Genomic DNA, 67,033 nt, shown 5'->3' on the forward strand with positions numbered 1-67,033 from the left:
TGCCACCCATCAGAACGTCTGCCTCAGACAGCCCACCCGCAGCAGAGGCTCCCGCGCCCCTGGCCCCTGCTCGGCACCTGAGTGGGGGCCCCGGCCCAGTGGCACACTCACCTGCAGGAGGGCGCAGCCCCGCGGAGCTGCACTGGGCGCCCGCCTGGGAGCGCGCGGTCCGGCCCGACGCAGGCTGGAAGCCCCACGTTCCATGGAGCCGGGCGGCCAGCAGGGGGAGCTCTCGGCCCGAGCATCCGGCGGCGCAGCCCGACGGGACGACGAGATCGAGATGCGCGTCCACACCACCGTACCCCCTCGGCCGGAGGAGGGGCCGCTCCGCCCCCGCCCTGCAGCTCAGCCAGAGAAGCTGCCGGCACCCTGCGCCCCCGCTTTCCTCCGCGGGACGTCCATTCGAAGCAGTCCCTGGCAACGTGCGCTGTTCCCCAGACTTGCCTGTGCTTTCGCCATGGCTTGCTTGTCCTGAATCCCAATTCCTGTGCCATTCCCCAGTAAACCCATTTTGCTGGTAAAAGAACTGGCTGCTTTATTTTCACGCATTTGCTGTAGGTTCGGGATGTTCCAGGGCCCCCAGATGTGCCAGCCCTGTGCCCACCAGGCCTCCCGCTCTGCGCACTGACCGAGCCGGATCCAAGGCCTTCTGAAACCCATCCCCTCAACCAGGCCTGGTGGGGGGAAAGAGGGCCAGACAGAGCCCCCTGGCATCAGCACCACCCGGCTGGGGCCCCGTGGGGGTACGTGAAGGCATGAGAACCACAGAGCGGGGGCTCACGACACCTGCCCAGCCCTGGCTGTGACCTGGCTGTCCCCTCCGTTCCACAGGAGGGGAAGCAGCGCGGGGCCCGGCTTGCTCTGAGATGGGTGGGGAGGCACGTCCTTCAGGCCCGGGGTCTCCCCACTGCAGGCTTCGCCCATGGGAGGGACCCTGCCGGAAGCCCAGAGGACCAGCCTCCGCTTGGACGGGGCAGCATGGAGCGGACACTTCAGGGTGTCCCCTGACCTAAAGCTGCCCTTCAAATAACCCAGAAAGGTGGAAATTAAAGGAAAAGGGCAGAGATTAAAAGTCCCCAAAAGAAGCTACATTGCTGGCTGAGGGTCCAATGCAGCCACGTGGGGCTGGGGCTCAGCCTTGCACCCGTCTGTCCATCCATCCCAGGAGAACGGGCCACAGTGGTTAACTGAGGTGACCTTAAGTAGGTCATCAGAGCATTCTCGTTTGGGCGCCGGGTCATGCTTCCTCCACCGCTGTCCTATGCTGTTTTCTGCACGTGTGGAGGCGCCGGCGGTGACCCCCCTGCACGTGGTTCCTGTGCCCTTCACCACGGGGCGGCCGAGGCCCAGGAGGGGGTGACAGTGGACTGCCGCCTGTGAAGGAGAGCCCTTCTGAGAGCGTGGCTCCTCCCCGGGCCGCCACAGGCAGCACCCAGCCCTCGGGCCCCGTGGATGGCCGCCACGCCATGTGACCGACAGGACGCGCGGCAGGAACACGGCGCAGCAGGCTGGAGGGCAAGGGGTCAGCGCCAGCCTCAGACTCCAGAAGCCGGCGCCCCCATGGGCGGCCCGTCCCCTCCTGGGCCTGCACTGCCCGGCCCCCCCATCCCACAGTCAGCCACGTCCTGGTTTCAGTGCAAAATACACCTGGGATAATAGCATAAAATGTCTCAGGATTGATTTTTTATATCAATTACAGGTGGGAATGGTGATATTCAGGGAATACTAGAGTTAGAATATATTATTAAAATTCATTAAAAAAAAATTTTTTTTACAAGTAAGCTCTATGCCCACCTGGGGCTTGAACTCATGACCCTGAGCTCGAGAGACACACGCTCCACCAACAGAGCCAGCCAGGAGCACCTCACCTTCTCCTTTTATATTTTTAGTGTTTAGAAAATTTAAAATCACATGTGTGGTTCACATATTTCTGCTGGGCCCACTGGTGTCAACCGAGAAAGCAGCTGGCCAGACCGAAGGGCAGCCCCAGAGGAGCCTGGCTGCCCCCCCAGCAGAGATGCTGCACCCGGACCCAACACCACCAGGGGCTCCCTCTGCTGTCCCCAAATCCCAAATGTAGGTGGGGCTGGGGTCACCACCCCAGACACATGGGGAGCGCGCAGCCTGGACCCCTGAAAACAGGGGGCGCTCGTGTCTCTTTGGTTCAACAAGAACACTAATTCGAAAGCTGTTTCAACTGGTTTTCAAACTGAATTAAATGTCTGGGCACACAACTCCGTGATTTTTTTAAAGCTTTATTGATATAATACACACACCATAAAATCTACCCTTTTAAAGTGCACAACTCAGTGTTTTTAGTATATTTAGGTACGAGAAAACATCACCACTACCTAATTCCAGTACATGTTCATCACCCCAAGATGACTCGTACCCATTAGCCGTTGCTCCCCACCCCCCCCCTTTGGCAACCACAAACCCACTTTGCCCCCCAGGGCTCGCCCGTCTAAGCATTCACACACATGGAACCCTACCATATGTGGCCTGCATCCGGCTTCTCTTACCCAACATGTTGTTTTCATGGTCCGTCCACGCTGTAGCACCTATTCTTTCCGTGGCTGAATAATGTTCTGTGGTACAGAGGGGCCACACTCATCTGGGTTATTTCCACCTTGTGGCTGCCGTGGACAGTCACACACAGGTGTTTCTGTGGATACATGCCGCCTTTTCTCGGGGGAACGGGCTGAGCTGGGCCGAGCCGAGCCGGGGAGCCGCCACACTGCATCCCGCCACAGCGCGCAAGGTCCCGATTTCTGCACATCCTTGCCAACACTGACTTGTTGGTGTCTGTCCTTGTTATTCTATCCGGCCTAGTGGGAGTGATTTTTCACTTACTCACTTAAGAGTTGTTCCTTTCTTTAAAAATTAAGACCACCAATCTAAAACACAAGAAAGCAACTTTCCAGAGATACCGTATGGGGGGGTGGGCCTCTCTGGAGCAGCTGCGGGGGTTTCTGGGCTGGAAGTGGTGGTTTTCTGCACACTCGCCACTGTGCACACATCAAGGGTCACTCGGGTTAAGCTAGTTGGCTTCGGCCCTGCGTCACCGCTCAGGTGGGACAGCCCCTCCTGAGTCCCGCCTCCAGGACCCTTTCCCACAGGGTCCGGGCTGCAGCAGGGGAGGGGGCGGAGGGCAGAAGTCACAGGCCCCACCGTTCAGCTGGGCTTTCCAGCTCCCTGCCCGCTCTTGTGAGGGCCCCCCGCTGTCCAAAAATGGGGTAGAAATCATGTGAATGATGAATGGCTACTTAAAAACGACACTTTACAAAAACATTTAATGTCGTGGAGAAAAAGGACCTCACAATGTGGCACAAAGTTGCGTTTAACGAAAGCAGCCCCGCTACAGTGCGGGCCCAGGCCACCCCCAGCCCCGTCAGCACTGGGCGGGACGCAGAGGACACACAGGCACCGGGGGGGGGGGGGGCAGACCCCCACTTCTACTTTCCATTTTATTTTTTTGTATTTCCTAAACACTATACAAGGAACACACTCCACTTAGTATTCACGAAGAAAAGAAAATCACAAATGATATTTTAAAAGTAAAAATCGGGGTGCCTGGGTGGCGCAGTCAGTTCAGTGTGGGACTCATGGTTTCAGCTCAGGTCATGGTCTCCAGGTGGTGGGATCAAGCCCCACGTCGGGCTCTGCACTGAGCACAGAGTCGACGTGAGATTCTCTTTCCCTCTGTCCCTCCCACTTGTGCTCAGGCCCTCTCTCTCAAATAAATTTTTAAAATCTTTTTAAAAAATGTTAAAATAAGCTACGAGGAAACCTCAGCTTCGGAAAGGAGCTGGGGCCACCTGCTCCACGAGCCCCACACGGGAGGCGACACCAGGTACTCTGCTGTACAGTGGTCTCCCCAGGGCTCCCCACGGCTCCAGCTCTGCCCTCGTCACCAAGCCTGACCGCGCTGGCCTCTCATCAGTCACGTTCTGCTGCCAAACGAATGTGGCCCCAAATTCAGTGGCCTAGAGCAGAACAATCTTTTATTGTCCTGCGCAGGGTCAGGGGTCAGGAACTGGAAGCGGCTTGACCGCGCGGTCCTGCTCAGGGTCTCTGGGGCTTGCAGCCAGAACGAGGCAGGGGCTGCGTTGTTGCAAGGCTCGGCTGGGGCTGGGGGCCCGTGTCCGAGCCGGAGCGCTGGCCGGGCCGTGCGCCCGAGCAGGGCTGGCAGTGGCCCACCCACTGCCTGCGTGGCTGGAACCCTTCAGCCTGTTGGGTCTCTGACGCTCATCGCCTGCTCCAGTTTCCTGTTTCTTCTCAGGTCTGTTCGGATAGATTGGATTGCCAGGAAGTCATCCGATTCCTTGAGGAGGTTTTCCCATTTATGACCACAGTATCGGTGTGGACGTGGCAAATGTGTGGTTCTCCGCTCTTTAACGCTGAACGTTGTTTACGTCTCTCTTGTTTTTCCTTAGTCTTGTCAGAAGTTTATTTCATTGGTCTTTTTAAGAACTAGTTTTTGGTCTTACTAATTTTATACTTCCTGATTTAATTACCTAATTCACTAAGCTTTTCTCTTTATTAACTCCCTCTTCCTCCTTTTGGTTTCTTCCATTTGTTTTTTACCTTTTCGGGCATGATTTCCTTCCTTTTTGGCTAAATCCGGGCTTCCTTGGATTTGTGTGTTCCTCGTAGATATTCTGCTTCCTTCTGACCTCCAGGGCTGCTGTGCTGGCCTGGCAGTAAATGACCCGTTATTTCTCTCCGGGATCCCCTTAGCATCCAGGACTCACCCCTGCATGTTTCAAGGTGTTACCCACTTGCTCATTCATTCATTTCATGCAACGTACACTCTTCCCTTTTGCACTGGCTGTTTCATTGGATTCATCGGACGTAACGTGATGCTGTGGGTCTGCTCTAAGGTTCTAAGCCTGGCCCCCCTTCCTGCTTTCCCCTGCAGACAGCAGCACACGCTGCGGAGACAGGCCCTGGCACTCGGAGCGGCCACGGTGCAGGGCCCCAGACAGCTGCGGGACTGTCTTGTATCTGACTTTCCAATCCTGGCCCAGACAGACACCTGCTTGGAAGGGCCGCATGTAGAAATGAGCTCACAGACCAGTGGCAACACATTCCTCTGTTTGAAACTGCAAGGCCAAGTAACAGAGGCTGGCTTAGGTCTGCGAGAGCAGAGTGGGTGGTGCCACTCCGGTGCCCACGGACCAGGACTCCCATCTGCCCGGAGGATGAAGCCCTTGACCACCATGGAGTCCTGCAGGAGTGCGTTACAATTTTCCCAGTTTTACAGTCTCAACTCTGAACCTTAAAGGAGATGAATCTTGAACTGCTTCCTGTCTGCGTGGCTGCCTTCCATGTCCTTCTGGTTTTCCTCTTCAAGATTTCCTGGGGTGGCGGAGGGTGAGGTCCTCAGCGCCCGTGTCAACGGTCAGGAGCCTTTGAACAGGCTGAAGTTGTGGGTTTCAGAAACGTGGCCGATGGTGGGCGCCTCCTCAGTGAACCCTCCACGGAGGGGCTCCGTGACCCTGAATTAGATGCAGCCCCGGTCGGGGCCAGGACTCAGGAAGCTGGTCTCCAACACCAAGCATTTCAATCACACCAAGGCTATTTTTATTTCCTGAGAGAAAAATCTTATTTTTATTTATTTATTTTCTTGGAAAGTTCCCGTTGTTTAGAAAGGGGGAAAAAAAACCCAACTTCTTTGTATTGGGCTAAACCCAATTCCTGCCCATTTCTTTGACACCTGTGCTCCAGAATTAACCATGATTATTGCATTCCTTTAAAAATAAGTCCCAGCACTATGCTGACCGCTATCTGAGTCATATTCTTACCTTAGGAAATGGTTCCCTTTTCTGGACTCTTCCACCGATGTAGGAACTGTGTGATCCACACAGTCTTAGCGGGCCTCCCCGGAACACTGACGTGGAAGAGGGTGACCGCGGCAGGAGCCTGGGAGGCCTCCCTCAGGACAGCAGGCCACCCGTCTGAGAAGGCCAGCTTCAGATCGGCCACTCCAGATGCCTCAACACCTGCTTGGGAATAGATTTTAGCTCAGACAGAAGGAAGTTTTCTATGTTAACATTTAAGCAGTTGAATTTCAGAGCTCGACGAATCTTAGGCTCATTAATCATTTCAACCTTCAGGATATCTGTAAAACAGAAAAACCTGTAATTGAAACCTTCTTTAGAAATTGTTTGAAACATTTGAGATAACTGGAGATACACACGCATTCTGAGAGAAAACAGCTACCCCTGTATGCTATATCCAGTCCTCCAGACGTGACCGTAGTCAGCATCACAACCAGGGCCTGACACGGATTCAGTCAAGACCCAGGACGGTCTGCCCCACAGGACCCTTCGGTGTTGTCCTTTTAGAGCATAATCTGTTAGTGGCCCCAAACAACCGCTAATCTGCTCTCCATTTATATAATTTTCATTTAAGAAAATTATATAGATGGAATCAAAGTGTGCGACCTTTTCTCACTCGGCATGCTCCCTGAGACCCGCAAGCTGCTGCATCCCTTGTTCCACAGAGTGTGTTCCACGGGCGGGCGCAGCCTGCTTACCCATTCCACCACCGCAGGACTTCTGGGGGTGTCTAGTTTGGGGCTATGACTAAGAGAGCCGCAGTACACATAGTATACAGTGACTGGGACGGGGCTGCTTTTATCTTTTTATTATGGAAATTAAAAAGTTGGTATGAGAGCAGATGCTGCAGACGCCCCAGTGGTAATAAACAACGGGAGCCCAGGGGAGGCAGGAGGGGCAGCCAGGGGGCAGAGGGGACCCGGGGGAGGCCATGACCTGGAGGTCAGGCACTAAGTGGGGAGGATGGGCCATGCCCAGGGCCCCCATGGCTCAGGAGGAGGAGGTTGCTGGTTACCCCGACAAGCCTTTGGGTAAAGTGATGGCGGGAAGGCCACCTAGAGCCGGTTCAGGAGCAAGCAGCATGATGGAAATGTGGAACAGGACAGCCACCTGGAACAAAGTTCAATGGAGTGACCCCATGAGCCAGCGACTCCGCTCCTAGGTGTATACGCAAGAGAACCGAAAACACGTCCACACAGAACTTGTAACAAATGTTCACAGAAGCATTTTTCGTGATAGCCAAAAAGTGGGAACTGCCCAAATGCCCATGAGTGGAGGAATGGATGAACAAAACAGGGTCCATCCATACAATGGAATGTCTCAGTCTCAAAAAGGAGCAAAACTGATATAGGCTACAACAGGAATGAACCTCAAAAAAATGACACAGAGTGAGAGAAGCCAGACACAAAGTGCACGTGCTGTGTGGTCCCATTTATATGCAATGTCCAGAAGAGGCAAATCTGTAGAGACGGGGATCAGTGGTTGGCAGGGGCTGGGACAGGGGTGATGGGGCATGACAGCAATGGCGATGAAGTGCTCTAGAATTATCGGGGATGGTTGTACAATACTGTGAATAGGACAAAAACAGTGATCTGCACACTTTAAAAGTGAACTTGCTGATACATGAATTACATCTCAATTTCTGAAAAGTACACAGCAAAAGTACTGGACACACTGAGAACTCTTTGAGGCAGTTTTGCTGCAAAGGGGAGTAAAGAAATAGGGGGGTGTGACCTTGGGGAGGGGGTTAAGATGGAAGGACTCACAGTATGTTGATGGGCTGGCCCTAGTGAAGGGAAATGATGATGGGGTGGGAGAGGGGACGGGCAGGATCCTGTCTGTGGGAGCAGGGACAGTCTCAGGGAGGGGGCAGATCTGTGGGTGCAGACACTGGGGAGGGGGGTCCCTGCCAGCTGCTTCCATTTGCTCTGGAAGCAGGTAGCCAGGTCCTGGACTGGGAGGCAGGACAGGGCAGGGTGGGGCTGAGGACAGAGGAGGAGGAAGTCCACCATAGGAGTGAGGGAGTGGACCCACCCGAGGCTTGTGTTCAGGATGGAAAGAGACTGGGCACTTCGGCCGGGCTCCTCCAGCCCAGATGAAGGGAACAGGACTGGAGGTGTGAGTGGTGAGGGGGTGTCAGGTCGAAGGTTTGAGCTGCAAGGATGGGGTAGGGTGTGGGGGGCCGCAGCTGTTGGCACTGGGGAGCCCTAGGTGGGACCTAGGTGGGCTGGTGGGAGAGGCACTGAGGCGGTGGCCCCAGAGGCTGTGAAGGGCAGAGCACAGATGCAGGAATGACCCCGAGCAAACGTTGTAGGGAAGGTAGGGAGGATGGGGAGTGGGAGGGATGTCCACATGGGGGGATTCAGGAAGGACAGGATCCCGCCGTGGGTACCCACCCACCTCCAGGCCAGTAGATCAGGAAACTCAGACCCCACTGGTGAGGAAGCAGGTCCTCAGGGGCAGAGGCTCTTGGACATTTACTGAGGAAGCTGCCCAGGTGCCCTCCCAAGCATGCCACAGGCGTGGGTCCTCACAGGTCCACCAGGCCAGGACTCAGCACTCCTGTTCCTCAGGTAAGGAAGCCTGCAGGGTCAGAGAGCTGGCCCACGTCACACAGGGAGGAGACAGAAGCCATAAGTGAGCAGAGTGGCTCCCAGGTCCCAGGACCCGCAGGCCCCAGGGGAAGGAGGATGGCCGACATGGAAGGCAAGCCAAGTCGCGAGTCACAGCTGAGCTCGGGCTCTGAGAGCCATCGAGGATACAAGCCTCCCCTGGGTGTTCTCTTATGTAAACAGAGGAGCGGAGCCTGTCTACGGGAGCGTTTCTGGGGCTGCGTGCGGCGATGGTTCATTTTACGGGTGCCCACAGAGTCGGTCAAATAGTCACAGGTTGCTGGGAAAGTATTATTTATTGATTTATGGGGGGGCAAGAGCATGGGGGGAGGGGAGGAACAGAGGGGCAGAGGGAGAGGAGGGGACCCCTGCTGAGCACGGATCCCGAGGTGGGACACCCTCCCGCGACCCTGAGATCACGACCTGGGCGGGAACCAAGAGCTGGAGGCTTGACCGACTGAGCCCCCCAGGCGCCGGGTGGGTATTTTTATGAGATCAACATCTGCAGCAGTAGACTCGTCTGAGGCAGATGACCCTTCCTAACATGGGAACGGGACTGGAGGCGTGGGTGGGGAGGGGGTGTTGGAGGCCTGTCAGTCGAAGGGGAGGGGAACGTGCCCCCAGACTCAAGCGGCGGCAGCCGGAGCTCTTCCCCGGGTCTCGTCCTGTCGGACCAGCCTGCAGATTCCGGATTTGCCCGCCCGCACAACTGCTCACAGTCTCTCCCTCTCTGTGCACCTGTTGGTTCTGTTTCTCCGGAGAACCCCGACTAACACGAGTGCTAAGAGCGTGACAGCAAGTAAGACGTACCCGGGGTGGCAGTAGGGACATGGGCTGAGAAGGCAGAGGCCCCTGCGGCGACTCCGGACCTCCAGGAGGGGCTCCTGGCACGGGGCGGGGGAGGCGGCGCCACCTGGGGCTCTAGGGGCCTCTACGTTCTCGGTGAAGGAGGTCCTCAGGGTCACCGAGGTGGGCGGGGCACAGGGCGGGGCGCACTTGCCACAGGGGCGGGCCGGGGCCCGGGTTAGTCCCGCTCGCCGCGCCCCCACCGGGGGCCGACAGCGGGGACGGGTGACAAGGACAAGGGACGGACGGTCCCCACGAGTGTCACCAGCACCTCCCACGTCCCGCCGTCCCGCGGGCGGGGCTCGGGACCCCCCTACCGCTGGGCCTCTGCTAGCCCCGCGGAGGGAGAGCGCGGGCCCGCCGGCCGCTGGGTGGGGACCCCAGGACGAGTTCCCGCGGCTCGCCCGTCCCAGCAGAGCCGGGCTGGCGGGGCCGGGGCGCCGGCGGGGCCCCTCGGGGCCGGCCAGGCCGCCAGCTCGGCCACAGCCCGGCCCGGCTCCGCCCTACCTCCTGGCGTCCCGGGGGGCCCCAAGCCCGCCCCACCTCGGCCCGCGCCCCAGCGGTCGCTCACCTGAGCCAGCGGGGTCCGCCCGGAACCCTGGCCCGGCCGCGGCAGCGGCGGGCCCGGACGGCTTTCCCTGGCGCACCGAGACCCACACGGCCCGGGGCGGTGCGAGGCGGGAAACGCGAGCTCCGGGAGCTCCCGGCGGAAGTCCGGAGGGGCGCGCCAGAAGCGGGGGGAAGGGGCGGGGTCGGATATAGAGGGGCGGTCCCTTGGGGGCGTGGCCGTGTGGACGGAGCGGGGCCGACTCGGGGAGGGGCGGGGTCGCTCGGCCGCCAGGGGGCGCCGTGGGCGGCAGGAGGCGTGGCGCACCTGCGGCTCGCGGACTGCGCGCGCTCCGAGGGCCAAGCGCCCCCTCGGTCTGGACCCCCTGCCGGCCTCTAAGGGGGGGCCCCCACACCCCCACGCCGGCCTCCGGACCCTGAAGCTCCTGCTCCGCGGCCCTCGGCCCCCAGTCGTCCCGCCGGGTCCCTCACGGGACCCCCACCGCCGCCGGCCTCGCCCGCCGCGCTCCGGCCCGGAAGCCAGACTCCCGCCGCAGTGTGACGGGTGTCCACGCCGCCATGCCCTCTCTAGGGGACCTGGTGCGCGACTGGCACCGGGGCGTGCAGGCTGTGGCGCGCGGGGACTGGGGCTGCGCCCTCCGCCTCTTCTCGGGCGACCCCGAGCCGCCCGCCAGGATGTGCTTCAACGTGGGCTGCGTGCACCTGCTGGCCGGGGACCCGGAGGCCGCGCTGCGGGTGAGCCAGGGGCCCGACAGCCCGGCGCCCAGGGTTGGTCGCAGAGACCCCACCCCTTGGGAGGGCTGTTCTCTGACCCTGGGGAATCTTACCGTGCGATAAAGACCCAGCTGCAGGGGTGAGCCCGGGGTCCCCGTCCTTCTTCCGGATGGTCATCTGGGGATGTCCCCCCAGTGTTCTGCCTCAGTGAACACCGAAGGCAGGTGGGAGCTGTGTGGTCGAGGGACCCCACCCTGAACTCAGTCAGGGCATGATGCGGGGGCGGCCTCCCTCGCCCTCTCCTCGAGGTGATGACCATGTGCCAGACTCTGTGGTCACAGGGAAGGACTGGGGTGCTGCTGGCTCAGGTGCTCATCGTGGTAATACCTAGAAATAGGCTGGACGCTGGATCCTGCTTGCAAGGGGCTTGCCTGTCCCCCAAGGTGTGGAGTTTAGAGCGGGGACTTCATCAGACAGCTGTGGCGATGGGAAGATGAGGTCTGTCTTGTTGGTACCCAGACCCCAGATCTAAGTACTCATCTTTTTCCCAATCTGTTCCCCAAAACAGAACCAAGAGCTCAAGAGTGCACACCGGCTAGCACACACAGCCCCTCTGCTGAGAGGGCAGCACAGAACCACCCTCTGCCCTTTAAACACTTTGTGTTCTTTAAAGTGATGTATGTTCCCCAGGTGCATACAAAAATCCAGCAGCGCCCTACTCATTTCTCTGGTCCCCAAATCACCAACAGAAAGAACCAGGATCCTGCAGTTTTTGAGACAATCAGTGGCAGCTACCTGGAAAATGACACAAATGAAAAGAGAATTAGATGTAGGAGAGCATCAATGTCGATATCTTGTAAAACTTTACCACGGGAGTTGGGGGGGAGACTGGGCAAAGGGTACGAGGGATCTCCTCTGTCATTTCTTGCATCTGCATATGAATCTACAATTCTTAATAACAATTTCAGTTTTAAAGTGTTATCCAAGAAAGGGACTATAATCACCAGACACTAGGTAGCTCAGTCAATAGTAGATATAGGGCCAATCCATTGATCACTTATTCATAAACTGTGATTTAACTAGAGAAGGGACAGAGGTGGTGAGCAGGAGAATATGGTATTAAATTCTTTACCCCAAGAGAAGAGGGAGGACTGTCCAAAGTCAATAAAATTAAGTAATAATAGCATGGGCACATTAGTTGGAAATATGGAGATTTTTTAAAGCAGATGGAATGGCTATAATTATTAAAACTTTCTCTGAGGAGCAGGGCAGGGTGAGGAGGGGTGTAGGTAGGAAAGCAGTCTGTTGATAGGAACCCTATGTGACCTTGACTTGGCTGCTCTGTGTGGCAGGGTAGCAAACAAATGGATTTCTCTGGCACTGAGTGCCCCCCCCCCCACATCAATGTCTCCGTGTGTGCCTTCAACCTTAGGTCAATCCCAGTTCTGCAATAAGCCCCCCATTTGGCCAGATTTGTAAGACCATGATGCCCCTCCTATTACCCGTGTTTAACTGAAATCTCGTTAGGAATAGTCAACCTCGTTTGAGTGAAGTTTAGGGAAGAGCTGTACTTTACATACATACTAAGACTTTTGTGTTCTTGTTATTTCTAATACTTTTTTAAAGATTTTATTTATTTATTTGAGAGAGAGAGAGAGAGAGAGAGCACGAGCAGGGGTGATGAGACAGAGGAAGAGGGAGAAGCAGACTCCCCACTGAGCGGGGAGCCTGATGTGGGACTCGACCCCAGGACGCCTGGATCATGACCTGAGCCGAAGGCAGATGCTTAACCAACTGAGCCACCCAGGCGCCCGTCTTTCTGATTCTAATAGATAAGAAGTGTCATTTTGTATGAACTATCAGAAATAGGATTTTAAAAAGACAAAAATCTTGTATAATTCCATGCCCCAGAGGTAACTATTATTAATGTGCTGGAGTGTTCCCTTCTGTTGTTTCCCCTTGTCCTCATGGCAGACAATTGGTTTATGACAACACCTCGCTGTGCTCTTTGCATTTCGGGAGCTCAGGCTGATTCTGGTTGTGGCACCAAGGAAAACTGAATGGGGATGCAGGCACACAGGCATGAGCTCTGGAGGCCCCGACTGGTGCAGGAAACTTCCATCTGCAGGTGGCTGTCCTGGGGTCCAATGGAATTCCTTGGCCCCCTGCCACTGGTCATCTGCCTGGACTGTGTGACACAGGGGTGATAGAATTGCAGACCTTGGCGATCCATGGGCATTTTTGTCCCCAGGCATTTGACCAAGCAGTGACCAAGGACACCTGCATGGCTGTTGGCTTCTTCCAGCGAGGAGTGGCCAACTTCCAGCTGGAGAGGTGAGCACAGGGATGCCTTGTTTCTCCTCTGATGGCTCCTTTTCTCTGAAAGGTCCATTCTTATGCTCCCCTCTCCCCCTCTCTCCCCATGGGTCACCTCCTCTTGCCAACCCCCTCCTCTACAGCCCCAGGGAAGCCTGGAGAAGACACTGTGCTCATGCTGGAGCGGGACACAGGGCACAGCTACATGGGGAGACTTCTCTCTATGCCGAGGTTCACAGCGTGCTTTCATGGGCATCCCCTCCTTTGTTCCTCAGCACATTTTTGCTGTAGCAGGGATGGTGTGATTATACCCATTCTGCAGATGTGGAAACCGAGAGTAGGGCTGCAGTAATGGTGTGTCCCGGGACACAGAAGTGGTTGGGGTCCTCAATGCTCACCTGGGCGCTTTGCACTGTGGTCCTTCCCAGAGAAGGAAACATTCTGCAGGACAAGCTCATCTTCCCCCTATCTCACCTAGCCCCCAGGACAAGCCCCGCAGATGGCCCCATGCCAAGCAGGCAGACTCTGGGGGCAACCTCCTCCTCACATGGGTCCAGAAGACTGCCTGGGGGAGATAGGGATTCCAGTGGAGGCTCAGGAGCTTCCGGCAGGTCTCTGCAGAGGGAGGCCCGCAGGGGATGGGGGTCCTGAGAAGCAGGAGGGAAATGCTCAGGGCACTCTACACAGCCAGGGCTGGAAGAGGGCCTGGGGTGCAGACAGGGGCCCCAGGCAGGGGAGTGAGATTTCCAGAAGGCAGAGCTGGATGAGAGCTGACATCACCTCACACCCCAGGCGTGGTGCCCCCTCTACCTCCCACAGCCACGTCTGTATGTTGATCCCTTGACCCATTGGTTGGGACTTGAGTGCCTACCATGTGCTAGGACCTGGGTGGCCACCACTGCTCCCTAGCAGGTGTCCCTGGAGATGGGGGTGGGGGGAGGCTGGGGCAGGGCTTGGCCCCTTTCCCTACAGCCACTGAGAACACCCCCCCAACCCCCCACTGCCCACAGGTTCCGGGAGGCCCTGTCCGACTTCCGGCTGGCCCTGGCACAGCTAAGGGAGAACGCCACCATTGACTATACGCAGCTGGGCCTGCGGTTCAAGCTGAAGGCCTGGGAGGTGAGCTTGCACCAGACTTGTACGGGGAGCGGGCCTTCAAGAGGTGGGGCCAGCTGGGGGCCCTGGGGGTGCTGTCTGTGGGTGGATGGCCCGGGAGCCCCTTCAGGCCCCGTCCTCTGGGGCCCACTGTCTTGTTACTGTCACAGGTGGGGTCATGTTGACTGATATGCTCCCTCAGGCCTGAGACACCCCGCTACCCCTACTGACCACACTTTCACCCCAAGGAAGCTTAGGGACAGAAGAGGTGGGAGGCCACCAGGAGAAGGGCAGGGGAGGGTCAGAGTCAGCAGAGGGAGGCAGGTGGGGTCAGAAGGAATACAGCTTGGCTGTGAGCCCCCACCCTAGGCTCTCCGTGTGGCTGACACCAAGGGAGGGGAATCGAGAGGACACCCCCAGCACTCCCGGAAACATGCTGCCTGGAGCCTTCTCCAAGCAGCCTGTGTTGCAATCAACAAATCGTGGGAAAGTCCCACCGGGTGGGCTCCACAGCCCGCCTGGGTCCCCTGGCCCAGGGCACCCAACAGTGCAGGGTGGGGCATGGGGTGTTGGCCTGGCAGTGACCCCCACCCAGCCGTGTAGCAGCATCTCCAGAGGGTGGCCAGCTGGCTCTGGGAGTGTGGGGTCACCTGGCAGGCCATGGGGACGGAGGGCCGCGGGAAGAACGGGTTGGTTTCTCTTGACATAGGGCCGAGCTGGGCAAGCACTTGCTGCCCCTGCAGCAGCCGAGGGGTCAGCGGGCGGTGTCGGCTCCCAGGAGCACCGGGGCAACTTCGCTTCTGCCCTCAGCACGTCCCGCTGGCGACAGCCTTAACCCGACCCAACCTGTCCGTCCAAACGTCTTTTCACACGGGGGTGGGCGTGAGGAAGGGGACAGGACAGAGGAAGGGGCTCCTTGGACAGCACCCCAGAGCAGGGCACTGAGCAGGGCAGCACACAGTCGAAGGGGCTGCAAAAGGGGTCAGGCCAGATGCAGAGTGGGGGTGAGGCAGGCGGAGAGGATGCTCCCGGAGCTCGGCAATCTGCCCCGATGTTCGGAGCAGAGAAGCGCCAGAGCGATGAACCGCTGCAGCTGGGGCGTCTGGAGAGTGAGGCCTGCCCGGCAGAGCCACTGAGCCAGGCAGGCTCCGCTTCAGGCTGGGCACCCAGAAGGGCCCTCGGGCGCTGTGCCTGAGGCGCGACGGGGCCAGGGGCGGGGCGGGGGCGGGGCCAGGAGAGGCGTCAGGGGTGGGGCTGGAGGCGGGGCCAGGAGAGGCGTCAGAGGCGGGGCTAGGAGAGGGCCTGAGGGTGGAGCCAGGAGGGGGGTCAGAGAAGGGACTGGAGGTGGGGCAGGAGAGGGTCAGAGAAGGGACTGGAGGTGAGGCCAGGATGCGGGCCGGGGGCGGAACTGGAGGCGGGGCCAGGAGATGGGACTGGCGGTGGGTCCAGGAGAGGGGTTGGAGGCGGGGCCAGGAGAGGGGGTCAGGGGCGGGACTGGGGGCGGGGCCAGGAGATGGACTGGAGGCGGGGCCAGGAGAGTGGTCCGGGAAGGTACTGGAGGTGGGGCCAGGAGAGGTGCCAGGGGCGGGACTGGAGGCGGGGCCAGGAGAGGGACCTGGTGCGGGCCTGGGGTGGAATCGGATAAGAGGCAGGGGAGGGGTGGGGAGCAGAGGGGGAAGTTGAGGACTGAAGGGCTGCTCTGGGGGTGGGACCAGGGGTGAGGCCAGAGGAGGGGAGATAAGTGAGGGAGTAGGCTGTCATCTCCCACCTCGCTCCCAGGTGCTCTTCAACGTGGGGGCGGCACAGTGCCGGCTGGGACTCTGGGCTGAGGCCACCCACAGCCTAGAGGAGGCCCTCTCGAAGGGGCCGGAAGGGGCCGACGACCTGCACTCCGCCCTGGACCAACTGCAGGTGAGGGGGGGGGCAGGTGGAGAGCAGGCCGGCCCCATCCCCCGGGCGCTGTTGGGCCCATAGCCCACAGTCCAGGCCCCCCAAGACCAACTCTGTGAGATGAAGAAATTTCTAGAGGGAGGTGGCCGGTGTGCCCTGGTGTGGGGGCTGGGGAAGGACTTCCCAGGGCCTGTGAGAAGTGGGCGGAGGGTCCCTGAGGCCACAGCCCTGGTCAGATGCTCAGGTCTGCGTTGGCCGGACCCCCTCCAGAAACAGGCCCCCCTGCAGCCTCGGCAGGTCCCCAGAGGTGAGGTCTTCCGGCCCCACAGGCGGCAGCTGGAGCATCTGGAACCAGTGGATTTCCTAGGCAAGGCCAAGGTAAGGGGACAGCGGCTCACGTCCTGCGGCCGCGGGGCTCGGGGGGCCAGCAGCAGCCCGCAGGTGCTGAGCTCACAGGGGCACCTGTTGTTAGAAAGGCTTCCGTAGGTGGGTGGAGAGTGGGCACAAGGCCACCCCCAAACTGCAGAGTGCCTGAGCTTCCTGGGTCAGGGCCAGTGTCTTCAAGTGGAGTTCACAGATCCTGGGCTCTTGGAACCAGGAGGCAGAACCCACCGGAAGCTGGCTGCAGAGGAGGGGGCTCATGACTTTTTGGCAGGGATCCCCAAGGCGGTGCTGTCCCCAACTGCCTCTACCTCAGCCATGCTCTTCTGGCCTCAGCACCTCCCTGTATTTTTCTGTCTCTATGTCTCCCTGCATCTCTGCCCCAGAGAGTGAGATCCCAAGGAGGGCCGGGGTAGGCTGGCCTGGGCCACGCAGCATCACCAAAATCCCAGAACATTTGGGAGCAGGGGTGGAATGCAGAGAAGTAACTCCCCTGTGCACAAAGGAAAATTCGCTTGGGTTTCAAGCTGGTGGCCCTTGGGTTAACCCCAGCACCCACCGAGGTCACCGAGGGCCGGCACGCTGTGTGTGACCAGGTACGGGGCTGGTGAGGTCACATGCCCCAAACACCTCATCTTTGCAAACATCTGCTGGCAGGGGCCAGGTGGCTCTGAGCTGCATTAATCTGAATTTAGAGTTTGTTTATCACAGTATAAGACTTCTAAGAAATAAAAATATTTCAGAAGTTGTATTAAAAATAATTTAAAACTGTCGGGACGACTGGGTGGCTCAGTCGGTTAAGCGTCTGCCTTTGGCTCAGGTCGTGATCCCAGGGTCCTGGGATCGAGTCCCGCATCGGGCTCCCTGCTCCGTGGGGAGCCTGCTTCTCCCTCTGCCTCTGTCTCTCTCTCTCTCTCTGTCTCTCATGAATAAATAAATAAAATCTTTAAAAAAAAAAAATTTAAAACTGTCAACACAGATGTTTTCCTTTATCAGACATATTGTTCCTACCTTCTAGCCCCCACCCGGCAGACGGGACACTCAGGAGTGTGGGGTGGGCAGCAGAGGCTGGGAGCGGACATCACAGGGCCCCTGACTCTGCTGTCCCCTGCTGTCCCTCACCAGGTGGTAGCCTCTGCCATCCCCGAAGACCAGCACGAGGGCACCCAGCCTCAGCAGCCCCAGGTGGGTAGGTAGCCTTCCAGCCAGCCCAGACTTCTGTGATTTTGCAGGCCTGAGCATTTCAGACCTTTTTACTGTGAAGGGAGGAAAATGCTCTGAACCCTCCCTCGGGGCTCCCCAGCCTTGCTCTGATCTGAACTTGGGAATGGCAGGCCTATTCTGTGTGAGAGTCTTGCCTGGGGTAGCAGGGCGCAGGGGCAATGCTGGGCCTCCCTGCCCTGACACTCACCCACAGGGATCTGCCTCCTGACAGATGTCATTCTGTACCCATAGGTTCGGGATGCCGATGGTGAAGGCAGACCTGGAGCCGCCCCACGGTAGGAAGGAGTGGGTCTCCCCTTTGCATGCTGGTTTCTCCTCTTGGGGCAGAGGCCCTGGTGTGAGGCCTGCATTGCAGCCCCTGAGGCCAGGGAAGAGGTGTCTAGCCTCTCTCAGCCCTGCCCATGCCCCCTTTGTCCAGATGCCCAGGGCTTACACTGTCCTGAGCCCATCCTGCTCGTGAGGAAGAGCCCTGTGCCCCCTTCTCATAGAAGCAGCACCCAAGCCTCAGTGGGCACCAGAGGGGAGTTGAGACTTCAGGTCGCCATGACTCCAAGTAGCACCGAGGCTCGGAGCCGAGGTGCCCAAGGAGGGAGCTGGCTGGGTTGTGGGCTGACGTAATTACTCCTCTGGCATTGCCAGACTGGACCTCACAGGTGGGGCTGTCCCAACTCGGGAGAGGGGTTGCTGCTCAAGGTTGCACAGGGTGTAGGGACATAGAGCAGTTCCCCGCCCGGGGCCGTGCTCTGCGCTGCCCCTCTTCTCCACACTTGGGGTTCCTCTCAGGCTGTGTTGGGGGGGGAACAAGTTGGGCAAGTCCTGGGTATGAGGGCTCCCCCCGCCCCCCAGGGCTGGAGACTCAGGCCCCTGCAGAACTGCCACCCCCTGTGGTCCCAGGATGCCCCTTGAGGCAGAAACAGAGGTTGGCTCTGGACAGGTGGTGCAGGTCATCTACGATGAGCAGGTGAGTGAGCCCGGGCCCAGGTCGGCAGTGGGGGGGGACAGGGGCCACAGTGCTGGGAGGACACCCCCCACCAGGCTGAGCATGGGGACCAGCAGCCACAGCCAAGCACTGTGAGGGTCTCAGGGCAGGGCAGGTGGCCTCATCGGCTTCCTCTGTCAGGGCACAGACAGGGCTGGATGCCAGGGTTGGGGAGCTTGCTGGTGCTCACGGGTGCATAGACTGGAGTCCGGTGGTCCTCCCCCCGCCGCTGGCCTGCAGCCTGGGCTTCTGTACCATTCATCCACCTAGCCTTCCTTCCTGGACACAGGCTTCTCCTAGGCAGGGACCCCCGGGAGGGTGTGGCTGGCCACCGCCCAGGGCCAGCGCCCGGAGAGGGGTCGTCCATGCGCAGAGAAGGTGGTTGAACTTAACATGCAGTTTATCCAAGGACTCGATAAGAAAACAGACAGTCTCTCCCCTTTCACTGATGTTCCATTAACTCAAGGTGAACAGACCTGTGCCCTGAAAAGCAATTGTTCTCTGTCATGACTGAGCTTCATTAAATCCCCGCAGGTTAAGGCTGCCTTTACTAGGTTCGTACATTGGGGGTTTAGGTCCTTGACCCTCCTGACATAATAGCAAACAGCTTCTGAAGGGCTTTAACCAGCTGGAAAATCTGATACAGTCCAAACACTTCATTTATGGTCAAACTTCCAGACCCCCCCTTGAAGCCAGAATCTGATTCAGGATGGTCTGGACCCCGGGGCCCCTCTGGGAGGTTCCGCTGCCCCTCTAGCACCTCCTACATGGGGTGAGGTCCAGCTGGCCCCTGGCCTGGGTCCTCAGCCTCCAGGGTCACCGGGGACCCCCAGCTGGAGCTCCCATCTCATAGTGCTTGGTGGTGGCGGTGGGGGGCATGACAGATTCTTCCCCACCGATGTAAGGCAGGCTGTGTGTGGTCTCCAGGCCCCTAGGGACCTGGTTCATGCCCTGAATACACCCCCACATGGGTTGTATTATGGCTTCCTGCTGATCAGCTGGCTCCCTGGCCATAAACCTCACCACTGGGTCTGCTGCGACAAGCCCCAGGCCAGGGAAAGCTGCCCCATCCTCAGGGCCCCCCTCCCTGGCCCCTGCTCCCAGCCTGCGGCTTTTCCTGCAGAGGCCCCGGCTTTTCCTGCAGAGGCCCCATGTGGAGCAAGTTGGCAAACAGGTTCCTCCAGGTAAGGACATCCTGAGCTGCAGGTGGTGGGCAGAGGCTCGTGGTGGTGGGAGTCCTGGGCAGGCGTCTGGGGGTGGGAGCGGCCTCTTTGCCCCCGAGGGAGGTGGCTGGCTACCTTGGGCCTCCCAGCGGGCGTGTGGTACCAACAGCTACTCTACCCCAAAATGTCCCAGTTTGGGGGTGGTGGCCATCTGAGTCCCTGCTCTGTCACCCTCCACAGGGCCGCTGGTGGCAGGGGCGCCAGACCCCAGCCCTTTGGAGGATCCCTCAGGTGCTGGGGTAAGAGGCACTGTCCTGCATGTCACCCCCACTCTTCAGGGATTGGGGGCCCTGAGGCCAGGCCCTGGGGACCCCAGCTGATAGAGCCTTCCAAGCCTGGAGCCCCAGCCCCTCCCCCCTCTTTGCTCGAAGGCCACCCCAGCCGGGCCCTGGGCATGCAGATGTGAGGCTTCATGACTGACCACTGCCTTTCTGCCCTGACCCAGGGAGTGGCCGTGGGGGACCCTGCGTCCTCGGTGACCGTCACGGTGCAGTGTGCCTTCACCCTGGCCCTGCAGGTCCCTAGAGGAGCTGACCTGTCCAGCCTACGGAGCCTGCTGAGCCAAGCCCTGCCTCGCCAGGCCCAGCGTGGGCAGCTCAGGTGAGCGGGCGGGAGGTGGGGCAGGACTGCAGAGGCCAGAGGGCAGCGCCCCGCCAGAAGCACCCCCTGCCCCCTCGACGCCACTCTGGGGAGTCTCTTTGCAGTTACCGAGACCCCAGCAACAAGGGGCGCTGGGTCCCCCTCTCCGGGGAGGAGGCACTGCAGAGGGCCTGGCGGGACGCGGCGGCCAGCCCGGGGGTCCTGCAGCTCCAGTGCCAGGTGAGCCTCAGGATTGCGTGGGTGTGGGTCTCAGTGTGGGGCACGGGGGACCCTGGGGCCCTTCTCCAGCCCTGCAGCCCCCCTTCCCGCCGTAGGGAGCAGGTGGCCGACCTGCCCTCTGCCAGGTGGTGGCCCAGCACAGCTACTCTGCCCGGGGGCCCGAGGACCTGGCCTTGCAGCGGGGGGACGTCGTGGACGTCCTGTGTGAAGGTCAGTGGGCTGCTGGGGCATGAGGGGCTTCTGTGAGCGGACCTTGCTTGGTGTGCTCTGAGGAACCCTGACTCCCCTTGCATGCAGTGGACCAGGCATGGCTGGAGGGTCACTGTGATGGCCGCATCGGCATTTTCCCCAAGTGCTTTGTGGTCCCAGCTGGACAGTACGTGTGAGGAGCCCGACACCCCCACCCAGAGCCCCGCCCAGCCCAAACCCAGTGAAGAAATCAGCCCTAAGACGTCCCGTGGCAAGGAGGATGTTAATAAAGCAGTCTTGCCCCGCGAAGGTGTGGTCTGTATTCTGGGCTTGTCCACTTGGAGGGCCTGGCGAAGGCCTCGAGGGTGGGGGTGGGGCTGCCACTCCAGGAGAAGCCTGGAGCCCGACACCAGGGGTCCAGCTGGGCCTCTGCCCAGCCTCCTCCTAGAGACCCCCAGGGCCCCACTGCCAGCATCTCCCAGGGGGCCATAGCCCCTCTTGCCTGGGCGGTCACTCCCACCTCCAGGCTGGACCGGGCCCCACGTCCCACGGCACCTAGGTCACACAGCCCTGGAGTGCTGCAGGGCCCAAGTCACCCGCCCCCCTGGGAAGCCTGGTGGAGAAGGGGACCCAGGGGGGCCGGGATGGGGAGAACCACCCCGAGGGCCGAGTGGGGCCATCTGCCCATGGGGCCAGAGCCCTCAGGACAGGGAGCCCCGACAGGGCTCAGGAGCTCAGGAAGGCTCTGGCCGGTGCAGCCGTCCAGCCTGGGGCAGCCAGCTTAGCCCTGGGGCCACAGGAGGTGGACTGCCACAGCCCCAAGAGTAGCCAGGAGAGTCAGCACCGCAAAGACGACTCCAGCCGCCCAGATGCCATAGCTCTCCGCCCGCCACCGGGCGGGCACCTCGGCCGGGATCACGCCAGTCAGGTTCAGCATGTAGCCCAGTGTCCAGCCAATATCGGTGCCACCGGCCTGTGGGACACGCAGCCTGGTCAGGGCTGTGGGCAGCTGCTGCGGAGCCCCTGACCCCCCCTTGCCCCGGGCCAGATGGCCAGGCCCTGGGAGGTGGTCACCTGTTTGTGGAACTCGATGTTGGGCCAGGTCTCCTCCCTGAACCCGTAGCCCTCGAGCAGCAGTGTGAGTATATACAGGCCCGAGGCACAGCGGTCCTGCCCTGGCGAGCTCGCCTCCACCTGGGGGCCGGGAGGTGAGGAGGAGGTGACGCCCGCTCTCCCGGCCCACCGGAGGCTGCTCCCACCCACGGATGCGGCCCTGGGCCCCCTGCCTGGAGCGGGATGGCCAAGGGGCTGTCTTCCCTTCCGTCGGCAGCCCCCCAGCCCTGCTGGCCACACGGCCCAGGATGCGGGCCCCCCAAGTGCCTGCTTGCTGCAGCCCAGAGAGCTGGGGTGGCTCTGGTGGGGACAGGTGGCCCCAGGATCCACACACCTGCTTCCAGGGTCTCCGGCAGAACTCCCAGATAGTGGCGTTGACGGTGGTCAGCGGCTGCTTGGAGGTGAGGTTCAGGAAGTGGAAGGTGTAGTAGAAGTTGGAGAAGGCCTGGGGCGGGGAAGTAAGATGGGCGTGCCTGCACTGGGGCGATGCCCAGGTGGGCCCGGATCAGAGTAGCCCCAGCACGGACCAGGCAAAGCCCCCCCCCACACACACACACGGGGACCCAGAGTCCCCAAGACCCCACCTGTCCAGGGCTCATCCGGGGCCCACCTGGCATCAGGCCCTTGGGGCTCCAGGAGGAGGCTGGGCCCCTGGGGAGGACAGTGCAGAGTGCTCACATAGAACCGGCCCCGCACGGGGGGCTGGTAGACCCCGTCGAAGGCACAGTGTCCTCGGCCCTCGCAGCTGGAGAAGTTGAAGAGGCCCCGGATGGCGGAGACGCAGGCCCCAGGGTTCCCTGTTCCTTCCACCGTGAGGGTCCGGGCCAGGTCTGGAGGGGGTGTGCTGTGGACACAGGGTGACTCATACAGGGCGGCCGGGGACAGCGTGGTCCAGTAGCCACTGTGGTAACAAGGGTGACGGACCAGGGGGCCGGGGCTGCTCTGCAAGAGGACAGGGAGGTGGCCTTGAGCCCAGCAGAGGGCCACAGGCCGTCCCCCTTCACCTGGGCCTCCTCTGGGGGCGAGCCAACCTCCACCAGCCGAGCCAGGAGTCTGGTCAGCATCTGGTCACGCCCGAAACAGAGGTAGCTGTGGGTGTAGACCCTGTGCTCAGAGCCGTAGAGGCGGAAGGTGGCCTGAGTGCTCTTGTCCAGTATGGGGCCTCCAGGCACAAAGGTGATCTGGGTGGAGGCTCCACCCATGTCCAGGGCACCCACCAGGGTCCCCTCCAGAGGCCGGATCCATTCTCCAGAGAAGGAGTACTGAGGACAGACAGGCGGCACTGAGTCCTGGAACCAGCCACATGGACCCACAGCCCCCGGTCATCCAACCCCCACCCAGGGGCTGCCCGTGGCACCTTGATCAGCGTGCCCAGCACGTAGTTGATGGTAATCCAGCCTAAGGCACCTTCAGCCTGCCCAGCCAGGAGCTCAGCACCCCAAAAGTCCAGGGGAGCCTGGCCCAGGACCCGGCTGACTGCCGCAAAGATGTCTCCTGCCTGAGAGCTGTTCTTCTGGCTGGGCAGAAAGGACCAGCAGCCAAAGCTGGTAGGAAACCCACAGCAACCCCACCCTGCCCACCTGCCCAAGGCGTCCATGCCGCGGTTCTCACAACTGCTCCGCGCAGATGTGCCCCAAGCCCCAAGCCAGCCCACCTCACCTGAGCAGCCTCATGCCGGCCGTGGCCCCCAGGAACATGGGCGTTTCCTGATGTTGTGCCTCCGGGACCAGGGCCAGCGCCTCCTCCAGGCAGTCCTGCAGGCTCTCACCAGCTTGTGCAGGATTGGAGGCATAGGAGGAGATTCCAGGCCCTGAAACAGAGCACCCAGGACAAGGTTCCAGGCCCGAAGGCTGGCGGGGCTTGGATAGTGTCGCCCCAGGAAATATGTCCACGTCCTCACCACTGGGACCTTTGCGTGGGATCTTATTTGGAAAAAGGTTCTCTGCAGATGTAATTAAGGTAAGGATCTTAAGATGAGATCATCCTGGATTCCCGGGGCGGGCCCTACGTTCGATGGCCCATTTCCTTTAAGGGAGAAGAGAGGAGGGGTTGAGACACACGAGGAGGAAGAGGTTGGACTGATGGGACCACAAGCCCGGGAAGGCCGGGAGCCTCCAGAAGATGGAAGAGGCAGGCGGGACCGGGCAGGCGCTGTACCAGTTCTCTGCAGACGAACCTGGGCCCTGGTCCAGTGCCACACTGGTCGGCTGTGCCACCTTGCATCATTCATTCAACCTCTCCGAGCCACTTTTCCTTTAGGACCATTTGCTGATTTGCTAAAGGAAATCCCACCTCGCTCCCGCTGCGCCACCTCCCAAACCTCCACCCAGCCAGGGATCCCACCCTGACAGCCGTCCGCGGCAGTCGCGCCCGCCCACGTTGGCACACTGACCTTTCACCTGGCAGGCCAGGGCCTGGCTGACCACACCTGTGTTATTTTCCTTGTCTGCTGGCCACCGGTACACAAAGAGGGATGTGTGGGAGGACCCGGCGTCAAACACGATCCCAAACTGAGAGTGACAGCAGGGTCAGGAGGACAGGGGCCAGCACATCCTCAGCCCGCCCCCCCCCCCCGCCCCCCAGCTAGGGTCCGGGGGCGTACCTTGGTGTCTGCGGGCAGGAGGACACTGGTGGCCTCCACCAGGAGGAGAATGAGCGTGGTGAGGCCTAAGGCCGCTGCGGCCCCTAGCAGGGCCGTTAGGACCCGCTTCTTCCAGGTCAGCCCCATGAGGGCAGGGCAGGGCTGGCAGCTGCAGGGGGCAGTGGTGGGCACCCAGACTCCCTTTCTGCAGACACTGCTGCCCTGGAGAGTCACCCTGTCCTCCCTGGGGCTCAGCACACCCTGGCTGGGTCAGTGGGCAGGGCCACCATGCCATGGGAGCCAGGCCTGCCCAGGGTGTTGTGGGCATCGGAGGGGCCCGTGGGGCCAGGGCCCAGGAGGGCTCGTCTGGCAACAGCGCTAGCCCGAGACGCACAGTGCTGACGGCGACGGGGTCCCGAAGAGCCCCACCCTCATGCCGCGTCGGGAACCAGCTGTGCCCCACCATGCTATCCAGGCAGCCCTGCTCCCCGCACCCTCCCAGGAAAAGGAGCCCCAGCCCTGCAGGTCAGCTCCAGGCTGAGGTCGGGGGACCCAGGACCCTACCTCTGCTGCCGGCCTGCCTCCTCTCTGCGGCCCCCACCCCAGGCCTCTCCCAGGGCCGTGTTTCCTCTCTGGGAGCCCTGAGGTCAGGCCCGAGCCAGGTGGGGACAGGTGACCAGCTGGATATCTAGTTCCTGCCAGGCAGCCTCACGTGCACTCTAATGAGTGAGGTCAGCAGGGCCCCGAGAAGCATGTTTTCTTGACGAAAGGACCTGGAGGTCAGGCAGTTCTTAACAAAGACGTTGGTTTCTATTTGAAAACCCAACCTCTGGTTTCTCTAATCTGATTTTGAAACTTTTCGTTGGCTCCAGGCAGCCCCTGGGCATCTGGCCGAGGCTGAGCCAAGAATGCAATTTGCACAGGGCCCAGGTGCCCAGCTCAGTGGCCTCGGCCCCTGCAGGGCCTGCTCCAGGCCCCAAACACCCCCGAACCAGGCCGTGCACAGAGCACCGTCAGGAGTCTCGGCCCGGCTGGCGCCACCGCCCAAAGGAGACTGCTCTCTGCGATTCCTGTGATTTTGTATCGCACCGTGAACCTCACAAAAATGCAAACAAATGCAGGCAATTTCCCACTGAGTGATGACACAACTATCCCGCAGGGGGCATAGGACAGGCTGTACCCAGAGGATTGGGGACCTGTTTGAGCCAGTCAGTCCAGGCCCACAGGGGACCCAGCCTGTGCCCCCAACCAGCACCCAGGTCACAGGCAGGGCCCAGGGACACTGGAACCCCACCTCATAACCCCCCCCTCCAAGCAATATAGCATTCTGAGACCCCCCAGCCTGGGCCCCCAGTGGGTGGGCAAAAAGGATGGGCAGACTCTCCCACGGTCAGAACACTCCCTCCAGAACTGGTCAGCACCCCCAAGACCAGGACAGCCCCTCAAGACCAGGACAGCACCCCCCAGACCAGGACAGCCCCCCTTAGACCAGGACAGCCCCCCAGACCAGGACAGCCCGTCAAGACTAGGACAGCCCCCCAGACCAGGACAGCCCCTCAAGACCAGGACAGCAGCCCCCAGACCAGGACAACCCCCCTTAGACCAGGACAGCCCCCCCAGACCAGGACAGCACCCCCAGACCAGGACAGCCCCCCTTAGACCAGGACAGCCCCCCCAGACCAGGACAGCACCCCCAGACCAGGACAGCCCCCCTTAGACCAGGACAGCCCCCCCAGACCAGGACAGCCCCCCTCAGACTAGGAGAGGCCCCTCACCTGGGTGCTGGGTAGCCGGCTGCAACAAGGAGAAAGCTGGACTGCGGTCCCTCAGGCACCTGGCAGGTGCTCTCCTGCCTCTCCCTCAGCTAGTCACCACCCACCTCTGCCTGGACCTCACCAGGCAGGTGACAGAGCCTGGGAAAAGGATCCCCTGTGAGCTGGTACTGCCCACCCCTAGTTCACAGACTGGCCAACAGAGGTTTAGGAGGGTTGAGCTCAGGCCTCTGCCGGGGGGTCATCCCCCACTACCTAGGATCACACTCTGCCCACCCCACCACCACCCAGGGTCATCTCCTCACCTGCGGCCTGGGGTTGCCCCTGCCCCACCTGCCCCACTCAGTGACCGCCCAGGTGGGCCCCCACCCCTCCCTGGAGGCTAAGCAGACTTTGCCCTCCAACCCCACCCTCCCCCAGCGGGAAGCCAGGTGCCGGGCTCAGGTTCCGGGCAGGTCGGAGTCTGGTGACCCAGGCCTTGGCTCGAGCAAAGGCCGGAGGAGGCCCGACTAGCCTGTGGTCCAGGGAGGAGGGTGAGTTCAGCTCCTTAGTGCAGCTGTGTTTGGTTGTTTCGAGCGTACAATGAAATTGCCCCGTTTTTGTGCACATGTGTAAACTCACAGGAACACCCCCACAGTCAGAATCACCCTGCACCCCTCCTGTGCCCCCTGGGGTCGCGCCCTGCCCCCACCAGCTCCACCGCCAGTGGCCTCTGGGAGAAGGCTACGGGGATAGGTGGAGCCTGGCTTCCTCCACGCAGGGCGAAGGGCGAGGCCCAGCAGCCACCACAGACGCCCAGTCCCTCCCTGGGCCTGAGTCAGGCCGTCTAGACAGGCCGCAGTTTGCGTGGCCTGCCCCTGTCGAAGGCATCCGGGGACTTCCCGCTCGGGCTCCGAGGAGCCGCTGAGGACCTTGGTGCCCGACTCACCCAGGGACACACTGCTGAGCGCGTGGCCAAGTCATGTGTGACTGGATTCCAACCGCCTGTTTCTGGAGTGAGGTCCGGCTTCTCCGGCCTTTGATGTCATGATTTTTAATTTTAGCCGATCTGATGGGTGCACAGTGAAGCCACATTATGGTTTTAACTTGCACGCATGGCCGAGGTGCTGGACACCTTTCCACGCGCTGATTTGCACACATATATCCTCCCTGATGAAGTGTCACATTTTGCCCATTTTAAAATTGGATTGTTCAATTTCTTCCTGGTAAGTTTAGGGAGTTCTGTAGAAGCGGCGTTCAGGCAAACAGGCTGAGCGACCCCCTGGCGGAACACAGACAAGCCCATCAGGAGACCCACCTCAAAATGTCCAAAATATCTGCTGACCAATGGGCTACTTACAACCAGGCACAGTTACCAAACAAGTGAAAATCCCATACGTGGCCTACCTCCTTGGCCTCCCTCTTTAAAGACAGCCCTCAGCCACGGCCCCGTGGCACACAGGCTCTCCTCTTTGGTCCTGCCCACGGCCCCCTGGCCGTGGATTCAAGAAACTCTTATCTCTTTTGTTCTGCTCGAGTGAATTCTTTCCCCTCCACCGGAAGCTCCACTGGCTTCCGCCCCATCGGGTGGCCCCACATTTGGGGGCCGCCATCCGATTGGAAGAGACACCACATTTAGATACCAAAAGTTCTTTATATATTCTAGATCTATCCCTCTGTCATGTATGTGGTTTGCAAATTTTTTCTCCAGGTCTGTAGCTTGTCTTTTCATTTTGTTAATGATGCATTTCACAGAGCAAAATTTTAAATTCCTGCTGAAATCCAGTGTATGTTCTCCTGTGGACGGCACTTTTCACGTCATTGCTGGGAACTTTTCTCCTAACACCAGGTCTTGAAGATTCCTTTTTCCTAAAAGCTGTAGTTCCATGATGTGTGTTTAGAGCTACGGTCCATCTGATCTTTGGTGAGATGCGCGGCTTAGGTCAAGGCTCACTTCTCACGCAGCACCGTTGGTGAAAAGGCCGTCCTTTCTGTATGAACTCTCGTGCACCTGGGCATGATGGCCACTCGTGTGGGCCTATCTCTGGGCCCTTCTGTGTCCACCTCCCTTGTGTCTGTGCTGACCGCTGCCGCCCGTGTGAGCCTCCCACCCACCCCGCTTCATTCTTTCTAAAAGTCATTTAGCTCTTCCAGTTCCTCTGTGCCTGCCCCTCTCTGGCTACAAAACATTCTCTTGAAATTTCTGTGATCATTTTGGGGAGAATTGACATCTTCACAAGTTTCAGCCTTCTAGTCCATGAACACAATTCTCTTCTCTCCCTTTATTTAGGATTTACGTCTTTTAAACATTCTCTTTTGCCAGAATTTCTAGTTTTCAAAACAATGATCCAGTACATGTGTGTTTTTAAATTCAACTTATTTAAGCAAAACAAGACAGTTGACCCATTTCTCCCACTCTCTACCCCCATCTTTTGCAGCCACCAACCTGTTCTCCGTATCCACAAGTTTGGCTCTGTTGTTGCTGTTGTTGGAGCCCACGTCCACATATAAGTGACCACATGGCGTCTGTCATTCTCTGCCTTATCTCACTGAGTGTAACGCCCTTGACATCCATCCACATCATTGCAAATGGTAAGATTTCATTCTTTTTATGGCTGAGTAATACTCCATTACTTACACACACACACACCACGTTTCTCTGTACCCATTCATCCATTGGTGGACACAAATTGTTTCCATATCTTGGCTGTTGTGAGTAACGTTGACATGAAGGGTGCATGTATCTTTTCGAATTAGTATTTTTGTCTTCTTCAGATAAATATCTAGTAGTGCAATTGCGGTTTCTAGGGTAGTTCTATTTTTAACTTTCGGAGGAACCTCCACACTGTTTTCCAGAGTGGCTGCGCCAGCTTGCATTCGCACCAGCCGTGTAAGAGGGTTCCCCTTTCTCCGAATCCTTGCCATCATCTTCCCTTTCGTGTGTTGTTAATTTTAGCCATTCTCACCATTGTGAGGTGGTATCTCATTGTGGTTTTGATTTGCGTTTCCCTGATGATGAGTGATGTGGAGCATCTTTTCATGTGTCTGTTGGCCGTCTGTGTGTCTTCTTGGGAAAAGTATCTGTTGAGGTCCTCTGCCCATGATGTAATCAGCTTCTCTGTCTTTTCATTGTTGAGCTGTGTGAGCTCTGGGCACAAGCCCCTTGCAGATACATGATTTGCAATTATGTTCTCTCGTTCAGCAGGTTGCCTTTTCATTTTATGGATTGTTTCCTTTGTTGTGCAGATTTTTAGTTTGATGTCGTACTACTTGTTTATTTTTGCTTTTGTTCTGTTGCTTTTGGTGTCCGATTCAAACAATCATCACCAAGACTGATGTCAAGGAACTTCTTCTAGGAGTTTCATGGTTTCAGATCTTACATTCGAGTCTATCATCCATTGCGAGTTAGTTTTTGTGTGTGGTGTAAGGCAGTGTCCAGTTTCATTCTTGTGCATGTAGCCGTCCTGTTTTCCCGACACCATTTATTGAAGTAGGCATATTCTTGCCTACTCAGTTGTAAATTAATTGACCATACATGCGTGGGTTTATTTCTGAGCTCTCTGTTCTGTTCCATTCATCTATGTATCTGTTTTTATGCCAGTACCATAATGTTTTAATTACTCTAACTTTGTAAAATAGTCTGAAATCAAGGAGTATGATGTCTCCAGCTTCGTTCCTTCTCAAGATTGCTTTGGCTCTTCAGGATCTTCTATGGTTCCATACAAATTTTAAGATTGTTTGTTCTATTTCTGTGAAAAATACCATTAGAATTTTGATAGGGATTGCATTGAATCTGTAGACTGTCTTGGGCAATATGGACATTTTAACAATATTAGTTTGTTCAAACCATGGGCATGAAATATCTTTTATTTGTGTCTTCTTCAATTTCTTTCATTAATGTTTTGTAGTTTTCAATATGCAGGTCTTTCATCTTCTTGGTTAAATTTATCCATAGGTATTTTATTCTTTTTTTAATAAGATTTTGTTTATTTATTTTTAAGCTCTCATTTATTTTAGAGAGAAAGTGAGAGAGAGCACACGAGCAGGTGGAGGGGTGGCGGGACAGTGGCAGAGGGAGAAGCAGACTCCCCACTGAGCATGGAGCCCGACGCGGGGCTCCATCCCAGGACCCTGAGATCATGACCTGAGCCGAAGTCAGATGCTTAACCCACTGAGCCACCCAGGCGCCCCAAGAGTTTATTTTTTAACTAGTCTCTATACCCAATGTGGGGCTCAAACCTACAACCTTGAGATCAAGAGTCACACGCTCCACCAACTGAACCAGCCAGGTGCCCCTTATTCTTTTTGATGCAATTATAATTGGGATTGTTTTCTTAATTTCTCTTGCTGATGGTTCATTATTAGTGTAAAGAAATGCAACAGATTTTTGTGTATTGATTTTGTATCCTGCAAGTTTACTGAATTTGTTCTGTTTTTTGATAGAGTCTTTAAGATTTTCTTTTCTTTTTTTTTTTTTAAATTTTATTTATTTATTTGAGAGAGAGAGAATGAGAGAGAGCACGAGAGGGAAGAGGGTCAGAGGGAGAAGCAGACCCCCCGCTGAGCAGGGAGCCCGATGCGGGACTCGATCCCGGGACTCCAGGATCATGACCCGAGCCGAAGGCAGTCGCTCAACCAACTGAGCCACCCAGGCGCCCCAGTCTTTAAGATTTTCTATACATATCATGTCCTCTGCAGATAGTGATAGTTTTACTTTTTCCTTTCCAATTTGGAAGTCTTTTATTTCTTTTTCTTGCCTAATTGCTTTTTTTTTTTTTTTTAAAGATTTTATTTATTTATTTGACAGAGAGAGACACAGCGAGAGAGGGAACACAAGCAGGGGGAAGTGGGAGAGGGAGAAGCAGGCTTCCTGCGGAGCAGGGAGCCCGATTCAGGGCTCAATCCCAGGACCCTGAGATCAGGACCTGAGCCAAAGGCAGATGCCCAATGACTGAGCCACCCAGGCACCCCAAGTCCTAATAAATTTAAGAGGATTGAAATCATACCAAGAATCTTTTCTGACCACAATGGTATGAAACGAGAGATTAATTACACAAAGAAAACTGGAAAATTAAAAAATATGTAGAGATTAAACAACATGCTACCAAACAACCAATGGGTCAAAGAAATCAAAGGAAAACTTAAAAAAAAAAATACCTTGAGACAAATAAAAATGGAAACACAACACACCAAAATTTATGGGATGCAGCAAAAGCAGTTCCAAGAGGGAAGTTCATAGTGGTAGATACTACCTCAAAAAAACAAGAAAAGTCTCAAATAAACAACCTAACTTTACACCTCAAGGAACTAGGAAAAAGAACAAATGAAGCCCAGTTAGAAGAAGGAAGGAAATAATAAGGATCAGAGCAGAAATAAATGAAATAGAGACTAAAAAGATAATAGAAAAGATCAATGAAACTAAGAGCTGTTTTTTTGAAAAGATAAGCAAAATTAACAACCTTTAGCTAGATTTACCAAGAAAAGAAGAGAGAGAACTCAAATAAAATGAGAAATGAAAGAGAAGTTACAACTGATACTGCAGAAATACAAAGGATCATAAGAGACTACTATGAACAATTACACACCAATAAATTGGACAACCAGAAGAAATGGATAAATTCCTAGAAACATACAACCTACCAAGCCTGAATCATGGAGTTCAATGGAAAATTAATGGAAAATCTGAACAGACCGATTACCAGCAAGGAAAATGAATCAGTCATCGAAAACATCCCCACAAACAGAAGTCCAAGACCAGATGACTTTACTGGCAAACTCCACAAACATCTAAAGAAGAATCAATACCAATCCTTTTCAAACCCTTTAAAAAATAGAAGAGGGGGGAGCACTTCCAAACATTTTATGAGGCCGTCATTACCCTGACACCAAAACCAGGTAAGGATGCCACCAAAAAAACTCAAAACAAAACAACAACAAAAACAATATCCCTGATGAACATGGATGCAAAAATCATCAAACAAATTTTAACAATCCAAATTCAACAATACATTAAAAAAGATCATATACTGTGATCAAGTGGGATTTATTCCAGAGATGCAGGGTAGTTCAACATCCACAAATCAGTCTGTGTGATATGCCACATTAATAAAATGAAGAATAAAAATCATGTGTTTATCTCAATAGGTGCATAAAAAGGATTTGACAAAGTTTAACATCCACTTATGATAAAAACTCAATAAAGCAGGTCTAGAGAGAATATACCTCGACATAACAAAGGCTGTGCATGACAAGCCCACAGCCATGGCACAATGGTGAAAAGCTGAAAGCTTTTCTCTAATTCAGGAATAAGACAAGAATGTCTACTCTTGCCACTTGTACTCAGCATGGAATTGGGAGTCTTAACAAGAACAGTTAGGCAAGGGGCATCTGGGTGGCTCAGTCGTTAAGCGTCTGCCTTCGGCTCGGCTCGGGTCAGTGTTGTTCACCACTGAGCATGGTGTTAGTTGTAGGTGTGACCTACATTGTTAGGTAGATGCCCTTCTCCAGGCTGAGGAAGTTCCCTTCTAGTTTGCTAGAGAAGTTTTCTTCACAAACAAATGTATTTTGTCAAGTGCTTTTTCCTCATCCATTAATACGTTCATGTGATTTTTCTTCTTTAGACTCTCGCTTTACATTGGTTGATTTTCTTGAATACTAAACCAGCCTTACAGTCTCAGGAGAGACTACTTGGTTCTTTTCTTTATATATTACTGGATTTTATTTGTTAACACAGTCCTCATTATTTGTGGATTTTGTGTTTGCAATTTTGCCTACTAACCAAAAATTATTTATAATCCCCAAATCAATGCTTGCATGGTCATTTATGGACATACACAGGGCAGCAAAACACATGAGTGCCAGACGTGAGTTTTCTCAGCTGAGGGTGAACAAGGCAGCATCTGCTTTCTTGTTTCAGCCCATACTGGAAAGTGTCCTTTTCATGGCCCGTGTAGTGCTGTGTTTCTGCACTTTTGTGCTTTGTCTTGGTGGTTTCTGTTTGGAACGACCCTGAGTGTGGTGCCAAAGTGCTTCCCAGGGTTGCTAGTGCTGGAGGTCTTCTCTCTGCTGGTCGGCCTTCTCAGGGTTCTCCAGGTGTCACCACTTCTGGCTGCAATATTTTGAATGCCATTCTGTGAGGCTGGGGTCTTGCCTCCATCCTGTGGAGGATGCTGGGGTTTTAGCTGCAGCCTCAGTGGCTCTAGTCCCAGGTCATCCCCTTTTCCTTCACCACATTTCTGTTTGGCTTTGCTCTGCCTCCAGTCTGAGAGTGGGCCAGTCTGCTGCGCGGGGCATGGGTTAGGGTTGCTTCTACATGGGCCCGAGTGCAGGGCTAGGGGTTCGTAAACACCTTTGCAGGTGGCCTCCCGGTACTTTCTACATCCCTGCCTCCTGGCTCCCTCCTGGGTGCCTCCTTCCATATCCAGCCTGCACTGAGCCCTCCGACAGACCCTGGCCCTGTTCAGCTGACAGCTGCATAGGGGTGGGACCAGCAGGGGCAACTCCCACAGGGGCTTTGACACCCTCCCCGCCAGTCGACCCTGGTTTCCAGAGACTACTCCATGGGAACTGCCAGTGGGAACCTCTCTCCCTAGCGTGCAGACTTAGTAAGAGGGGCTGTTGGTACAATGTGTCCCTTCTGGAAGCGGGAGGCAAGTGGCAGCGCCAAGTGTGAGTTTCATTCTAGGAGTGAGGGAGCCTTGGAAGCTTCTAGATGAGGCAGATGCACCCCGTGTTGCTGGGCAGAGAAGAAGCTCAAGGGGCTGTAAGTGGAGGCCGGGCTGGAGGACACCCATGGGGGAGATGTGGAAGGTGGCTTCCTGGCCCATCCTGCCATTTGCAGGGGCAGGTTTCATGTCTTCTCCCCTCTGCCCCCAGCAACACTCACTGCCGGGAGTGAGCGGCCACACCTCCCGTCACAGCCTGTAATTACATATGTGGATTTATCCCCATGCAGAGAGGCTGTTTTCCTCTACTTTACGGGTTGGGAATCACACCTCAGTGTGACTGGAGGCACTCCCCCACCCTGCTGGGGCATCACACCCCAGCCCTGTCTTAGCGGGGCACACATCTGGCGCCAAGGAGGGCCCACAGCAGGTGAGTGAGGCACAGAGAGGGCAGCGTGGGGGAGCTGGGCAGGCTGGGGCCACCTGTGCCCATGCTGTTCGGAGAGACAAGGATTGTTCTCGGGCCCGGCCTTCTGGGTGATTATGAATTAATTATGAAGGCATACATGTCACAGTGGGTGGCCGGACTCCTCTCATCACTGTTCACCTACCTACTCACTTTAAACAGAGGCCTGACCATATTTCCCCCTTAACAATGAGCCTTTTGAACCATCTGCTCCTTCTGGGATAGTCGGCCCTGTGATCTGGCCTTGCCCCAATCAGTGGCATGAACGAGGGCAAAGGACAGCTGCCCCAGAGGGAGGGAGGTGTTGGCTCGACAGACCTGCCGGTTTATCAGCTATATATATATATTATACACATAATATACATATACACACACACATACAATTTCAAGATTTATTTATTTGAGAGAGAGTGCGAGTTGGGGAGGGGCAGAGGGAGAGAATCTCAAACTCCCTGCTGAGCGTGGACCCCATGCAGGGCTCTGTCTGGATCACGACCTGAGCTGAAATCAAGAGTCAGATGCTCAACTGACTGAGCCACCCAGGTGCCCCATGTCAGTTATATTGTAAGAGCTGTGGCCAGATTATCTTCCTGAAAGGCTCTATCAACTCACATTACCTTTTCCCCACACATTCACCAGCATAAGGCACTAATGCCCTAATGTTTGTGCCAAACCAACAGGCAAGAAGTAATACCTCGTCCCTTTTGTTGGCTTTCACTGGGTCCCTAACGCGCTAAGAAGACTGTGCATTCATTAGCCCCTTGACTTCCTTTTCTGTGTTCTCTCTTGAGATCTTTACTCATTTCCCCTCTCAACTGCTGTCCTTTACTTAATATATAAGAACTTCTTACGTGTCAAGGACCCTTCCGCCTCTCTCACCACCTCTAGCTGCTGGGGCAGGTGCGTGGGTCAGCGCTGCGGTGGCCCCGGCCAGCGTCGGCCCTCACGTCTGCCACACCTTCCCCGCTTGTACTTCTCCAAAATGCTTGTCCATGTTGTACTGGGCTTGTTCCTGGGTGGTGTTTCTCCCACTCTTGACATCTGTCCCTCCACCACGCTTCTCTTCAGTGGTTATGGGGCAAGGAATGGAAACTTGTGAGCCAGACGTTAAGACCTCGAGCCTCCTGCTGGCAGACCTCTCAGGCCTTCTCCACCGCAGCTGTGCTGAAGGACCGTGTGGGCTGGACAGTCCTGCTGAAGCAGCCCCAGACCTGCAGCTACAGGGCCCCACTAGGTGAGGGAAAGTGAGGGGAAGGGGCATGGGACACAGTTTCCAGCTGGTCCTGGGATGAGGGTTGCAGACAGCACAGTAAATGTGCCCTCTAAGCGCACAGCGTGCAGGTAGCTGGGTCGTCTTGAGGAGAGCTAGCCTCCTGGCCTGCACGTTTAAGACAAAAGCCTACAGACAGAAATTCTGGCAGCACCAGGCAGCCTGCAGGTGTTAGGAGCAGGGGCGATACGTCATGGCTCAGGCACTGAGTGCACTAAAAACTCCCAGATAACACGACGTCGTATGTGAGAGCATGTGGACAGGCATGTGGCATGTGCGTACCTACAAGCTTACCTATTCCCGTAGACACCGACCGCTCGGCCGCCTGCCCCAGCCCTGTGTGGGATGCCCTGCAAGCATCTGGAGGCTGCAGGGCTGTGTGCCCCTGGAGCTGGCATGCCCACCCCAGGAAGGGCCGCCTGCCTCCAGGATCCCAGCACCCAAGGCCTCAAGCCTCCTAGACTCTACCCACGCTGTCCACTGGTGGCCTCCCGTCCTGCCCAGCCCTTGGTGGCCTTGTATGTGCACATCTGGCGCCTGTTGCCCCATCCCTGGACCACTAGAGACCAGGAGCCACCCAGGTAGCGGGCCCAGCTATGCCCAGCAGCAGCTTTTTCACTGGGCCCATCTGGAAAAGGGTGGCCAGCTGGTCCCACGTCACTTCCTGGCATCCTGCGGCAGCCATACTGCTGACCAGACGCAGAGAGTGGCCTGAGGGGTGGGTGGCCCTCTGCTTGGTGCCTGGGGGTCTCTGTTCTCACCTCCTGACCCTTCTCGACCGTTTTCCAGGAGCACACTCCTCTGCCCCCTGCGGCTATCTCAAGAACCTGCTTTTCTCCATCCCCGCCGCTGCCAGACCCTCTCATGGAGCGTGCCCTTGGCAGGGGAGGTCTAGAGGCCCCACCCAGCCCTCTCTGTCCAGGCAGCCATGGCAGCAACCTTGGACCAGCAGGCCCCAAAGTTTCTGGGCCCAGGGAGGTAGTGGACGGTGCTGAGAGGAGAGCCAGGCGGTGGCCGCAGCGGAGGGTCAGGTTTAATGGTCACTCTAAGGGATATCGTACATCATTCAGAGCCCAGCACATGCCCTTGCTCCTCCCTTAGCTGAGGGCAGAGCCAGGTGTCCTCACACCCAGGCTCTGCGGAGGGGGGCCTGCCCCCAAGCCCCAGCTATGTACAAGAGCCAGCCCCACTGGGCCCCAGAGTCCACCGCTGCTCAGCGCCGCTGCGGGGTCCAGGCACCCACTGCCGTGTGCGGCGGGGTTCCCACCCACCGGGGCCCAGCCCCGGCCTGCCCCTGCTGAACCCTTTGCACTGGGAGAGGGCTCCAGACCGAGGCTGGCAAAAGCCGAACTGCACCGCAGCATCAGGGGGCCGGGCGGCTGCTGGAGGACGGGGAGCGGGCAGGGCGCTGCTCAACCCAGAGCCTCCTTTGAGAGAAGGGGAGGCGTGTCCCCTCCACGGCTGCCCAGACACCCCTGCTGGGCCGGTGCGGCTGAGGTCAGAGGAAGCAGGGGTGGCAAGAGGGTACAAGCACAGACCATCAGGGCCTCGGCCAGGGCCAGAGCCAGGCCGGACAGCCGGGCAACACTGCCCCACAGACGGGCCGCCCTGGTGCTGGTGATCAAATAGGGCAGGGCTGGGGGGCTGGGGGCAGAGAAGATCCTGAACACACACTGGGCTGGGTTGTCTACACCGTAACTGGTAACATAGCACTTAACTATTCAACTAATAATGCTGCTTCCCTTTGAACTGTTTCGGGGCTGTGAAAATTGCACTTATTTCTAGGAACCTGCAGAGAGGAGCCGCCCCAGCGCTGCAGCCTCTGGGCAAGGCCTAGGCCCCATCAGCGCCTGGGTGCCGAGCACCCCCGGCCACGTGGGGTGAGGCTCGTCCCGGGCCGCAGGGGCTACGACCTCAGTGGCCTGGGGTGCGGTGAGGGCCAGACCCCCAGGAGGGAACCTGAGCAACATCTGAGGGTGCCCTGAAACGGCCGTGAAGACTGGGACCCACGCGGTCCTGGGCCACACACAAGGGGCCCAGCCCCAGCCGCTGGTCCACGGAAGCAGCCGGGTGGCGGCCCTCAGAGAACATCCTCAAAGTCCAGCAGCTTCGAGTGCTGACGGCTCTTCCACAGGCGGTAGAGCCGGAAGTCAAAGTAGGTCTCGATCATCTGCTTCCCTGGGGCACAGAAGAAAGGCCGGGGTTCAGGCCTCAGCCCCTGGACCCCACCCCTTAGGCTGGGAACCAGCCTGGCAAGCTCACCTTGGGCCGACAACTCCAGCGGGGACTCAAAGGTGACCCTGTAAGGGGTCATGAGGGTCCTGAGGTTCTGGAACAGCTGAAAGGGCAGGGCGGGGCCGTGAGTTCAGGGCAGGGGAAGGGAGGGGATGGGGGAGGAGGGGGGGGTAGCAGAAACCCCCCATCGTTGACTGGGCTCAAGCACAGGTGGCTTCTGAGGGGTTGAAGGAAGAGAGGAGCGTAGAAAAATGAGACGTTGTCAACGCTTTTAGTGGGTCGGGGGTTTCCAGAAGCCTGGGGCAGGGTTTTGGGGTCCCTGTACCTTCTCCCCGTTGGGGTTCCCCAGAATGTAGCAGCCCATGATGTGGATGACGTTCGGCTCTGGGTTCACTTTGCTCATCAAGCGGCTCAAGCGCTTCCAGAAGCTGGTGGGGGAGGGCTGGGTCACAGGTAGCCTCCAGCCCAGGCCCCCACGTGTGAGGAGGGGCAGGCCAGCGTCCAGGACCCGGCTCCAGAGACAGGAGCATCCCGGGGAGGGGCTGCAGGGATGGGGTGTGCAGACGGACGCTGCCTCTAACTCCCCTATCCAGCCTCCGCAGGCAGCCCTGCCCACTCACTGGATCATGTCCTCCTCCTTCTCCACTTTGGCAAAGGTGGCCACCTTGTTCTTGAGCAGGTACAAGTGTCCTGGGCCGCCCTGTCAGAGACTGTAGTTGGCCACATGGGGCGTACACAGAGGGCGTCCATGCACTGCCCCCATCACACAGACACGTGGTCATTCACACATGCGCACGGAGGCCGCACATTCTCAACTGATACCCCGCTCCATGCCCCAGCAGGAAGGGGCTGAGCCCTACCTGGCAGAAAATCAGCATCTTCCAGATCTTGGCCCCCTTGTGGTAGATGTTCAGCTTTTTCTCTATTTCCTCTAGGGAGGGAGGAGGGTGAGCTGTCCCCTGGTGCCCCCCACCCCCGCCATGGCCTGTAGGTAAACCCCCACACCCAGGATCAGAAGACAGTGGGGTTGGAGGGCACATACCCAGAATGTCCTCAAAAGTCGCGTGCTCGTGATCCTGAAACAGACACAGGCCACACTCTGGTCAGAGCCCCTCAGGCAGCAGCCCCACCCAGCACCGGGGGCTGGGGGAGAGACTCACATAGAGGATGGGGATGATGGACGGGTCGTCCCTGCGGATGATAGTCGGGATGTACTCAGCTTTGGGCACCTTGGAGGAGATGAGCTGCAGACGGCACAGGGAGCTGCTCAGGGCCCAGCCGCCTTGGAGCCCGTGGGCAGTGGGAGGCCCCGTGAGGTTGCCCCCCGCTGCTGGGCAGCCTGTGATGGCTGCATCATTTCCAGGTAGAGCCAGTTGGGCTCCTGGAGGAAGAAGGACCCCGCCCCCGCCAGCCCAGAACCGGCTAGAACAGGAATAGCGTAAAGACACCCGACCTCACCATGACCTTGGGGGGCACAAAGCCCGCGGTGTCGCAGGCCACTGCCTCCAGCCCCTTCTCGGTCTCCCAGTCCAGATCCTCGAAGGCCTCACCCAGGGTGCAGTGTGAGCTCTGCAGGTCACTACCTGAGGGGCAGGATGGGTCACCAGGGCCGGGGGCGACCAGCAGCACTTCCAGTCCCAGCTGTTACCCGCAGACACGAGTGGTGGAAACCGCAGTAAAGACTCCCGGAAGGTCCTCCAGGCCAGCGAGAAAACCAGGGTGGGGGACAGCGGCCAACAGAGGCCACCACCAGCCTGGCGAGACCGGCCGCTGCCCCCACCCCCAAGCTGCTGCACTGTGGACGCCCGCACCATGCCAGGAGGGCCAGGCCAGCGGGGGCCCGGAGCCAGCAGCAGGGCAGGGCAGCCCCCGGCCCCTCCGGTCTCCCGGGGCTGCGGCAGCCCACAGCACCCTGCCCACGAGGTGCCCCCACCTCACAGATGGGTAAACTGAGGCTCAGAGAGCAGAAGCGCAGAAGCCTAGCTGCCCGGGCAGGAGGCCCGCCCTGCGGAGCGCGGGAGCTGGGGGCCTAGGGGAGCCTCTTGGGGCAGGTGGGCCGGCCTGCGCCGGGCACCTACTGTCTCGGGAGTCGTGGGAAGTGTCGGCTTTCATGGGGGTGGGGTCGCTCCAGGACCGGCTGAAGCTCCGCTCGCGCCGCTCGGCGAACGCTGCAGTGAGAGCAAAGCGGCGTCAGCGGCTGGAGCGGGGGCGGGAGGGGCAGAGCCTGAGAGCGGACTCCGGGCCGCGGGGCCCCACGGCCGGGCTGCACCCCACGGCCGGGCTGGCTCCGGGCCGCGCTCGTGGCTGGGCGGGCGGAGGACGTCAGTCCGGGGCGCCGGGGCCGAGTCTGGCGTGCGGGGGCAGGGGCTGGGGACCCGGCCATGTGGCGCAGGGATAGCAGGGGCGCCCGAAGGCGCCAGTGCGGGCGGCGGAGCGAGCGGCCGGCCCAGAGGCACGGCCCGTGCGGAGGGGCCGGGGCGCCAGGAGTTGGGGGCGGGGTTGTGGGTGGGGCCTGGAGCCCGGGGCGGAGCCTGAGGCAGGCGTTCCGTTGCAGGGCTAGGGGCGGGGCCAGAGTCCAGGGTTCCCGGGTGGGGCTGGGGTGGCGGTTAGGGAACGCGGGTCTTTCCGGCGCAGCTAGCAGCCCGCAAAGCCCCAGCCGGCCGAGAGCAGCGCCGCCCACCTGCCCACCCTCCTGCCCTGGGTCTTACTCTGGGCCTTCACCCTCCGGCTGCCGACCATGCGCAGGTGTTTGCGGAAGTTCCTGGGGAAGAAACACGGGGGCTGGTGAGGCTCGCCAGAGTGGGTGGGCGGCGGACCGGTCCCCCATGCTCCCTGCTCCTGGCGCCACCGCCCCGGAGTCGCACCTGACGTTGCCTGAGGCTCTGCCTTCACCTCTTTAGGAAAGAAATGGCTCGCGCGCCCCTGCGCTCCCCCACTCGCTCCCCGCCCACTCAGGCGCAAATCCCACCCAGTCCCTGTCATGCTGACACCTCTCCAGGGCTCCCCTTTGCTGCCAGGACAAAGGCACAGTGGTCAAGCCTTCTCTTGCCGTCGCCCCCATCGCAGGACCACTCCCTTGGTGACTTCCCCCGCCTTCAGGGCTCCACCTCCACTGCCCACCCTTCGTTCCCTCTGGGCCCAGGCACACTCTGAACCCCACCAGCCTCCCTCTCCAAGTGGTCGAGGGCTCCCGCTGCCTGTGCTCGGGGACCAGGGCAGCACGACTGTCTGCACCAGCCTCAGGTCGGTTTGGGGCCTGCAGACACTCCTTCCCCTGCTCTCATGTCTCTGGGCCACCTCAGAGACGGGTCTTCTTTACCCCCAAATGTGTGCCCTACCCAGGTCCAGGGTCCAAGATGGACAAGGTTTCTGGCCACATCTCTGAGGTGGGGCTTGGGGAGGATAAGCCTTGTTGCTGACCCCACAGCTCTGGGGTTCAAGGGGCAGGGAGAGACATGGGTGGGCTAGCTGGCTGGAGTCCCACTGTCAACGTACCCCCAAAACACAGGCCTAGGTGGCCCAGGTTCCATGACCTCTCCTGCCTGCTGCGTCCCCAGAGCAGGGCCAGGCCAGTGGTCGCCACCGCCCTTCCCCCATCAGGTCTGCCAGGGCCCAGTGGGTCCAGGCCAGACCAGCACAGACAAGAGACGGACCCTGGTGGCGAGTGGCTGGCAGGCCCTACCTCTGGATTACAGACGCGGAATCATTCTCCCGTTTCCGGCGCTTCCTCTCCGCGTAGCCCCTGAACACCCTGGGAAACCACCACGAGTCAGCACTGCCCTTGGCCGCAGGTAGGAGGGACCGAGACGTGGGGACAGAGTCGTGAGCACAGGGCCTGGAGGGGCATCCAGGGCGCCGGGCCAGGCAGAAGGCTCCTGGCCTGTCTCACCCTGTCCTCCGCCCTGCTTCTGGCAGGCCCTGCTGTGGCCTTGGCACTTGCGGGGGTGCACTCTCCCTCACACTCAAGGCCCAGGTCCCTGGCCTGCCCAAGCCTATCTGGGGGTAGGAGGGTCTCCCAGGGACAACCACCGTGCTCTTAAGCTCCAGGTCCCACAGGGTACTTACGAGATGCTGGAGGTACGGCGGGACGGGGCAGCGTGGGAAAGAAGACATAGTGAGCCACGACCCCGGCAGCCCCCTGAGTTCCCTGTTACTGCCCTTGTCATCGACTCCAGGGGCCCCTCACTCATACTCCGGGCACTAGCTATGCTGTGGGAAGCCCACGAGAGGGCCGTGGCTGCGGAGGTCACGGGCTCATGCTACCAGGTGCTGTGACGTGGTCATTTCTGCCGGGTCTGGGCCTGGTGGCAAAGGTGGCAGCCCCCAGCCAGCCTGGGGGCAGTGCTGGGCTCCCCAGAGCAGCATCGGGGGAGGAGCTTCCTCAGTGTGGGGGGCACTGCAGCAAAGGGTGCCTCTCTGAAAGGAACTCCGTGTCCGAAAACCCAGGTACATGTCCCAGACAGAAAAGAGCCGGCCCCGCAGGGGACTCCTGAGGTGTGGTCCCTCAAGGTGCACACAGGGTACAAGTCCACTGCTGTCTGGGAGCTGAGATGAGGCAGTGGCCTAGGAGAACCACCCCCACGGGTGACTGCGTCAGCTGCAGCCCTGGGCGGGGTCCCCAGAGGACCATCAAAGACAGGGGAGGGCCAGGAGAGCAGAGGGCAGGGCAGTGCGGAGGGAGGGGTGGTAAAGGGATGGGGCGTGGGAGGGGCAGTGGGAGGCTGGGGTCGGAGAGTAGCCAGCCCTGCTTTCCCTGAGACTGAGGTCACATCTGGCAGCCATGGGGGGACATGGGCGCGTGGGGCTGCTCGGAAACAGTCACGCAGGTGGCCCAGCAGGAGGGAGAGGGTCCAGCAGTACTTCCTGAGCACCAAGAAGAGCCCCTGGCCAGGCCCCACGCCGTGGGCACATATCAGGTACACGACTCACGCTTGCATAGTTGTGGTTGCTGTCTGGAAACTGAAGAGGTTTTCCTTGGGGAACCAGGTTCGGATGGGGGTATCATCTGCAAGACAGAAGTGGCAAGGGTGGCTTGGGGCTTCCTAAAGCCTTTACTTCCACCTGCCAGGGAAGGCGATGCTTCTGCCAAAGCCAGTGGAGGAAGAGCTCCAGGGTGCCCTAACCCTCTCCCAGGTGGGCGGACCCTGGCATGGGGCTCTAAGGTAGCATGTGCCTGCTCAGCTGCTCACGCCGAGACGACTCAGCAGCTTCGTGACAGTCGGTCTTTGCCCAGCTCTCCCTGGGGCTGCCTACAGTGGAAGAACATTCCTTTGAAAGCACAGCCTGTGTCCAGGGGGCCCAGAGAAAGGACTCACTTTGTCTCTCTTTGGAGAGGAGGAACAGGGCAGGGGCAATGGCTGCAGCCTTTCCTGGGGGCTCTGGGGCCTTCTCTGCAGCCTGCACATTCCATTCCCTTGCACCGTTCCAGGAGGGTGAGGTGGAGGCCCTCCCCCAGCGTGGAGACTGTCTTGCTGAGGGCTGCCCCTTCTCAGGACCCCTACAGTTCCCAGATGGGGTGGATGAAAGTTTGCTCTACTTTCTCACCCTGACCCCTGCCCCAACCCCTAGGCTGTGTCCATCAGAGAAGCATGAGGTCATGGAGGTGAACTGCCCACACCCCCGGCCTGTGCCCTGATGCCTAGGCAGGTGGCGGACTGGGAAGCCCAGGAGGTATCCTGGGTTGATGTGGGGGCTCGGCTAGTTAGCACTCTTGCTTTTCAGGATGTGACCTCAGAGCCAGGAGGCATGGGGCTGCTCAAGTGTCTTCTAGACACAGTAAGCCTCCAGGGCTCACCAGCCACTCACACAGCTCAGCAATCCTAGGAGGCACCCAATACCTGGCCAGGCCCCAGACAGCTTCCTGAGGTTACTGGGAACTTCATTTGTTGGGACCCAGGGCAGGGACTATTCCCCAGGCTCCCCAAAGGCAGCCTGATTTTCTAATTAAGCCACGTTTTCTGTGTGCTCAATCAAGATGCTCCTAATCCCCCTCCTCCAGGAAGTACTCCTTGATTGACTCGGTGCTGCCGGGCACCTACACACCCTCCACCTGTCCAAGCCTCATAGTGGTGGTTGCCAGCAAACCCCAGCATCAGCTCCCTGCCCCCGAGCCTGCCCTCACCAGACACACGATCAACACTGTACATCCTCTCCAGCTTCTTGCGGCGGCTCGTGGCCTCAGGCAGAGGCGGCTGGTCCAGCCCAAAGGCCCGAGGGGAGGGGCTGGGACCGGGGGCCAGCTGGGCGCATCCTGGACATTCCTTGGAGCCCTGGCGGCTGCCTGCCCAGCTCTGGCAGGGCCTGCTGACGTCCTCACGGCTGCCCCCCGGGCTGGCACGCAGGGGCTGGCTGTGGTGGTGGTGGGGGTGCCGTTCCCGCTGCCGCCGCCCCTTCACCACGGCCAGCTCAATGGCCTCGGCCTCTGGGCTGGGGAGCAGGGCCGGCTCCCCGGAGATGGTGTACACACGGGGCTGGGGGCCCTCACCGGCCGGCTTCCCGCCGACAGCCTCCTCTGAGAGGCTGCCCTCGTAGCGGCCATTGGAGACGAGGGAGAGGCGACGCTTGTTCTGGGGGGCTGGCTGCATCTCGGGGGACCCGTCGTGGCCAGAGTAGGCGTCAGCCAGCAGGTGGTCTGGGGGAGAGGCACCAGGTGAACTGCAGCCCTCTGGCCCTGCCCTCCCATTCTCCTGGTGCGGTGAGGGCAGAGGACACCCAGTGAGTGCCTGGCCTGGATGGGGGAGGCTGGAGCTGCCCTCCAGCCCCAGGGACCAAACGCTAAGCCCCTGCTATCTTCGGAAAAGGTGTTTGCGAGCTGCGCACTCCTCTTAGACTAGGCTCCCACCCTCCTCCTACCGGGGCCCCAAGCCCTGGGTGTGTGTGCGTGGGGGTGACAGGCTACACTACCTGCGGTTGATGGTGGGGGACGGACGGGAATAAACAGGCCACCTCCCAGCCTGCCACTGCACCCGTGTGCCCAGTGCCAACTTCTCCCCTCCCCCCCACCAGCTGGCCCCAAGAGACAGCGGTGCCAACCCTGGGGGTGCCAGGAGGCCTGTTGCCATGCCAACGGCCCAGGCTGGGTGGGTGCCATGGTGATGAGTGACTCTGAGCTCCTCCTGGGGCTCTGGGCCAGGGAGGGCAGGGGGCGTGAGGAAGCCAGCCCAGCAGCTCACAGCCCACGGGCTGGGCCAGGCCTGGGGCAGGGGACAGCAGCCCTACGTCGTGGGGGTGGGGTGGGGCTGCGGACCAACCCTGTCCTGGCACCTCTTCGAATGCCCCTACCTGCACCGTTCCGATTCTCAGGGTGACTCTGGGACAGGTACTCGCCAAATGCTCGGGCTGCTCTGAAGGGTGGACAGCGGGGTGCGCTTTCAGTGCACCCAGGCCACTCTGGACTCTCTCCAAAAGGGAGCCTGGGGTCCCCACCCCCACACAGGCCTCGGGCACCAGCAAGGGGAGGGTCGGGGTCACTCACGGCAGACCGTGCCGTCCCACCCCCAGAAAACCCAGGGCTGGCAGGTCGCAGTTCCAGGGACCCTCGGGTCCCAGTGCAACGTGGCCGGGGCCCGGGTCTGCTTTCTGTCCAGCCCCCGTCACTGTGTGTGTGTGGGGGGCGGGGGGGTCGTGAGGTCGGCATCTCCCCCACAGCTGTCTCCGGGAGGGGAGCCGCGCCGAGGTGGCGGTGCGAGTGGGGGAGGGAGGCGCGGCGAGAAGCCCCGCCACGGGGGAGGGGGCCGGGCGCGGGGGAGACGCCGCGGGGGCCGGGGGCGGGCGTTGAGCCCCGGCCGGCCCGCCGCACTCACCGCACTTTGGCCGCCACCGAGGACATGGCCTCGCTCCTCAGCGCCCTCCTCCGGGAGGCGGCGGCGCCCATGGTCGCGGCGGCGGCGGCGCATCCCCCGGCCTCAGAGCGCGCCCCGCGCCCGCCGCCTCCGCCGGGGTAGCCACGCCGCGCCGGGGCTCCGGCTCGGGCCCGGGCCCCGCATGGCCGCGCTGGGCCGTCCGCGAGTCCCGCCGCACCGGGAGAGCGCGGCCGGGGCCGGGGGCGGCGGCTCCGCCCACCGCGACGTCATGGATGGGGCGGGGCCGGGGCTCCGCCCACCGCGACGTCACGCCTGGAGGTGGCCGCCCATGACGTCGGAGCCTGGCGGGGTCGTCCGGAGGGGACTGGGGCGGTGGCCCCGCCCACCGTGCAGGCGCTGGGGAGGGGGACGCTGAGAAACAGGCTGGCGGTCACTTGACTGCAAGGTCCTAGGCCCTCGGGTCAGGGGTCTCCCTGCCCCTTGGAGACCTGCAGGGGCTGCGGACCCCAAAGACGCAGGGCCGGAGTTGTCCCTCCTTTTATACAAAAGGGCTCCCTGGCGCTATTTAATGATCCGAGACAGTGTGGGCGGCATGCGACCTAGGAGAGCAGCCCGTGTACTGCGGGGGAAGATGCCTGAGAGATCAGCAGTGGGCTCCCTCTTGGTTCGGGGCACCCCAGCTCCATGCGGACCCTGGGTGTCCTGCCTGCCTGGTCAGTTGTTGCACCGGGGTGCCTGCGGCCCCCACATGGTGACTTCGGAGGACAGCAGGTGATGCCACACCCAGTCCGGACTCAGGGATGTGCCCCCACCCCCCAACCCCACGGTGGACCAGTGATGGGGGCCGCGGCTGCTCCCTGGCTCCGGTCAGGCCCATCGTGTTGCTCTCTGCCACAAGGACCTTGGCAAGGGACATGTCCACACACAGTCAGATCTACCTTTATTGACACATCAAGCAGGTGCACCAGGGGCTCCGACAGGTCTCCGAGGCCTCCGGGAGCCCCGCGGGGGCGGACACAGCCCCTGGGACTGTGGTGCACAGAGGGTGCCAGGACCGAGAGCCCCACCAGAAGCTGCCAGTGCAGACGGGCAGAGGCACCCAGCGCAGCTTGGGCTCCAGCACAAGAGAAGCTGGACTCAGTGGCTCACGGGCCCTAGGCCCCAGCCGGTCTTCCTCACGGGCTGGGAAGAGCCCCAGGAGCTGTAGGAGCCAGGGTCTCTGAGGGAGGCCCACAGCAGATGCTGCTCTAGGGTGCATCTGAGTGGAGACCTCTACCCATCCTGGTCAGAGTGCTAGGGGTAGGAGTCCGGGGGCAGTCCTGGGAAGCCAGACTGGGGCTCCGATGCCGAAGCGAGGACTCGTCGTCCTGGAAGCAAACGGCACGTCATGGTGGGGCTGAGCCTGGAGGGCTGACCCTGAGCCAGGTTTCTCTGGCTCTGTGCTGCAGGGCAGCAGAGGGAGGGAGCGGCTGGCCTGCTTGGAGCCCTCAGAGCTGACTCAGCCCAGGGGCACAGGCAGGTCCGGGCAGCTCACCGAGTCCGAGCCCACGTGGGCCGGGGCACTCTGGAAGTCAGCATACGCATCCCTTGGGCCGTCTGGCAGTTCCTCCTCATACTCGGTCTGGTAGTCAGACTCGTCTGGACGGAGGGGAGGGCTGTGTTGGTCCCCTCCTGAGGGCAGGGGCCATGCCACGGTGGTCACCAGGCCCCAGGGCTGCTAGAGGGAGCCTGGTGGCCAGGGCGGCTTGTTGGGCGTGCCAAGGGTTAGAGGGAGACGCTACCAACAGCACCCTCAGCTACGCAGGTGTGTGTCCTGAGCATCCAACTCACCGTCCACCGTGGCCACCTTGGCGGGTTCAATGCGTGACACAATCTCGGCAAGGTCAGTGAAGGAGGCGTTGGGGCAGGTGAGGACCTGGAGGGCCGAGATGGAAGAGACATGTGGCCAAGGCCACAGCTCCTCTGGTCCCCAGACCACAGCCCTTGGCTGCCTGGCCAGGCCCCCAGCGCCTCTCTGCAACCCTCTGTGGTCGTAGCCTGCTGAGGTGCCCAGGCCCCTGGAGTTGGGGCAGGGCGTGGAAGATGAGCAGAGGCCAGAGCAGGCCCCCACCCTCTCCTACCGAGAGCAGCAGAGAGCCAAAGTGGGGCAAAAAGAGGGGGTGCCGGGGCAGAGACCAAGAGATAGCTACCACAGGGCCGCACCCCTGCCCTTGTCTTCTGGCCCCTGGGGGAGTACCAGAGGCCTGAGCAGCTTGGGGGCGGGGCGCCAAAGGACCGCAGGCTGCAGGGAGCCCTGCACCTCTCAGGCCCACTGCGGCAGGCAGAGGACCGGTCCCGGGAGGGAGGGAGGGAGGAGGGGCGCTAGCTCGGGCACTCACATCACATGCCTTCATCTTGCTTGTCCCCTGTCGGTCCTGTAGCATCTTTTCCAGCACACCACTCCGACCCCAGATGTCAAACACTGTCCGCCCATGCTGGTACCCCACTTCCTGCACACACACCAGGAACCCCGGGACCAGGTGTCAGGAGGCCCCACTTCCCAGCTCAGAAGTGAGGGCAGGCACTGCACTGCAGGCCTCCGCACCCCAGCTGCACTCACGCAAATCTCGTTGAACTTGCCGAAGTCCAGAGTGCCGTAGCTATCGATGGGGGGGCGCAGGTACTCACAGTACTCACTGTTCTTCACCATCTCCAGCTGCCGGACGCAGCACACATAGGCCAGGCGTGTCTGGATCTCTGCCATGTTCAACACCTGCTGCCGTCGAAGCATGTGAGCGAGGCTCTGCGGGCCCCCCACGGCTCCAGGGACCCCGTATGGGCACAGCTGCCTGCGTCTCACACCCTGGCCCTTTCCCTCCCCTCTCCCAAGGGGAGACACATCTCTGCTAGGCCTGGGAGGAGGGCAGGTGCCCAGCCAGGGATCCTGGAGATGGATCCTGGAGGGTGGTGGGCCTGTCCCCTTTCCCTAGAGCTGGTCCAGGCAGGATCCCTGGCAAGGACAGTGAGCAAGTGACTGCAGCCCTGTTGGCCTTGGAGCCCGGAATGGGCTACAACCCTCCTCTGCCCACAGAGGCATTTGTGCTGCACCATGTTGCCCATCTTGGGGACAGAAGCCACAGAGGAGCACCTGGCTGCCTGGGCACTGTGCAGAGCTATGCCCCCACCTTGACTTTTGAGGCCAAGGGGTTCCAGCGCTTCCAGAGCAGCCACCACCCAGACAGGGCGTCGCCGTAGTTGGTGAGGTCCGTCTCGTCCTGGCTGCCCACATCAATGGCAATCACCACCTTTGCCCCCATAGACCTGGCCACATCCGCTGGGGAGAAGACAGCCTTGGTCACCACCCAGGACAGGCATGCAGAGCCCCAGGTGGGAGCAGGGCTGGGGGCGGGGCAGGGATAGAGCCTGCAAGGGCCAGAGGGTCTCCTGTCCAGCCTCTCCCTCTGGGCCTGTAGAGGGGCAGCCTAATGCACAGAACTGTCCAACAGGTGACAGGTGTGCCCGAGGGAGGGGCCTCGCCCACAACAACCCCGGCACTTTCTGGCTGTTAGTTCCAACTGTGGGCACAGATGGGACGTAATTGCTCTCAGCTCCTCTGCTTGGCCCTTGTTCTGAGTGCTGCTGAGCTGACAAACAGGGCCATATGCTGGGAGCACACGATGCCCAAGTGTGTGTGCACAAGGGCATGTGTCTGCATGTGCCTGTGCGTGTTCTCTGGGCTCCATAAGCACACTCTGAGGACAACGAGAGTGGAGGTGGGTGCGGGAGGGTGGGGGTGGTACCTGGCAGGTTGTTGATGTAGCCCCCGTCCATCAGCAGGTGTCCGTCTTTGGGGTCGCAGAGGGGAGGCATGTAGCCTGACAGAGACATGCTGGCACGCACATACCTCCACAGGGAGCCTGGGAGAGAGTTGCGGGGTGTGAGGGGGGGCGGTTGTCACCAGAGCCTGCCAAGGGGCAGGAGGGAAGCCTTTCGCTGCCCACAGTGGGTTCCTGCCCTGGACCCTTGGCTCAGAGCCCTGCCCGCATGGGCTCCTGAAGTCTGCACGTCTGGACAGACAGACACACCTCCTGTTCTTCCTCCTTCACAAGGGAGGCTCTCTCCATAGAGGGAGCATGGGGAGGGCCAGAGGCCCAGGGGAGGCCCGGCTGGTTCTGCAGTCTCCCCACATTCTGCTGTGAGCCCCACCATCCCACTCACCTCCAAAGAGACACACGCACTCAGCTCACAAACCACTTTGCCCTGGAAAAGGGCCCTCAGCTGCCACCCACGTACTGGCCTTCTCACGGTCCCCAGCCCAGCAGTCTCCCACCAACTGCTGATCTGAGCCCACAAAACACATGCCCTGCATGTGCCCTTCACCCCGCGCCCCCCAGCCTGAGCGTGCCCTTCGCCCCCCACCCCAACCCGAGTGTGCCCTTCGCCCACCCCGGCCTGAGCGTGCCCTTCGCCCCGTGTCCCCCCAGCCTGAGTGTGCCCTTCACCCCCCACATCCCCCAGGCGTGAGTGTGCCCTTCGCCCTACTCCTCTCCGCTCTTAGTTCACATTGTTATCTCCACCTTTCTGTGTCTAGTTTGGGCTTGTGGGTGCTTCCAGACTCTTGGTTCTGTCCCTACCCGTTTCCCTCACGCTCGTGGCAGGATCCTCTCTGGGTTCAGACCTCCCTGAGCTCCTTGCCTCCTTCGGGTCATCTCGGTGCTTCCTCTGGTTCATGGAGCTTCCAGGTTCTCTGCCTGCCTGCCCCCTGCCCCCCCACCCCGAGCTGGTCCTTCAATACCCTTCCCCTGGGTCACGCTGCCCCAAGCGGGGGTGGGGTGGGGGGCGCTGTGCCCCGTGCATGTCTGAGCCCATATTAAGGGGAACCCAAGGAGGAGGTGCTCACCGTCCGTGTGGACCCGCATTGCGGAGGCCGTGATGTCTGTGGTGATGGTGAAGTAGGGGATCCACAGGTCCTGCAAGGGGACAGCAGGACTCAGAAGGGCCATCCTCCCCCACCGCCAGCCCTTGACCCTGCAGGCCTGGAGGCTCGAGGGGATGAGGGAGGTCCCTGTTTGGGGGGGCACCTCGATCTGCCGGTCCTTGAAGACGCTACAGATGCTGCTGTTAAGGCCGGCCCCCGAGAACATGGACGTGATAGGGTAGGTCAGGTCCAGCACAGTCTTCACCATCGATGTCATGTCCTGAGTGGGCAGGGCACACATGAGACCCGGGCGGAGGATGATCCCATGGGACTCAGCCAGGAACCCAAGTCTGGGAAGGGAGCAGGGACAGAGCACACACATGTGCTTCCTATGAACACAACAAGGGTGTCTGGGAAGCATCCTGAAGGGTCTCTGGGGGGAGCGGATGCCAGGGCGTGAGCAGGAGGGTGGGGAGGTCCTATGAGGGTGCCCGCTGACGCTGGCTCTCACTCAGGACGAAGCTCAGTCAACACCGGTAGGTGAGGGGTCGAGATAGCTCCCTGCTGAGGTCCCCAGCATGCTTGGGGTTGACCCCCATATTCTACCACGGCAGACACTCCATCGGGGCCTGGGAAGGAGTGGCCCTGTTGAGGGCCCTTTCTGCCAAAGCCCCCCAACCCTCTCCCTCTGGAGGGACTGAGGCCCATCCTTCCTCAGTGAAGACGGGGGCCAGGAGCAGGACTCGTGACTGGGCAGGCAGCACTGGCCTTGCCGCAAGAATGCCCGGGTTCAAGGCTGCCTGACTTCTTGAGGGAGAAGGAGAGATCCTCCCTGCCTCTGTGCAGACAGAAGCTGAGATGGAAAAGCCCAGAGCATGGGCCATACAGGAGGCAGGCCCCCCACGGAGGGTGAGCTGCCCCTCAGCGTGCTCACACTGAGATGAACAGAATGAAGACCCCGCCTTGGGACAGGCAGAGAGAACAAGTGCGCTGCTGGGTCAGGGACTCAGGACAGGGTGGCCCCCAGGGTCCTCCACGGTTAGCAAGGCCCTCACTCCTGAAGACACCCCTGTCTAGCACCAGAGTCTGCAGAGCCAAGCCTGGCGGCCCCAACAACCACCACCTCCCTCAGCGTGGCAGGAGGCCAAAGGCTACCCAGGAAAGGCAGGGAAAGAGGACAGTCTGGACAGGACCCACCCCACCGTGCCTTGCAGAGTGGCCTCCCAGCAGACTCCCATGACCCAACGCACACTGAGGACAATGAGGCCATCAGGCCCAACGTTCCGTGGCCATTCCCACACCTGCATCAGACCAGCAGAGATGGGGAAGGGAAATGTCTGCCTGGCCTGTGACCGGACCCTCAGTTGAACTACAGGTAACTAACTTTCCTTCCAATGGCGCTGACCTCCCCATGGTGTCCTCAGTCACCTTTATAAATTAAGACCAGGCACCAACCAGAGCCCATCCCCCAACACTGATGTCCTTACTTGCTCTGTGCTCCTCCTTCCCCCCCCACCCCACAAACCCTGCTCTGAGTCCAGAGCCCTGCAGAGCCACGAGCAGGGGCCAAAGGTCCCAATGTCCTCCTGCTCCCGCAGCACCCCAGGGACCTGGTGCTAAGCTCCAGGGAGGGCAGAGGCCCCTCACCTCAGCCCACTGCTTGGCCCGGATCCGTATCTGGCTGTAGTTCCGCTCCTCGGAGTACAGGGCCCCCATGAAGGCCCCGATGGACGTCCCTCCAACCATGTCCACAGGGATGCCACACTCCGTCAGGGCCCGGATGATGCCGACCTGGGCACAGCCTCTACACCAAGCAGGAGCACAGAGCAGGAGTAAGCACGGTCGCCAGGGACAGGAACCTGCCGTGCGTTGGCAAAAGGCGCCAGAGATGGTCCTCCCAAGCCACCCCTCCTCCTCAGTGCCGGCCTCTTGCATAAGTCACAGAAAACGGGATGCGAAGCTGAACAGGCTTTGCACAGACTCGGGAGGGTGGAAGACACACAGAAGCGGGTCCTGATAAACGCCCTGAGGGCAACACTGCAGGGGGTGGGGGGGACATGACCGAGCCCCCATGGGGACAGGAGAGCCAGCGTCTGACTGAAGCCATCGCCCGGAGCCTCAAACCACCGCTACGATTTTTCATCTGTGATGCCCACAAAGTCTCCAGTCCCAGAGAAGAGGCCATGTGACCACAGCCAGGAGGAAACAAGCAAGAGAGGCGTGAGGAGCCAGGCAACAGGGACACGACACAGGCTCCCCATGACCACGCCCAGCAAGTCCCAGGGCCCAGAAGGGGTAAGCAGCCTGCAGGCCTGCTGGGTGAATGAGGAAGCCAAGCGCCGCACATGTGTACGAGGGACGTGGCTTGGAAAGGAACGGAATTCTGACACAGGCTACTGTGCGGACGAACGTGAGCCCCTTCCGCTGAGTGCAAGAAGCCGGACACAGAAGGACAAGGACTCCCCTCACTTGAGGGACCTGGAGGGGTCAAGCCCACAGACACAGACAGTGGAGAACAGGGGCGGGGGGGTGGGGGTGGGGGCAGAGGTTCAGTTTGGGAAGATGGAACGTTCTGGTGATGAACAGTGATGTTTGCACAACACCATGAATGCACTTAATGCTACCAAATTTTACAGTCAAAAATATTTAAAATGGTATGGCATGCATATTTTAACACTACTAAAAAAGTATTTAATATCACCACAAAAAAACTGAATACTCAGGTATAAGCCTAAAAACAATTTCCAGAAATTAAAGACAAGATTGATATTTGGCACAGAACTGAAAAACTGTAAGACAGGGCCAAACGGCAACTTTAGAAGTGGAGATACGGTGTCTGATGCGAGGAGTGCCATCGGCGGGTTAGGCAGCAGGCCAGGCACACTGAAGAGAGCCCCCTGAACACAGGGCAGAAGAAGATGCTCACTGAGTCACAGGACACCCCAGGATGGCAGCCATGGAGACCGCTCCCCGGAATAGACGTCCGAGCGCCTAGAGGACGCATGGGATCCGGCAGAGGAGCCCAGAAAGAGAAGAAGGGGAGGGGGCAGAGGCAGTACCTGGACAGACAGACAGTGGTCTGGACGGAACTGACCGTCAACTTCAAGCCTCAGATTAAGGGAGCATCATGAACTCCAAGCATCAATCAAAAGAAAGCCATTCCCACATTGCTGGAGACCCGAGACAGAAAGAAACCCGAGCAGCCTGAGAGCAGAAGGCACGCTGCGTCCACGGGAGCAGCGCAGGAGGGCCGGCCTCTCTGTCCTCTGAGGTCACGACACATCTACCACCCACAACTTAGGACAAAAAGAGAGTTTAAGTCAAACAAGTTAAATTACGGAAATAACACAGATAAGAGCAGACATTAAGGAACCAGAAAACAAACACACAAGAAAGAGGACCAACTCGGAGGGAGGGGGTGTCGGGAGTGAGAAAGGGCACATCTGCACGGACGCCCCAGTTAGAACAGTGAGAAGTAAGTGTGAACCTCATGCGTAAGTAGGAAAAATTCAGATAAAATGGACGCGTTCCTGGAACAACATAACTTGCCAAACCTGACATGAGAAAATCTGAATCGTACTATAACCATCAACATAACTGAGCCTTTAATTTTTAAATCTTCACAAAGAAAACTGTATGTCCAGATGGTTTTACTAGTGAACGCTACTGAACATATAAGGAAGAGTAACACAGATCTTACATAAAAATTTCAGAAAATAGGAAAAGAAGAAGCACTTCCCAACTCAATTTTTTTTTTATTTTTAAAGATTTTATTTATTTGACAGAGACACAGTGAGAGAGGGAACACAAGCAGGGGGAGTGGGAGAGGGAGAAGCAGGCTTCCCACTGAGCAGGCAGCCCGATGCGGGGCTCGATCCCAGGACCCTGGGATCATGACCTGACCCACCCAGGCACCCCTTCCCAACTCAATTTTGAAGCCAGCGAACAAACCTACATGCGTTTCAAGAAAGGACAAGCGCACTCAGATTCAAAGGGAGCCCAGCAACATACAAACAGGACAACACACCGTGGGCAAATGAGTCTATCCCCAGAACACAGTGTTAGTTTTTATTTAAAAATCAGTGTAATTCACCACCTTAACAGACACACAGAAACCATTCATGATGCACCCTCAGCAAGCTAAGAATAGAGGGGCACCTCCTCGATCCGACAGAGGCTGCAAACACCTGCCGCCAAGATCACACTCAATGACAGAGGCAAACGCCATCCCTCCCATGGCAACAAGGCAAGAAAAAGAAGAAACAAAAGACGTAAATATATTTTGGAAAGAAAAAGAAAAACTGCCTTTATTCCCAAAAAAAGTAACTTGTACATAGGAAATGCAAAAAAAAAAGCCTATAAAAAAGTCACTAGAATAAGAGAATTTAGCAGGGTTGTAGGACACAGCATCGAGGAACAAACACCGATTGTATTTCTACGTACTGGCAACGACACTTTGAAACTGAAATTTAGAAGATGACATTTACGACAGGAAAAAAAATCTTGTAAGATACTTAGCTGATTCTAAAAAATTTATATAGAAGTGCAAAGCACCTAGAGCAGCCAAAGACAATTTTGAAAAAAACAAAAACAAAACGGAAGGATGTGCAGTGCCTGAAGTCCAGCTTTACCACGAGGCGGCCGGGACAGCGCGGTGGTGCCCAGACACGGTCACACCTGGAGGCATGTGGGTGACACGGCGACCTCAGGGGAAGGGAAGTCTTCAGCCAGAGGTGTGGCTACAAAACAGAGTCTCAAGAAACATTAGGTGGGTCACAGACGTGAATGTGCACAGAGCTTCCAGAAGAAGACAGAATGCCTTTGTGACCTTGGGACAGACAAGGGCGCTCAGAACACCAGAAGCAATAACCATGAAAACGGAAAATCACACTTCATTGAAGTTAAAAACTGTTCCTCAAAGAAATACCATTGAGAAAATGCAAAGTCAAAGATTGAGAGACAAAATTAGCAATAAATATACCTGGCAGAAGACTTGTGTTCAGACTATATAAATAATCCCTCTGAATCAACAATAAAAGACAAACCACCAGTTAAACATGAGCGAGGAACGTGAATGCTACGAAACAGACACAAATGGCCAGGAAGCACATGACATCAACAGGCCCCAGGGACAGGACCCCTGCACACGCATTACAGCAGTTCAGAATCCTGATAATACCAAGGGTTGGCAAAAACGTGGGAGCCTGAACATCAGACATCGCTGGCGGGGGGCACAGAGTGTAAAACGAGCCCCACAAGCAGGTACTTGCCTGAGAGGAAAGAACAGCACACAGATCTGTGCAAGGACAGTCACAGCCATTTTCCCCACAATAACTCAAGTGGCCAGGAGCAGGGTGAGCAGGGTGCGGCAGACGGCGGGACGCACTCCCCAGTACTGCGATGTGGCCTAGCGCACGCAGACCGCCTCACTCAGAGGGCTGTGCGGCCAGACGCGAGCCCGCAAGGAGCAGAGCGAGGCAAGCGAGCAAGACACCTGCATGAATATTCTCAGAGAAAGTCAGCATTACACTTGAGGAACAAAGAGAGAAAACCGTGGAAAAAGCATTCAGACATTAGAAATATTTTTTAAAGGTTTTTTTTTTTTTTAAAGACTTCATTTATTTGTCAGAGAGAGAGCACAAGCAGGGGCAGCAGGCAGAGGGAGAAGCAGACTCCCCCCTGAGCAGGGAGCCCCACGTGGGACTCGATCCCAGGACCCCAGGATCCTGACCTGAGCCAAAGGCAGACGCTTAACCGACTGAGCCACCCAGGCGCCCCAGACATTAGAAATACTTTAGCAGAAGATCTATTTGAGAAAAACCACCTGGAAAGCAGAACAAAAAGAGATGGAAAACAAGGGAGAAGAAAGACAGGAGAGCTTGGGGGCCCATCTCAGATGCCTGACCGAGCGTCAGAAGCTCCAGGAACAGAGGACAGAGCCCAGGGTGGGGGAACATCATAGAACATTCCCCAGGGCTGAAGCTCATGATTTCCAAATTTGGAAGGGCCCCTGGAGCCCACCCAGTGTAGTGGATGGATGGACTGCTCCCAAGGCACATGGCCAAGTCCCTGCAGGCACAGGAACTAAGAGACCCTCCCACAGCTTTCAGAGGGAAAACAGGCCCCACTGGGCGTCCCAACAGGGACTCTGGAAGCTCAAAAGACAACGGCAGCAGCATCCCTTAGAAATTCTCAGGGAAAATTACTTCCAGCTTGGATTCCACACCCAAATCGTCACTGAGGACATTTTCTGCTATGCAGCCTTTTAAAACTTCTACTTCCCAAGGGGCACCTGGGTGGCTCAGTCGTTGAGCGTCTGCCTTCGGCTCAGGTCATGATCCCAGGGTCCTGGGATCAAGCCCCGCATCAGGCTCCCTGCTCTGCGGGAAGCCTGCTTCTCCCTGCTCTGCGGGAAGCCTGCTTCTCCCTCTCCCACTCCCCCTGCTTGTGTTCCCTCTCTCGCTGTGTCTCTCTGTCAAATAAATAAAATCTTAAAACAAAAACAAAAACAAAAACTTTTACTTCCCAAACATCTTCTTTTAAGGAAATGTATACAGCAGGAATGCTACCCAAATCAGGAATGTGTCAGGAAAGAGGGAGGTGTGGAATCCAGAAAAGGAGCTGAACTTGGGAGGGACAAAGGCAGGTCCCAGGATGACAGTGAAGGGAAACTCCAAGACCGTGTCCCAGCAGCCAGACTGGGAAGCAACCAGCAGAGCCCAGGGGTGGTGGGAAGCCTGGGGGGGGGGGTGGCTCCCACTCATGGTGGAGCAGAAGCTGCCCGGGATGGCAGCAAGCACAGACAGGAGGCGGACGCTCCAGGGGCGGTCTGGGCACTAATCCGTGACACCCAGGAAACAGCAAATGGCAGCTGCGAGGAAGGACACACAGCCACACATGTGCAATGAGCCATGTTGTCAGAGAAAGAGACAGGGGGACAACCAGTGGGGCCAGTGTGGGAACCATACTGGGACTGTGAGTGGTGAGGAGGGAGATGGACTGAGAGACAGAAGACAGGGGATGGACGGATGGGCGGACAGATGGACGACAGACGATAGGTAGATGAAGGATGGATGGACAGATAAAAACCAAACAGATAGAATAGGAATGTTACTTGGAAACGCAGATGAGCAGAGAGCTGACAACACGCTGCAGGTGACGGTCCCTGGGATACCTCTGGACTTGGTGTCAGGGCAAGAGGGGCAGAGGACTGCGAGGGGATGGCCACAGGGCTTTTAAACTAAGGATTATTTTGACTAAAACTAAATTTTCATTAAACATGCTGTTGAGCATGCCTACAAACCAGGTCCAAGTCTGGGCCACCTCACTGTCCTAGTCCCACAGAAGTACCCTGGGTCTTGCCTTCAGTCTGTCGACATTAGGCAAGTCACCTGGTTCTCTAGACCCCTTGGCTCGGCTTTCAAGTACAAGCCCAGTGCAAGGAGGATCGCCTCAGACAAATGAGCACAGAGTTCATGCTGCACCACCAGGCCAGGCCACGTCCGGGGGCGATCAGGGGTGGGGGCTGTGTCCACCCACTGTCCTGTCAGTAAGGGCCTCAGGCCAGACTCCAGGCCTCCGAGGTTTCCAGGTGGGGAAGTGCAGAGAGCGGGCTCAGACATGCTCCTCCACACTCTCCTGATCCTTTCTAGACAAGAGGGTCTGGGTCCTTGGCCTCTAGGCTGGACCACATCTCTGACCATGATTCGGCAGGTATGAGCACAGGTCTGGCTCCACAGGCAGGAGACACCTTGGAGAGTGCCCCCTCCAAATGCCACGGCACTCCCAAGGGGCCTCAGTTCTTCCGAGCCCCTCCCTCCTCCTGCTCACTTTGAAAGCGATGCTCTTGGGACACTGGAGGTGCTGAGCCAGGCACCTGCTCCTGGGGAGAGAGGCCAGCACCAGCAGCAGGGCTGGGGGGGCGGGTGGTTGTGCAAAGTGCTCGGGAGGCCCTGCCCAGGGACAGCCCTGAGCCTCACTTGACCGGGGGGTGGGGGCGCGTGAGGGACTCCACCCCACAGTGCACCCCCCAGCCCAGGACCCAGCCCAGATGCCCCGTGCCCGCCTTCCCTCCCTCCGAGGGGCAGGGGTCCAGCACGGACATGGCAGTCCTGCTCTGCCCTCCCACAAGCATCTGGTTCGCCAGCAGAAGGCCTGGGTCTCATCACACCTCCTCACGGTGCACCCGGGCCCCACTTCTGCTCCAGGCACAGATCCCTCTTCAAGTTCAGGAGAAAGGTGGCAAGGGCCAGAGTGACAAACACGGGGTAGCGGTCATTTAAGGAACTCATTAGCCCACCGAACTCAAGAAAGCTGCTCTAGGTCTGCAAGCAGATGAGGCCAGCACTCCGTAAAGTGTGTATTAAAATGGAAAGAAACTCACCCGGAGCCCAGTGGAAAGACTGGCAAAAGGTAAGAACAGAGCTTTCAGAAGAGGCACGAAAGGCTAACGGACAAGCAGACACCTCTAGCAAAGGCTATCAGAACAAGACACAAATCGTCTACTGCCCTGGCCACCGTTAAAACCTGGGACACGGGGCGCCTGGGTGGCTCAGTCGTTGAGCGTCTGCCTTCGGCTCAGGTCATGGTCCCAGGGTCCTGGGATCGAGCCCCGCATCGGGCCCCCTGCTCCGCGGGAGGCCTGCTTCTCCCTCTCCCACTCCCCCTGCTTGTGTTCCCTCTCTCGCTGTGTCTCTCTGTCAAATAAATAAAATCTTTAAAAAAAAATAAAAATAAAATAAAACCTGGCACAGCCTATGGGGAGCACTGCTTGGCAAGGTGCACCCAGGTGCAGAAAACTGCTCGGCCACGCGTGGGGTTGATCTGCGGGGACCGCTCCTAGGACAAGCTCAAAGGCCTCGTCATCAGCACGCACGGGGTGGGGACTCACCTTGCCCCCCCTCCCCCGAGCACCAAGGCAATGGCGTTGCCAGTCAGCACCCGAGCAAGGCGGGAGAAGTCTGAGTGCCGGTCTGGGGGCCTCTGGAAGACTCGCTGGTACATTTCCACCTGAGAGAGGGGCCAGGAGACAGGGAGGCTGGGCCAAGTCCCACACACTGTGGCCTGACCAGGGCGGCTTCCTCTACTCGGGACCCAGAGCCCTCTCCAGGGCACAGCAGGGTCTGATACTGACCCGGGCAGCACCTTGGTGCCCAGGCTTGCCCGGGAGGAAGCTCTTACAGGGCATGTGGGTGAGGGGGCAGTGTGGGCAGCTGGGCTACACACCCACAGACCCAGAAGGAGACCCCAGAGACCCCCAAGGGGAGGCTGCTCCAGGGCATGGGCTATCAGGACACTGTCCACTGAGCTGCGGGGCCAGGCAGGCTGTGGCATGTGGGTAGCCTTTGGGGCGCCCAGCCCCCAAGCCCCAGGGCTGAGGAGGCTCCCCTCCTGGTGACCTCCCCCCCCCCCCCGTCCCCCAACTCTCCTAGGCTCCCTGTGGAGGTACGTGCGTGCCAGCATGTCTGTCAGGCTACATGCCTCCCCTCTGCGACCCCAAAGACGGACACCTGCTCATGGACAGGGGCTACATCCATCTCCCAGGTACCGCTCCCAAAGATCAAGCTCAAGCAAATGTGAGCTTACAGAGAGGCAAGCCCCCCTCATCAGCGCCCCTAGAAGCTCAGACTACAGAGACCCGAAGAGGGAACGTGAAGGAAATACACTACTCAATCACAAAGCAAGTCAGAAAGGCTGTGTTCTGGAGGCCGGGAGCTCCCATGGGGCCGGCCCACCGCCCAGACCTCACCAGCTTGGGCATGCTTCTCCTGGAGAAGACGCGGCGGGGGCAGCAGAGGTGCAGGTGGCCAGAGCACCAGCTCCGCATGTTCAGCCACTCGACGGTGCGGGAGGGTGCCGGCCCGTCCTCCCGGTGCAGCAGGATCAGCTGCTTCTGGGCACGCACAGCTCTGCTCTCCAGCATCCGCTCCAGCTGCAGGAGAGCAGAGCCTGAGGGCGCGGGCAGGGCAGAGCTGAAGGCCAGGGGTGAGCTGTCACAGAGACGCCACTCTGGACATGGCCCCACTGACCCGCCCCGCACAGGCAGGAGGGTCAAGGGCAGGGCCTTGGCAGGTGGCAGCCGGGTCCTGTGAGCCAGCTCAGCTGTGTGTGTTCTGCCCTTGGGCTGTCAAAGCTGTGACCCCGGGGTCTGCCTGGCCATGTGCCTGCTTCACGCGGGGCTAGGGGAGAGTGGCCGCAGGGAGTGGTGGGGGTGCACAGGAGGGGGGGGGCCTCCTCCCCATCTGCTGCCCCACCACCACCTCGTGGGCACACACTGTGACCTTCTCAATGACGTATCTGCAAACACTCTCCCTTGCGGCAGAGGAACCTGCTTCAGAGATGGGTAATTTTTAGCTGCCCCAAGGTCAGAGAGAAGGAGGTGGGGAACGTAATGTGCACGGAAGGAATGGCCAGCCTACACTTCATACCCTTGAAGCTGGAAACAAAGTGGGCCGACGATGCAACTTCACAGCTGAGAACAGACAGATGGTGGGGTACTCACAAATAGGAAACTAAACAGTCATAAAAATGAGTGGAACAATATGGATAAAGCTTAAACACCTAAGTGTTGAGGAAAAAAGGACATTTCAAAGGGATATAAAATAGGACACTATTTTTATCAAATTTAGACCTGAAAAACAGTACTGTGTACATTCATAGTAAAATAGAAAAGACGCAACTTCACAAGAGGCCCCCTGGGGGCCACTTCAGGGCACCTGCCCTGCTTTGTGCTGAAACCACCAGAGGTGAACACAGCAAAATGTTTCCAAAGCAGGGCAGAGATCTGGGTGTTGGCTTTTATTATCTGTCTTTTCCTGCGTTCTTGAAATATTTCATTCAAAGGAAAAGACAGAGAAACAGAGGGGTGTGAAGAGTGGGCCCCGACCAGGACCTGCCCAGCCTGCAGCCTGCCACCACTACCCCCACCTCTGCCTTGCCCTAGCCACTGCCAGCCCTCGCACCGAGGCCCCGCCAGCCCAGGCCCACCCCCAGGCCCGCCGGCTCACCTCGCCCACCGTGGGCTCCTGCTCGCCCAGGCCCACGATGAGGATGCAGTCAGCTTGCCGGATGCAGCGCTGGGTCCAAGGTGTTAGTGTGCTGTCCGCCTGGTAGAGCACGATCCGGTGGATGTCCTCCTGCTGCCCCAGCCAGCTGGACAGCCGGTACTCGTGGATACTAGAAGACACGTGGAGGGGCACAGATGCCAGAGCGTGGACCTGGGGGTGGGCAGGCACTGGCGCTGCGGACGGTGGGGGGTGCACAAACACAGGGGGCGTGGGGGATGCAGATGCCAGGCTATGCTTGGACCTGCAGCAGCAGGAGTGAGCAGGAAGCTGGGGTGGGCCAGGCTGTCCCCACACAGAGGCCGCGTACCTGTCCAGAGCAGCGGAGCCAAGGCGCTGTTTTATGTTGTCACTGGTCAGCAGCAGGATGGGGCCTGAAAACACAAACACTAACTACAGAAAACTGTCCTGACAGCCCAGCTCCCGGGACCAGCAGCCCCAGGGCCTGAAGACAAAACCTCAACAGGTGGTGGGGGGCTCTCTGAACCTCAGTCTCTTTGCCTGCACAGGAAGGATTCAAATTTTTGCAACAGAGACTGTGTGTGTGTGTCAGGAGCATGGGAAGCACAGCTTGTAAAATGCAAGATAATATAGAATTCCCCAAACCCAGATGAGCAAGGCTGGCTGGATTCAATACGTGTCATTGGTGTATTCACCCATGTGGAGATGCACATCTTTTCAATCTTGTGTGTCTGAAATCAGCGTGCATCTTTCCTCTGTGATGCCTACGTGGACACAGCGGCCGCGGCCTGCCCAACCAGGAGTTCCAGCAACAGAATCTGCAGAAAGGTCACCAGGGGCTCACATGCACTGGAGGCTGCAGATGAGCACCCACAACCCTGGGCTGGAGAGGACCCAGAAGTCCTGAGGGCTTTCTTCTTGTACAGAGCTCTCCAAGAGCTTCCGTTAAAAGGTGAGACTAAGAAATCATTGCATCGTATTTTAACTAGCAGCATCTGCTTTCCTAGAGGCACACAAAATAGTGGTGTGTCCTACGACGATGGTGCCCCTGCTGAGATGTGGCACGGGTGTCTCGGACCTAAGTGGCAGGGGCTTGGGTGAGGGGGCTCGTCCTGTTGGGGGCCTGCACTCCTGGCTACAAGCCCTAGCTGGTCATCAGCAGGGGTCCTACAGAGGGAGGGAGACCTCTTAGGGCTGGGCTGCATCATGGGCCTGCAAGGGCGGGCCCTGCTGGGCACCACAGTGATGTGTCTTGACCACCTCTCTTGGACATCATACAGGATGTGATGGGAATGGCAGGCTGTGTCTGGCTGCAGGAACAGTGAGGAGCCCAGCCCTCAGGCCCACCAGGGACCCCAGGCTGGTCTCTACCTACCCACTGGGGCACGTCTCCCGTGTGGACACCCCTGCCTAGACTCAGGGGGGCTCTGAGGGGGCCCTCAGGGAAGTGTGGAGCCAGCAGAGGTGGTGCTCTGGGCTCCCACAGCACGGAGACCAACCCTGTCCCTAGCAGGGTCTGCTGAAGGCCAGGGGTAAGCAGGTCCAGGGCAGGGAGGAGAAACAGGATGGCTCGCCCACACTTGGGGTGTAGCTGAAGCGGGCGTCCGGCTGCTGCTCCAACCTGCTCTGGCCTGGCTGCCAGATAGTCCTTCCCAAACACTGGAAGCTGAGGAAGCAGAACAACACCTCCAAGTGCTAGGAGAAAATGGCCACCAGCCTAGAATCTCCCTCCAGAAGGGAAAGCAACCTGCACAAGCACGGGCACCTGACTTTGGGCAACGATGCCAGCGCGGCAGTGGGCCAAGTTCAGGCTCTCGAAAGGAGGGTCTGAGTCGCTGAGGAACCCTACAGACATCGTCACCAGAAGCAATCCCAAAGGACTGCAAACTGAAAAGGAAAGGTAAAACTGCAAAGCGTTTAGAAGAACATCTTCATGCTTGGGGGCAGCACGCACTTCCTTCAGGAACATACAAAAGCAGTAATGATGTAAGAAAAAAATTGATAAATTGGCCTGAATTAGAATGAAGAACTTCTGTTTTCAAAAGACATCATTAAAAGAATACAAAATCAAACCACAGAGAGAGAAAGATACGTGCGGTCTCGGCACCCAAACAAGGGACTGTGTCCGGGTCACATAAAGAACTGTGCCCACCACCAAGGGGAAGACAGCAACCCAACAGAAAGATGCTGGGCCACCTGGCGGGCACCTACAGAAAGGGCACTCTGATGGCCAACGAACAAACTAACTTCTTGGTCACGGGGCATACAAATCGAAGCCACAAGGAGAGGCCACCACACACTCACCACAATGCACAGAGACAAGACTAACCACCCAGAGAAGCGGACCACACACTCTTCCCAGGCGCGCCAGGCTGGCTCCGTCCATGGAGCGTGCGACGCTTGATCTCGGGGTCGTAAGTTTGAGCCCCATCATGGGCACAGAACTTACTTCAACAACAACAACAACAACATAACCCAGGACATCCTCTAGGACAGATTATATGTTAGGCCACAAAACCAGTCTTAATAAGCTTTAAGACTGAAATCATACAAAGTATCATTTCTGGCCACAATGGTGTGAAACTAGAAATCGGTAACAGGAGAACCAGAAAATTCACAAATGTGTGGAAATTAAACACCACCCTCCTGAACTACCCGCAGGTCAAAGAAGAAACCCAGAGACCAGACGAAACACAAACACAGCATCCCAAATGCAGGGAGGGAGCAGTTGGCTGTGGAGAGAGGAGCCCAGAGCTACCAACGTGCTTGGAAGAAAGAAGAAAGATCTCAAACCAAGGACCTAGCTTTATTTATTTATTTAAATAATTTATAGACTTTATTTTTATTTAGGTCTATGGAAAAATTGAGCAGAAAGTACACAGAGTTCCCGTATACATCCTCCTCTCCCCTACCTCCACCAGCCTGTTCCCGGTTACCAGCATCTTGCATTAATGTGGTACGTTGTTACAGTCCATGAGCCAGTACTGACCCATTAGGATGAACTGAAGTCCAGCGTGCATATTAGGGTTCTTTATGTTGTACACTGTATGGGTTTGGACAAACGCGGAATGACACATATCCACTACTGTGCTATCACACAGAGTATTTTCACTGCCCTAAAAATCCTCCTCCATGCTCTCCTTTTTCATGCCTCCACCCCCCTGACCCCTGGAAACCGCTGATCTCTTTACCGTGTCCATAGTTTTGCCTTTTCCAGAATGCCAGAGAGTTGGAATCACACAGTATGCAGCCTTCTCAGATTGGCTTCTCTCATTTAGTAACATGCATTTAAGGTTCTTCCGTGTCTTCAGTTTGCTGAGACTTTAAGTTTTTTTTATGAAGGACCTAACTTTATACCTTGGGTAACTAGGAAAAGAACAGTAACTAAACCCAGAGCAAACAGAAGAAAGGAAATAATCGAGATTAGAACAGAGATAAATAAAATGGAGAACAGAAAAACAACAGAGAAAACCAATGAAACCAAAAGTTGGTTCTTTGAAAGAATTAACAAAACTGACAAACCTTAAGCTAGATGAATAAAGAAAAAAAGAGAGAAGACTCAAATTATTAAAATCAGAAATGATAGTGGGACATTATTAATCTTACAGAAATAAAAAGGAGGGCACCTGGCTGGCTCAGTCAGCGGAGTGTGCGACTCTTGATCTCAGGGTTATGAGTTCAAGCCCTATGTGGGGTGTAGAGATTACTTAAAAATAAAATCTTAAAAAAAAAAAACAAAACCCAACTATTAATGGGAAGAAACTTCTTCAGTATATGAAAGGCCACACATAAAAACCTGAGCGGACATCACACTCAGTGGTGCAAGACTGAGAGCTCTCCCCTAAGATCAGGAACAAGGAGAGGACGGCCACCCTTACTACTTCTATCCGACAGTGTGCTGGGAGTCCCAGCCAGAGCACTTAGGCAAAAAAAAGAAAGAAAGAAAGAAAAGATATAAAAGGCGTCAAAACTGGAAAGGAAAAAGTAACATCTCTGCTTGCAGACGATATGATCTTATATGTAGAGAACCCCAAAAAGCCCACAACTAATAAATGAAGTTGCAGGATATAAAAATAACACAGATGTCAGTTGTGTTCCTATACAGTGACCATAAACCATCAGAAAAAAAAGGGGGGTTAAGAAAAATAATTTATAATAGCATCAAAAAGAGCAAAATATAAGGAATAAACTTAACCAAGGAGACAAAAGACTTGTACACCAAAAACCACAAAACATTGCTGAAAGAGATGAAAGAAGACGTAAGTATGTGGAAACGCGTCCCGTGTGCGTGGGTTGGAAGACTGAACATTGTTGAAGCGCCTGGACACCCGGGGCGAACCACAGAGTCAGTGCGATCCCTGTCAAAATCCCAATGCCATTTTTTACAGATAGAGAAAAACCAATCCTGAAATTCATACGGATCTCAGGGACCCTGAACAGCAAAACAGTCTTGCAGAAGAACAGAGCTGGAGGCCTCACGCTTCCTGACTTCCAAACCTACTACAAAGCTACAGCAATCAACACAGCGCGGTGCTGACATGAAGACAGACGTACAGACCCTGGGAGAGAAGGGCCCAGAAACGGACCCTCAGCGATATAAAACAGTTCTCGGCAGGGTGCCAAGATCATTCAGTGGGAGAGGGGTCGTTTCTCAATAAATGATGGTGGGAAAACTGAATATCCATAAGCAAGAAAATAAACCTCTACTAAACTTCACACCTTTTACAAAAATTAGCCCCAAAACAGATCATTAAGTTAAATGTAGACTGGAACCTCAGGGGGCGCCTGGAGGGCTTAGTCGGTCAAGTGTCTGACTCTTGATTTCTGCTCAGGTCTGATCTCGGCGTCGTGAGATCAAGCCGCACTGGGCGTGGAGCCTGACTGAGGTTCTCTCTCTCGCTCTCCCTTTGTCCCTCCCCACCTGCCACACGCACGCATGTCCTCTCAAATAAATAAATCTTAAAAAAAAAATGTAGAACTTCAGGCCTTTTGAAAAAACATAGGAGAAAACCTAGGCCCTAGGGCTAGGTGCAGAGTTTTTAGAAATGCTACTGAAAGCATGTTCCATAAAAGGAAAAAAATGGATAAAGTGGACTTCACCACAACTTAGAGTTCTGCCTGTGAAAGTGGACGGGGCGTCAGAGGGGCGGCTGCACCCCCAGGCCAGCCAAAGAGCCCATGTCTGGAGGGTGTGAGGAATTCTCAAACCTCAACAGTAAGAAAACAAACAGAGCAAAAGACAGGACGTCGTGAACAGATATTTCACCAGAGAGGATGTGCAGATGGTAAAAAAGTACGGGGAGAGACATTTGGCATCGTGAACCATCAGAGAAACCAAGACGGAGCCATGAGCTGCTCTCACTGCCCATCCAACAGAGCAGCAGACACGGGGCGCCTGGGTGGCGCAGTTGGTTGAGCGCCCGGCTTTTGACCTTGGCTCAGGTCACGAACTCAGGGCCGTGAGTTCAAGCCCCACACTGGGTGACACGCTGGGCGTGGAGCCTGCTAAAAAAAAATAACAGCAGAAATAAA

The 67,033-nt window shown here is 57.9% G+C and overlaps 4 protein-coding genes across 14 annotated transcripts in view; 1 reads left to right on the plus strand and 3 right to left on the minus strand.

The window, feature by feature from the left end:
- The first annotated feature begins 10,191 nt into the window (after nt 1-10,191).
- On the plus strand, nt 10,192-20,990 carry NOXA1 (NADPH oxidase activator 1). Of its 4 annotated transcripts, none has more exons than XM_032398897.1 (14): nt 10,192-10,603; nt 12,834-12,916; nt 13,909-14,017; nt 15,773-15,904; nt 16,154-16,261; nt 17,390-17,449; nt 17,720-17,763; nt 18,383-18,449; nt 19,591-19,651; nt 19,871-19,929; nt 20,136-20,290; nt 20,395-20,509; nt 20,605-20,719; nt 20,807-20,990. In XM_032398897.1, the coding sequence occupies exons 1-14, from the start codon at nt 10,427-10,429 to the stop codon at nt 20,893-20,895; spliced, it is 1,374 nt and encodes a 457-aa protein (XP_032254788.1). In that variant the 5' UTR covers nt 10,192-10,426; the 3' UTR covers nt 20,896-20,990. The 4 variants fall into 4 exon arrangements, with proteins under 4 accessions (XP_032254788.1, XP_032254789.1, XP_032254786.1 ...); XM_032398898.1 differs by having other exon boundaries at nt 16,172-16,261; XM_032398895.1 differs by having other exon boundaries at nt 10,254-10,603; nt 18,335-18,449.
- Nucleotides 20,991-21,283: 293 nt separating this feature from the next.
- ENTPD8 (ectonucleoside triphosphate diphosphohydrolase 8) lies at nt 21,284-24,803 on the minus strand. 2 transcript variants are annotated; one of them, XM_032398899.1, is made up of 9 exons: nt 24,414-24,803; nt 24,204-24,321; nt 23,471-23,621; nt 23,169-23,328; nt 22,843-23,073; nt 22,490-22,753; nt 22,146-22,256; nt 21,773-21,892; nt 21,284-21,671 (listed from the first exon to the last, which is right to left on the minus strand). In XM_032398899.1, the coding sequence occupies exons 1-9, from the start codon at nt 24,537-24,539 to the stop codon at nt 21,480-21,482; spliced, it is 1,473 nt and encodes a 490-aa protein (XP_032254790.1). In that variant the 5' UTR covers nt 24,540-24,803; the 3' UTR covers nt 21,284-21,479. The 2 variants fall into 2 exon arrangements, with proteins under 2 accessions (XP_032254790.1, XP_032254791.1); XM_032398900.1 differs by lacking the exon at nt 22,146-22,256.
- Nucleotides 24,804-34,750: 9,947 nt separating this feature from the next.
- NSMF (NMDA receptor synaptonuclear signaling and neuronal migration factor) lies at nt 34,751-45,709 on the minus strand. Of its 4 annotated transcripts, none has more exons than XM_032398843.1 (16): nt 45,581-45,709; nt 45,060-45,121; nt 43,900-44,409; nt 42,708-42,783; nt 41,844-41,849; nt 41,461-41,529; nt 40,487-40,539; nt 39,857-39,946; nt 39,237-39,361; nt 38,939-39,022; nt 38,821-38,854; nt 38,639-38,709; nt 38,399-38,478; nt 38,104-38,206; nt 37,806-37,881; nt 34,751-37,721 (listed from the first exon to the last, which is right to left on the minus strand). In XM_032398843.1, the coding sequence occupies exons 1-16, from the start codon at nt 45,649-45,651 to the stop codon at nt 37,624-37,626; spliced, it is 1,608 nt and encodes a 535-aa protein (XP_032254734.1). In that variant the 5' UTR covers nt 45,652-45,709; the 3' UTR covers nt 34,751-37,623. The 4 variants fall into 4 exon arrangements, with proteins under 4 accessions (XP_032254734.1, XP_032254732.1, XP_032254735.1 ...); XM_032398841.1 differs by having other exon boundaries at nt 41,461-41,553; XM_032398844.1 differs by lacking the exon at nt 41,844-41,849.
- Nucleotides 45,710-46,144: 435 nt separating this feature from the next.
- The window catches only part of PNPLA7 (patatin like phospholipase domain containing 7), a 63,915-nt gene continuing 43,026 nt past the window's right edge, over nt 46,145-67,033 (minus strand). For 3 of the 4 annotated variants that reach the window (XM_032398812.1, XM_032398814.1, XM_032398813.1), the window contains exons 23-36: nt 61,851-61,914; nt 61,484-61,652; nt 60,226-60,408; nt 59,368-59,486; nt 52,125-52,281; nt 50,641-50,757; nt 50,460-50,529; nt 49,360-49,476; nt 48,745-48,893; nt 48,180-48,332; nt 47,959-48,069; nt 47,411-47,495; nt 47,115-47,218; nt 46,145-46,947 (exon numbers count right to left, since the gene is read on the minus strand). In XM_032398812.1, the coding sequence (XP_032254703.1) occupies nt 46,828-46,947; nt 47,115-47,218; nt 47,411-47,495; nt 47,959-48,069; nt 48,180-48,332; nt 48,745-48,893; nt 49,360-49,476; nt 50,460-50,529; nt 50,641-50,757; nt 52,125-52,281; nt 59,368-59,486; nt 60,226-60,408; nt 61,484-61,652; nt 61,851-61,914 (1,718 nt within the window). In that variant the 3' untranslated portion in view covers nt 46,145-46,827. Of the gene's footprint in view, nt 46,948-47,114; nt 47,219-47,410; nt 47,496-47,958; nt 48,070-48,179; nt 48,333-48,744; nt 48,894-49,359; nt 49,477-50,459; nt 50,530-50,640; nt 50,758-52,124; nt 52,282-59,367; nt 59,487-60,225; nt 60,409-61,483; nt 61,653-61,850; nt 61,915-67,033 lie in introns of those variants that run through there. The other variant, XM_032398815.1, reaches the window with a different exon arrangement.

Source organism: Phoca vitulina, unplaced genomic scaffold (assembly GCF_004348235.1).
Source record: "Phoca vitulina isolate PV1807 unplaced genomic scaffold, GSC_HSeal_1.0 scaffold121, whole genome shotgun sequence".
NCBI classification, from domain to species: Eukaryota; Metazoa; Chordata; class Mammalia; order Carnivora; family Phocidae; genus Phoca; species Phoca vitulina.

Coding starts and splice junctions, on each gene's coding strand:
- NOXA1 (XM_032398895.1), top strand. CDS start 10,427: ATGCCCTCTCTAGGGGACCTGGTGCGCGACTGGCACCGGGGCGTGCAG. Junction 19,652..19,870: donor TGGCAAACAGGTTCCTCCAG/GTAAGGACATCC, acceptor CACCCTCCACAG/GGCCGCTGGTGGCAGGGGCG. Junction 20,720..20,806: donor CGTGGACGTCCTGTGTGAAG/GTCAGTGGGCTG, acceptor CCTTGCATGCAG/TGGACCAGGCATGGCTGGAG.
- ENTPD8 (XM_032398899.1), bottom strand. CDS start 24,539: ATGGGGCTGACCTGGAAGAAGCGGGTCCTAACGGCCCTGCTAGGGGCC. Junction 22,257..22,489: donor CCGTGCGGGGCCGGTTCTAT/GTGAGCACTCTG, acceptor TCCCCGCCCCAG/GCCTTCTCCAACTTCTACTA. Junction 21,893..22,145: donor GCCGGAGACCCTGGAAGCAG/GTGTGTGGATCC, acceptor CCCGGCCCCCAG/GTGGAGGCGAGCTCGCCAGG.
- NSMF (XM_032398841.1), bottom strand. CDS start 45,651: ATGGGCGCCGCCGCCTCCCGGAGGAGGGCGCTGAGGAGCGAGGCCATG. Junction 38,710..38,820: donor GACTTTTGAGGACATTCTGG/GTATGTGCCCTC, acceptor CTCCCTCCCTAG/AGGAAATAGAGAAAAAGCTG. Junction 37,882..38,103: donor GGAACCCCAACGGGGAGAAG/GTACAGGGACCC, acceptor CTGCCCTTTCAG/CTGTTCCAGAACCTCAGGAC.